Source organism: Rhea pennata, chromosome 18, assembly GCF_028389875.1.
Source record: "Rhea pennata isolate bPtePen1 chromosome 18, bPtePen1.pri, whole genome shotgun sequence".
Taxonomy (NCBI): domain Eukaryota; kingdom Metazoa; phylum Chordata; class Aves; order Rheiformes; family Rheidae; genus Rhea; species Rhea pennata.
In genome coordinates this window covers 11449702-11520451 of record NC_084680.1, presented here as the reverse complement: position 1 = coordinate 11520451, position 70750 = coordinate 11449702, and the positions used below count along the sequence as shown (strand labels likewise).

General features: G+C 50.3%; 1 protein-coding gene across 2 annotated transcripts; it reads right to left on the bottom strand.

Moving 5' to 3' along the window:
* Positions 1-28050: 28050 nt before the first annotated feature.
* OLFM1 (olfactomedin 1) lies at positions 28051-64276 on the bottom strand. Of its 2 annotated transcripts, none has more exons than XM_062590707.1 (6): positions 64107-64276; positions 51112-51261; positions 45488-45643; positions 42708-42927; positions 33884-33990; positions 28051-29792 (listed from the first exon to the last, which is right to left on the bottom strand). In XM_062590707.1, the coding sequence occupies exons 1-6, from the start codon at positions 64170-64172 to the stop codon at positions 29118-29120; spliced, it is 1374 nt and encodes a 457-aa protein (XP_062446691.1). In that variant the 5' UTR covers positions 64173-64276; the 3' UTR covers positions 28051-29117. The 2 variants fall into 2 exon arrangements, with proteins under 2 accessions (XP_062446691.1, XP_062446690.1); XM_062590706.1 differs by lacking the exon at positions 64107-64276 and adding an exon at positions 52980-53243.
* Positions 64277-70750: the final 6474 nt, after the last annotated feature.

Below are 70750 nucleotides of genomic sequence, written 5' to 3'. Positions count from 1 at the left end.
TTTCTGCCAAGCTGATTAAGCAGTACCAGTGCTAGGTGTGTGTAGGAGACCCACCTTTCATCACCAGACAGGACAGCTGGACTTCTCCAAAAGTGACTGCGAGCTCATTGCAGGTTCTCTCTGCCTTGAAAAAAGCAAGACAACAAATATTCCTGCTTCCAAACCCTTGCATATGCAGAAGCAAAGATAAGAATATGGATCAGATGCCTCTGGGAAGGGGAAGCTGGGGGGGTCATCCTGTTGTGAATAGAGGGGCTGGGTAGAGGAGCAGCTGTTACTGCAAACAAGCCACAAGAGCAGCCTTTGCCCTTGCAGGCCCTTTCCTTCTCATCCCACAGCAGGGCTAAAGGCAGTTTGGGCCTGGGTGATGGTGACAGTGTCCCTGACCAAGGTTCAGACAGGGAACCAGCCCACCTTGCTGCATAGGAAAGGCCAGTCCTTGATCACAGATCTCGACAACAAGAGCCACGCACGCCGGTTGTTCAACCAGCCAGTCTCTTCGGGAGAGAGCCCGTGACCTGAATCAGCCGGGCTTCCACCTTGGCTCAGAGAATCCCTGCACACTAGACTGTTAGAATAAATACAGCCACCATTGAAAATTTAGCCCTTTCTTGCTCCTGTATGTAGAAAGCCCCAATCTGTAGACGGTGCTCACAGACCTATCAAGAGAGGAATCAGGAGCAGGACATAAGCAACAGCGCGTGGCTTCTGTGGCTGCAATTTGCCAAAGAAAGGGTCTGATTTCAGGAGCAGAGCCGTGGAGAGCATCTGTCTAAAGCTTTGTTTCAGCTGCTGAAAATATGCAAGAGCTGGATCTGTCCTGCATGTTTTTCCCTTTACAAGGCAAAAATCCTCCTGTTAATGGCTTGTAATCTCTCTGGCATTCCTAGTGGCAAACAGCCAGGGCAAGTCTCAAAGGGTGAAGGAGCCGACTTCCGCTGCTTTTATTCTTGCAGATGGGAAACATTAGCACTGACAACCTGAGATGTACAGTACGTTTTACTCCAGAAGACAGAAGATGGTGCTGCAGAAACAGCACCGCTAAGTGGGGTTTACACCCAAAGGCTGAGTGCCGAGCAGGGAGGGAAGGTTGTCCTTGTGCTCCTGAGCATCCCCAGGCAGCAGCCTGACACAGCTCTGTGCCATCTCATTCAAACTATCCCCTTTGCCACCTCCCTCGTGCCACCCCTGGCCTCAGCAAGATGACATCTCTTACCTGCCCAGCAAAGCCTTGCTCTTGGGGGCTGCAGTAATCAGGCTGCGGGGCTGGGCCGTTTCTGCACAGAAGGATGAGTGAGGAGTAGTCTACTCTAGCAAGATACGGAGGCAGACTTTTGGATGGTATCCAGGTTTTTATTAATAGCCCAGGCTGGAGGAAGGGAAAGCTGTTCCTCCTTTCACACAGAAAGTACTGAGAAGGAGACGCTTCTGTTTAAGACTTCTGCAGCCTAGAGGCTCCTGCTGCCCTGAAGGGTTTCTTGTGGGTGTATTTGCAGGTCAGCGGGAAGGCGCAGGGTGGTGGGGGACTGAGCACGGTTGAGCACACACGTAAAATTCCTTTTTCATTTATGTATATATGTGGGTGTAACTGGGAAGAGGGGAAGAATTTGCTGTTTACTTACTAATTCATTTTTAATCCTGGCTTGTGGAGACACCCAATTTGTGGGATAGCAATAGGTGAAGCAGAAGAACCACAAAATTCAGAACAGGCTTGGCATTTTTAGGCCTGACAGCATGGTTATAATCCCTGCTCTGTCCACAGGGGCCCAGCACATGGTCCAGGAGGGAGGCTTCATCTCCAAAGACTGCTCTGCACACATTTCCCCACAGGAATCACAGCACCATGACTTCAGCATCTGAGCTTCAGCCAGGGTAAGCATCACCAGTCTGTCTATTTTAGGGAAACCCAAGACACCCAAAAGCCTCCAAAAGAAAATCTCTAACAAATTACTAGCAGTATGAAGCTGCTAATAAAAAGGAAAGGATTTGGGGATTATTAGAAACATTAGCAGCCGCAGAGAGGTAGAGGATGAAGACATGCAGCCCAGCCTCTGCAGGTGATATATTTTTAGGGCTCTTTACCTCTTCTTCACAGAAGCTGGCAGTAGGGCTCTAGACTACCGCAGCTGACACACTGAATTTGCATTTCAGGAAGCCTTCAGAGAGGACAGCTCATGACAGCTCTGCCTTTTCTTCAGCTACAACGCAAGCCAAGGAGATCTCGAGAAGCCTCGAGGGCACAGCAAGAGGGCAAACACACTCCCAGGGAAGGCATCAGCCACCAGCCCAGGACAGGCAAGCTCACTTTCACTCCACAGAAAGCTTGCACGGTTTGTCTTCAAGTAGCATAAATAAATCTGACACTAGTCAGGAGGCATCCTACCTTCGAGAAATGTCACACTCATTCCGGGAGTGACATATCAGCTTTCCTCCATCAGGCGCTTGTGTTTCTCATGGCAGGAACACCAGCAGTTCAGAGGCTCCTTTCACAAGCTGGAAGCCAGCAGAGATGAGGCCCTGGGAGGGTATGGGCACCGTCATGCCCCTCCTCGCTGCCTGGCTCCTGTGCCAGGAGGTGGCTGAGCACTTTTGTGGGCTGAGATTTAATTTGCCCTGCAAGGTGAGTGGCAGTGGGGAGGGGAAAATCAACTCTTTCTCCCCTCAGTAACCTTATATGATTAACCAGTTTGAATTTTCTTAATGTTATAACTCTTTCCACCAATACTTAATGAATTCTTGCTCCGAGGAGGCTTTCCCATCCAAAGAGCATTTAATCTAGGTTTTAATAAAGTCTTTCCAACAGCTACTGCCTCATCTTTATGTTGCAATACCAGCAGTGGCCGTGGGTAGCCTTCCCCTGCCAATGCACACCAAGGCCAAACACCAGAAACTCTGGATTTTATTGAGAGAATGACTGGCCTCAGCCAGACAGAGCCCCAGATCGCCCAGGTATCGGTGTGCGAGCAAGCAGCTCTGCTTGCAAGGTGCTTGTAAGGAGTACACAGAATGGCCGTTTTTCAGTTTTTGTTTTTCAGAAACAGGAGCACATTTTCCGCACTCGAGTGCCCACGCTATTTGTGACCCTCTGAACCAAGCCTCAGGTCCACGAGACAGAAATTACGATGGAGAGTGCTTGAAAGCATCTCTCACCGGGCTGGGAAGGGCACGCTGCCATTCCTTCTGCTGGCCCTCAAGATCGTAAAACGGGGCGGGGGGGGGGGGAGAGAGAGAGAGAAAAAAGCTTCTAGTATTCATTAAACAGCCTTTTGAGTTTATTCTCACCACCCAGCATCTGTGCTTAGAACAAATCCCTGTCCAAATACAAGGGAGATGTTTGGCTTATAGGGTTGTTACAATGATAGAGAGCCAGACAGTTCAAATGATACTGCTTTATGTGATTGTAATACTCAAGGAATCTTCTTCAGTCACTGTTACAGGCTTTTATACCTGTGATTCCTTGCCTATCCCCTGACCTTTGCATGACACATGCACAGAGTTTACCTCTGAGGCAAAGTCCTGGCATCCCCAGGAAGCATCTCCTGTTGCAAGAGACCCCAGGGCATATCTGGAGCATTGCTGTAGTCAGTGTGTTGTGATATTGATTCAGTTTTGCACCACACTTTCATTAAAAGTGAGACCCAGAAACAGTCGCATAGATGGAGTGTGCCCTAACCTGCAGCCTGGATGTGCCCAGCTCCCAGCTCCCAGCACAGACCTGAGGCGACACCTCTTCTACGAGTTCCCACCGAATGCAAACCTGCTTGGCTGAAGCCATTATTTCAAAGAACAAAACCTGGCCCCAAAACTGGCTCTCCGAAAGGCTCACGCGCGCCCTGCGGCAGCACAGCCTCTGCAGTCCTGCACCTTCGACGGTCCTGCCGGTACCAGTAAACGAGATCCACCATAAGCAGTGAGATGGCTCTTCACTGCTCTCGCCCACCCGGCTCCAAGGCCCCGACGGTCACCCACGCTCAAGATTTACTGTTTGGACCTTTCATCTAAACCCTCCCTGTCTGCACATGTTGTTCGATGCTCCAGCACTGCAGTGCACCAGGCACATTCGCACGTGCCTCTTTCTTCGACATTGCACCAAAATGATTCAGTCCCCTGGTTTTTACTTAAAAGGTAGTTACGACAGCGATGGTATTACATATTTTCCCCTGCTTCCAGAGGCCTACAGCTCTGCCGTCTTCTAACAGGCTTGTACACTTCCTTTTCACAAAATGAAGTAGTCTGCTTTTCTACCCTGATAAAATAACCCAGATTAAATAAGGAAAAGGCATCACTGGATCAGATCAATCCGTAATACATGTGACTGTTTTAAGATGTACGACTAGTTTTTAAGTTACAAAAAGCAAATCCAGCAGTTAGATTAAAATCAGCAAGTTATGCCTGCGAACGCGTGTTCAAACCCACTAATTCTGCAATTACATTTTGAAATCTGGCAAGAGTGGGAGGAAGTGGGTGCTTAGGACAAGCACATGTTGGGGCTATGGGATCCCAGGAAAATCTTGCAGAAAAAAAACCCCAGAAAAACAAGAAACCAAATGACTCAAACTGAAGTATTGCAGCACTCCAGTCCAAATCCATGCTGAATCACAAGTGCAACGAGCACAGGGCAACTGCAACGGCTATGAGGGCCAGCGCAGAGAAATTGCTCTGCAGTTCCCTTAAAGACGGAGCTGCTGCAGCTGCAGGAAAGGTCTCTTTGGTGAGACTGTAGCAGAAAGAATATAACCCAGGAGGTTACCTGAAGCATTATATTGGATAGTTTGGAAAAATCAATGACTTCTTCTCTGGAATTATCCCATTGCTAGAAGTGCAAAGGTCCTGAGGTTGTTACTATTAAATATGTGCTGGAAAGTAGCACAACTAGAACGAGTGAATCATGCAAGCCAGGAGAGAGAGGCAGAGAGGGAAAGGCGCAGGGAACTGTCTATTAATTCTTGCCTGTACTGTCATTGGCTTTAATCAGCACTAATAATGCCTCACTGTCAGGAGCATTTCCATTCACCCACTAATTTTAAATAATTATTATAATAAGAATTCTGTTATAAAATACTAGAAACAGCATCCCTGTCGCTAAAGCCATACCTAGTGATTGAAACACAAACCTGCAAAGGGTCTAGCAGACACACTCTCGAAAGAAAGAACATTAACTACCACGCAGCAAAGTCCTTAACTTGTCATAATATATTAGGCATTTCATTACACACACTGCCAAAGCTGCAAACACCCAGCAACAAAGTTATGGCACGGGAAGGGAAGAACAAAAAAGGTCCAACTTCTTCTGTAGCTAACAAGATCTGTCTCAACGCTGTCCTGCCATTGCTCAGATCAAATGTTCACGTAGGACTATTGCAGGCACCGTTTCCCCTTCAAGCCTTACGCACATCACCAGCAAAGACGGCTCCTGGCACCATACCTGCGCTAATTTTCTGCATCGATGTCTCTCTCATTATATAAATTCCATCTCATGGTGAAACTAGGATATTTTTTTTCCTTTAAAGCCACTGCCGCCGTAACACGGCGGTAAGATTCATGGCACTGCAGACCGCGTGCCAGGATCAGAGTAGAAGTGTAAATCTAATTAAGACAGAGAAAGAAAGTCTGTAATCTCCCTGGTCAATTAATCAATTTTTCAATTAGATAACGCGCTGACGGGTGGGCATGCAGCGGGGTAGCTGGACGGGCTGGGGAAATGAAGTATGAGCTCAAGGCTCGTGTTCATTAACCGAGTCGATCGCCCAGCTGCCGCACAAGCGAGACCCCGGAATCCGCCGTCCTGCTCCCCGGCGGCAGCTTCCTGCAGCCCTTTAACAGGCTTACGGATATTTCCCAGGCACTTGGCTGTAATGCAAAGAAAATGATGGTGCGGAAAAAGCACGGCATTGCCCGGGAGCGGCTCGTACTTGCTGGTCTCGCGGGCAACCGTCTTCCCACCCCTACGTAGAACCCGCAAAAATATGTCAAAGCAAAGACGACAGAATCCAGACTCGGTTTGTTTTTAGCCTTTCTACATCCTCATTTCTGCTCATTTCAAAAGAGCTGCCGTTTACGTCCTACAAGCTTTTCCTTTTCCTCTGTGTTTTACTGGCCTCAAAAGTGGAGACTTCTAGCTACAGTTTAAATTTATTATTGATAATAAAATAAATAAGCAGTCATTGCAAAAAGCCCTAAAACACTTTCATGTGTAATTTAAATGCACCAGAATAAAATTTGGAATAATCTCATGCATAGATGCAGGAACCAAGATCACGTAAAACAACATCAGCAAATTATCTAGTTGCCAACGCAACTTTCTGGTAATAAAAGGCAGCTCAGGACAATTTACCATTGTTTAATCTAATTTATTTATTTGCATGTAATAGCAGTATAGCCCTAGGAGAAATATAGAAGGGGAAATAATTGGAGTTGATTTATTTGTATTTGCTTGCTCTGAATTGGAACAGAGAGTTGAAAAAGGTGGAATATTTTACAGAAGATCATTCCAGAAAAAAAAAAAGTCTGAGGGAGACAGTTTTTGGCTTGCAAGTTGTCCACCTGGCTGGTTCTCCTGGAGGCAGAAAGCAAAACCAGCAGCAGCCATCCCCAAAAGCACTGGAAAACTGTTGTTACATTTTCCTAGTGCAAATAGTCATTCTTTTATTGAATAAATCCATTTTTTGCTGCTGAAAGTTATGATTTTTGCAGGAAGGCTATCTTCTCGTTAAAATGCCAAAGCAATCTGGAAATAATCGAGCAGGCCCTGCTAGTGAAGAGTTTGAAAAGGAAGAAAGTCCTAAGGCTATCTGGAAACATGTGGAGACTTCTAGGGGAAAGAAAATGCATAATTTCAGAGGTTAAAAGGAGAACATTGGCTTCCCAGCCCACCTGAAGTGTTTTGGGGGCATGCAGAGAGGACAGCTCCCTTCACCTGCTGTAGGCTCAACAGGAAAACTAAAGGTTTGGGGAGAAAAAAAAACAAAAAAGCTCATTTTGTGCCAGATTTGATGCATTAAAGATGTCTGCATGCACAAAAAGCGGAGAAAAGGTATGTGAGCTTCTGGCAGAGCATCTGCCCCTATGTATATGTATACATATATGTATATGTATACAAAATAGGACTTCAGAAGAGGAACTCTGCTTTTATCTAGAAAGAGGCCATCTTTAAAAATTTTGGGTTATAGCTTGGCAAAACGATTCCTACCAAGTTTCTCGCTGCAGCATCTTGCTGTAGAGGACTGTTTCCTAGCACCTGAGCTGAACTGGCTGCTGCCAGGCCCAGCAGCAGCCGAGCAGAGGGGCCCGCTGGAGCTGGAGCTCCTCCTCCTCCTCCTCCTCCTCCTCCTCCTCTTCCCCAGGGAGAGCTGCTGCCAGCTGCTGCTGCCTCAGCCCTGAGCACTCCTGGGCCCGATTCCTCTGCCACGGCCAGATCTGCATGCACCTGTGCATAGCAAAATAGGACTTTAGAAGAGGAATTTTACTTCTATCTAGATAGAAGCAATCCTAAAAAATATAACTACACCTGATAAATGCTAATTATTTTGTTAAAGTCTTGCCTTATTGCTCATACGAAGCAGATTTCAAACCAGAAGCAGTTTTCTCACCTAATTCCCATGCCCCTGCTTTATTCTGTCCCAGGTTGGGTCCCAGCAAAGGAAAGGACCAGAACAGGTTTGCTCTCCTTGGCTGGTGGCCCTCTCTGGGATAGCAGGCAGCTTCACTCCAGGTTCCCTTTAGCCACCCTGCAGTGCATTTAGGAGCTTTATGCTGTGAGCCCTTCCAGTAAGGAACGGGCTTCAGCAAGCCCTTGTTGCCTTCCTTTGCTATCCATTTATGTTTCTACACCAAAGCACTCTACTCACAGCCCCCTTCTCGAGGCGGGTCAGAACTGCCCCTTTGGCTGTATCCCAAACTCGCACGCACAGGCTGCGCCATGCAGGCTGAAGCCAACTCCAGGCTGCAAGTAGGGTTGATCTCCAGTCTGCCTACAGCTGAGCAGAGCAGAAACAAGGGACCCAGGTCTCACAGGGCTTCTCAGCCTCCTGTAAGGCAGTGGAAAGCACCTAGCATTTTGCTAGCACTAGATCCTGCCACCCCCCCCCTTTTTTTGGCAAGACTGGGAAGAAACTTCAGTGCCAGACTGCCAAGACTGAGATTGCAATTAATGATTTAATTTGTGTATGGCTTCACAGATTGCTTGGGTCTAATTATTCCACTAGATGGATCCAAACCATTCTCTGTGCCGTGTGCCCTATGCTACAGAGGGCAAACAGAGACTCCCTTGGGAAAGGCTGAGTAGTTGCGGCTCTGGGCTTCTCGAGCAGAGAGATCTCAGCTATACGTTTCAGCTCCGAGCAGTCCTAGTGTGTGGGATCAGGACATCTTAAAAAGCCAGAGTTGTGTTACAGTTTCTTCTTTGGTCCCATACCAGCATCTTATCTATAGGGAAATATTCCCTTGTGGTTCTTTGTTTTAATTAAATGGGCGTTACAGCAATCGATTTAAGTAAAACCCTAGCAGGAGACCACACTCCTGCTCCATGGTAGGCTGCGCCGTTGGGCGGCCACCACGGGGTACTCCTGGGGCTGCCTCTTGCCTGCACTTTATGGAGCAGAGCGGTCACGAGCAGCGGCCGAAGAGAAAGAGGAAGCCAAGCTCGGCCGTCTGCCCCGTTGCCCTGGCCTCATCTCTGCCTTTCCCACGAATGACTGCCGGTTCTGTAAGGCGCGTGCGCACCTGAAACAGGACAGCTCTCCGGGCTGCTGTCGAGCGCAGGTGAACTGCCCTGTTGGTGTTTCTGGCCCCCCACCCAGCCAGGAGCTGCAGATGGCATGCCACTTCAATATTTTACTAACCTCTGCCGCTGTCTGAAATCCCCAAGCAGTTTAATTTCTGCTTTCCTAAGTGTACTGAAATGGAAAGTTTAGCCAGAGTGATTTTCAACCAAGATGACTCAAGACAGAGTCCTCAACTGAACTCACTTTACTTTCCAATGGCAAAGCCATTTTAGGCTCTTTTTACTTCCAAGCACAGATGAAATCAGAAGGACTATGTCCTCAGATGGTTCAGCTAAGCCCTTGATCTCTGCTAGCTGGGCACCTGGCCCCAAAGTCGGGAGATGGCCAAACCCTTGCCAAACATGACCACATGCAAACATGCAGCACCTTGCAGGATGCAGGGCTTTACTTGCAAATTAATGCTCAGGTGCTTTCAAGTCTCTTAGAAAAGTCACTGAAAAAACAGAAGTGTTTTCCTCCAAATCCTTGGAGAAAAGCCATCCACTACAGCTGTTGTGTAATACTACGTCCTGAGCAGGAGCTACAATAATTATAAGGCAGTTAAGAGCAAGCGAGGGTTTAATCCCCGTGACCCTGGGTATTAAAAGCCAATTGAGTCCTGTTTGAAACAGGCCGTCGCTTGCAGCCTGACACAACACGGATGCATGGCCCTTCCTCCCTGCTCCCGTTCCCAGCCCTGATGGGCATCGAGTGACTTTGCCTTCCCACCACGCAGGTGGGCAGTGCTCAGCCCGCCTAGACAGACATCAGTCCGCTTTCCCACTGGGGAGGCAACATTCACCTCTTCCTTGAGCTCCTGCAGCCCTGGTGACTGACACCTGGTGGAAGGACAGATGATGGAGACAACTTTGGAGAGGCCTAGCTTATTCTCCACAACAGCCTCCACAAACAAAAAACAAAACCAGACTCTGCTAGCACAGATACCGATGAGCTGGTGCCCTTCAGACAAGGGCTTTGCACCCCTCTGCAGCACTGGCCTTCCACTTAGCAGGCACCAACAGCAGGGGCTGCTTCAGGGAAACTGAGGCAGAAAAGCAAAGCCATACAAGCAAGGTCACACAGGCAGCAAGGATGCCACATACTCACTCCGGTCCAGAGCAACTCGGTCAAGCCAACAAACAGCAACCATTGCCCTAAGCACAGGGCCAGGGCCAGGCACCAGTGCTCTGGTGGAGGCGTGCTCCCAGCCACCTGAGCTGGGCCCCCTCCACTCAGGGGAGGGCCCTGCCCCACTGCTCAGGGGTGCTTCATAGCTTACTGCCAGCGAAAGCTAATTAGCCTGCTTTCTCACCAATTTCATTTTCACCCCTTTCTGCTTGCTAATCCCTTGGCCACCCAGCTTGTTCAATTAGCATCCTCTCTGCAGCAGGTGAGAGTGGAAGAGCAAGCCCTGCAAGCAGAGAGTTAACTCTTTCCTGAAAGTGAGCAGGAAAAGAAAGTGTGAGACCACAGCTAGGAATGTCCCCCTTTGTCTCCATGTCCCATGGCACGCTGTTTCTGCTACTGGATGTACAGCCTTGCTGACGGCACAGCTCAGATATGCCGTAGCTGGTGTAGACGCACTTCCCAGCTGGCATGTGCTGCTCCAGGCAACACCTGTTTCCCTATAGAGTCACCCCTCTTTCACCAACAGGAACAGTTATATGCTTTGCTGGGTTTGTGCTGTAACACACCCAAAGTTTGATCCAGAAGGAGCTGGAGAATTACCTGATCACGCAGTACCTGGCTTCCCTGAGATGACCAGACAGAGAAAGGAATTGCTCTCCTAGGTTTGCTTTGACCTTAGCAGCGTAAGCGTCCATGCAGTGCCTGCTCTTCCGCATTAATTCTGGGCTACGTGTATGCACGATTCATTACCGTGGTTCTGCTGATGAATGGTAATTCATTAAGCCCCTGTAACTCAATCTCCTGCAACCGTCTACCCACACCTTGAGCACTGCTAACAAGAAGAAATGTTGTCTCTGCAATTATGTCTTTTTACATCCATAGGGATGCTGTGGGGCTACTGAAACACCTTTATACATGATGAATATACATGTTTATGCATATAGCTTTATAAACCAAGCCTTTATCTCTTAAATTGGATGCTAAATTGTATAACACAAGGCATCCAGAACCCAAAACAACTGAATTCACTGTTTTTTCTTGAAAACCTTTGCTTATTGGTGTTTGTTAGTATATCTGCAGCTGCTCCTATCCTGAAGTTTCTGGTGGCTCAGAAACAGAGATGACAAGGCCACTAGTTAGTATTCACCCCGTAGCAGAGCAATCTGGATGGGTGTGCTGGAACCTGTCCTGCCTGTGTGCTGAGCCCTTGTGCAAACACAACAGGTTGCATTAGCATTCCCGCGTGCCGTCGCTCCTCACAGCTTCCCTGCAGTAATTATCTCCAATCCAGAACTTACCAGCTAGTGGGTGACATGGCCCAAGACAAACACACAGCTGGAAATGCCCCAGTATGTCTGATTTCACCAACTTGCATTATAATCCTAAATCATACTGTATAACGGCTAACCCTCTGGCTGTGTTTGTGCACTTCTGAAATATATTAACATCCGCTTCCTTGCCCGGTTCCAAGTATTAAAGGCACTGCTGGATTTGAACAGTAATCCTTGATGCAAAAGTGTAATCCAGGCAGGACTAGTTCATGTGTGGATAACTGGCCAAAAGACCAGATTAAAGGAAAAGCATCTGCCTTGGAAATTCTGTGCTGTTTAGTGCAAGGAAATGAAACAACTCAGTTAGCAGTTTGACTTTCATTTCGAACCAGCCCAAATCCTGTTTCTCATCTTCTCCCTGATTTGGAGGGAGGATTATAGGGAGCCTTTTGGAAATGCCCTCCCTCCCCCCTGCGCGGGTGCTCACCCATGCCTCGACCTCTGCAGAGCCCCAGGTTTTGAGGAGAGTCCGTGAAACGTCCAAGTCACTTCTGAAACCGGAGCAGAAGCATCTAAACCCCTTGCTGGCACCTGGGGGGGCTGTGTGGAGCCCACGCAGGATGGGGACCCCGCACAGCTCCGGGAGGACGGTTCCCCTTTTCTCCTTTTTTTCCCAGCCCTGCTCTTACATAGGCAGTAAGGAAAGGCACGGAGGACTGGGGGCTGTTAGCTGGCACTTCAAACCTCCTCCCGCGCTTCACACCGGCAGGAGGAGCGATGCTCGAGGCGCCTGGAGCGTGGCGAGGCTGCGGGAGCGAGCGGGACAGCTTTCAATTATCACGAGCCGCAGACGCGGTAATGAAAACGGCATCCTGCCGAGCGGCGGCCACCGCCAGCGAGGAGAGCGCTCTCGCGCACGCAGCAGCCCGTGCTTTCCGCCCCGCGTTGCTGCGTGTCCTGCTGCGCCAAATCGGCGTTAGGCTGCGGCTAGACAGACACGAAAGGGAACAAACTCCTTGAGGCATAAGGAACATGACGAATTTTCACCAGCTGAGGATTTGGCTTCTGGGCATCTTGCTGCTGCCAGGACCGTGGTTGTGTATTGCGTGGCTCTTGCTGGGACTTCAAGAACAGATGTCACGATGCTCCGGAGGCATTCGGGCAGAGATTGAGAGCTCGTCTCTCCCTCCGTGTCTCCGGTACACGGGAGCGGGGATGGCGGGCTCTGCTCCAGATTTTGTTTCTCCCAGCTCCAATGTTGCAAGCTGGAACCCCAGAGCCACGTTACAGCCCTGAGTTTGGGGACAGCTACTCGGTTGTCCAAGCTCACCATACCCTTCCCTCCCCTCCCCCCCAACCAAGACTGTCCGCTTTCAGAGGGTGGCAGGAGAAGGACCCACTACAACATCCTTGTTACCTCCCCTTCTTGTTTTCTTGGCCAAGCTACTCCCAGCACCCTCATCTGCAATTCTCACATGTTTCTGCTCAGTTTCCCTGGACCATAAATCAAACACCCAAAAAAGGCAAGCTGGGCTGACAGAAGCCATCACCAATAAGCTAGACAAGATGAGAGATACCATGGCAGCAGCAAACAGAACAGTGCTTTAATAATAGCATCTATTTTATTTATCATTCCAGCTGAAAGTTCTTGCTGTCTGTGTCTTGCTGCTCTGTGCCATAGGATAGCAGTGACAGCTGGAATGTAATAAGAGCTGACCTGAACTTCTGTTGAGAGCTTGAACAAGAGAAGACTGGAAAAGAACTTGAACGTGAAAAAAAAAGCTTCAGTAATACAGTTCAACTATTGCTTTCTTTTTGCCAAATTCTTCATGCCTAACACACACTACTCAAAGACCACAGATGGATCTGTGTCCCCGTTTGGGATTAACACCTAGGACCGGGTTACTGAGTTCTCTGTTATGGTTTGTCTTATTATTTGCACCAGGGCCAAATGGGTGTGAAATGCTGCCGCTCTAATTTAACAGCACGTACCAGCCACTTTGCCTGGGAGAAGGTGACTGCCCAAAGTGCCACACAAGGACAACCAGGCTCCCCAGGCTTGCAAACCTTCCTGCAAGGGCACTCCTGGCCAGGCTGTATTGATCGAAAGTGTTGTCCTTCCTTCAGCTGTGCTGCTGCATGACACACCGTGAAGTGGAACAGGACCTTCTAAATATAGAGGGTTTTTTAATGGCTGCAAAAGGTGAAAATATCCTGGATGCATTTGTCTTTGCAAAGGAGCACGATGGGGATTTAATAATTAAGCTGAGCACATCCAGTTGCTATGGAGCTTTTACCAATCCCCATATCCATCATCCAGATGAAAATGGGTCAGTGCAGCTTTTTAGTCACCGGTTCCCTAATCTGGTTTCTCCCGCATAGACAAGGCTCCAGTGGGTTCAGCTAACCAGTGTTCCAGCCCGTTGTGCTGGCAGAGTTGGCCATGGCTTGCAGCAGAAACCGAACTTGGTGCTGAGAAGGCCCTGAGGACCTTTCATTTCACAGCTTCCAGTCTCAGGTCCATAATGTGGCCAAGCCCGTGAGAGGTCTCCACCATGACTTGCTGTGATGCAGTCACCCAGAACTCAAACCCTGCACGGAGCCACTAGAAAATCTGGATTTGTTTTTAATATGTGCAACACTTTCAATCACAACTTTCGAAAAACAGAAAAAAACTTGTTGACCACAACAGGTTGGTTGCTGTTTTATTCCTTCATTTTCTGGCCATAAAATTCCAAAGGAAATCTGTTTTAGGAAGGGAAGTTCTTCCTGGAAGTTAACCAGCTCTATTTCACTCATCTTTGTTTTCAGTGAAAAGTCAACAGCCCTGACCCATTCCAAGTGACTCTTCAGAAGAACTGGCATTTCAAATAAAAGACATCATGGCCCCTTCCTTCAAACTGCTTTGGGGAAAATATGTGTATTTCTTGACCACCTTTAACTAGGTTTACATGAAAGGTCACAGCCACTGTGTCTTCCCTGGATCCAAAAGAGGAAAAGCCAAAACAGACAGTTGAACTGCTGTCCTCAAGGTGTTTTTGACCTTATCAAATGTAGGCAATGCAGGAAAGCGCATCCAAAAAATCCTACTTGTACCATTAGGCAGGCGCCTCTGAGACGGGGACTGCAAAGACTCCCGTCCATCGGCACTGCTGGCAATGGCCCTGCAATGGGGACTGCAGCAACTTCATGGCATTTGAAAGTCGTCAAGCAACAGAAAGCAGTGGGATATGTGCCTATACTACAGGCTTAATTATAATCTCTCAGACCCTTGTTTGGAGGAGCCAGAGGGATACATTATTATTACTCATGTTCAGCGCAAGAACTTTAAGATCTTCTTTTTTTAATCAGCCAAACCACTGGAGATGATTAGTGCTTTACTGTCTCAAAAATATGCCAAGATGGTTCTTGGCAGGAAATGCTGCTCCGAATTAATAAACAGATATTACAGACCCGCTTCCTGAGATGCTGCCTCCAGCTCGTCTGACATGTCTGCCTGGGGAAATGAGCCCAGCAGCCAGCGCTGTTTGACAAGAGCCTCCTCACGTGCCTTCCCTTGGTGGAGAATGGAGCTGGATGGTAGACGATCTCACAAGCACAGCCTGATGGGAGGAAGCTCGGCTCTTTGGAGCCTGTTGCATCAGTTTGCTGCATCCCATGAGGACCAGGCCTTGGAGTTTCTCCCTTGCCCTCATGCCTCGGCACCGTTTCTCACTCCTCCACAGGGTTCGAAGACCAGTTTCTCCTGGGCAGCACAGTAGGACCAGCCTGGTCCTCCTGGTGGGAACGTGCAAGGCAGGCGAAGACTCTTTCCACCTCAGTTATTTGAGTGTTGCCTGGTGTTAATCTTAAGACAGAGATGGCACTACAGATGCCCTAATCAGCACAGTGCGCAGAGAGGAAAGGCCAAGGGATTTCTTTTCCGATAAATACCCAAAGCTCCTTGCCAAGGTGGTAATTTATAAGCCTTGTTATGCTATAAAAATAAATTGGATGGATGTTTCAGAGTGCAAAACAAAGGCCTGCTTTTGGATGCTAATACTGAGAGCTTGAACTGGAAAAGGACCTTAAAAAATTAATTTATAATTTTATGGTAGTGAGAAACTTCCATAGGGAAGAAGTGCTGGAAGCGTATGTGTGTCCAGCAGCTGCGGAGATTCAGTCTAGTATTGTTCCTCCACTGGCCAAGTTCCAGTTAGAAAAACCAGTCCCCTTCTTTTTCTGTAGCCCAGGGCTTGATACAGCGCTGCACGGGGCTGAGATGCCTTCACGGACCTCACCGTGGTGGTTTGCAAAGCATGGGAAGGCACCTGCGGGCCGGGCCGGGGCAAAAGCAGCACGTGCAGCATGGGAGGGAGCCTGCGGAGCCCTTGCACAGACTTGAAGAAGAAGGTGAGTAACTCGCAGCCCCAGGTCTGGACTCTGGAGAGTGTGCTCATCGCTCCCTCTGCACACTGAGCCGGGCACTGACTCCTTTCCAAGGGAAACGCAAAGTCCACTTAACAAGGCTTAACAGAAACGTGGAGCCTCTGGCGCTGCTGTTAGTGCCGTGGCCTGCTGGCAGTTCAAGCAGCACTGCCATTTATGGGTTTACCACTTTTGTTTTATTTGCTGCATTTTGTTGTATTGTATTTCTTCACCCTCTTCAATGGCTGAAGAAAAGGAGATGTTGACCCCATGCACCCCTTGGCCAAGGGGGACCACAGACTCAGCTCCGAGTGAGAGCTGGAGGGTTATCCAAGACCTCGTGCACCCGAGGCACAAGCAAACTGCAGGGAAAGAGAAAATTACCTTATTTTCATGTAACAGTTAGTACAGCAACAGAAAGAAACTCAGTCTACTCTTTGATATTTTCTAAGCAAGAGCAGGAGTCCCAGGGGTGAGACAAGGCCTCACCGGAGAGAGGCAAAAGCCTATCGTGCTAGCCTGAGTTTTTGCAGCGCCGTTCTTCGCTCCTGAGGTTACACCTTTTGCATTTATTTATATGCCAGCGACTTAATGAGATGTTGTTCTGTCTCAAGTGGCAGCGAGATGAATCAGCACTCCTGGTACACGCGCAAGGTCTCCGAGCGGGACCAGCTCCCCAGAGCCTCGCGGCCAAATCCTGCTGCGGCCATGGAGGCTGAGCCTCCTCCCGGTGTGTTTGGGGCCATGATCCCAGGGCCGCCCTGTCGCCTCCTCCACTCTCCTCCAAGGGATTCACCCCAGATCAGCTGGAGCTTATGTTGTTATGACCTGTCGGTCAGTAGAGCCAGGGAAAGCAGATGAAAAGGATTCTTGTGATTAACCTTTTTTTTTCTTCTGCCTTTACTGATTATTCTAAAAGAGAGCGATTTCCTCCCTGTTCTGCATGCAGCTATGGGAACATATGGTCCTAAACTCCAAATCCTCCTGACACAGAGAGGTTGCTTTAGCCTTTCAGTGCCAGCAACATGGCCCCAAAGAGTAAACGCCTCCAGGCCGGACCCTTGCATAGGGAGAACGGTTATGTCACGTCGCACCTGGCACCATGGCAGAGCAGATTTGGATGGTGCTGGTGTGAAAAGGCACTGATTTCTACCCTAATTTTTGTAGAACTGATTTTTTTTAGCAGCAGAACCCTGATAAAAGGTATGCCTGCACGGTCACGTTCTAAGCGATGTGATGCAAGCCTGCTCCGAATTGGAATTATAAAGTTTTATATGTTTTCCCCAATATGCGGCTTCATTTTTATTCTTTTTTTCAAAGTCTTGCTGCAACATTGCTAGTATCATGCTCTAAAGAAAAACCATGATTTCCAGAGGCGTTTGAACAGTTGCACATCCACCTGCAAGCAGCACAGCCTACCCCATCACAAGAGGTGCTGGCTGCTCCAAATCCCTGCCCAGACACTGCTACGGGCACTGAGTGCAAAGCAGGGGCTGGTGCCTAACGTACGGTGCAGGATGTGGCTGTTCTTCCTGGCTCTCCTGCGCTTTCATTTGGGCAGGATTTTCTGCCGGCAGATGGGAGTGGGCTGCAGCATTATTTGATTACTACCTATTTATGGCAGTCTCACAATACTGTATTCAAGCAGGGCAAGAAGCGGCTTGCAGAGGGTTGGCCATGTGAGTGGGAAGCTGGTACGAGTCGCTTTTCTCCAGCCTGGGGATTACGCAAGAGAAGATGGTGTGGCCAAGCTGAAGTATTTGGCTGCAGGTCTGACCTGGGTTATTATGAGGACAGAAGCTTGCTTCACCTGGTGGGACATGCTGTTCTCTCTCCGGGTGGAGAAGAGGACAGCCCACTCTGCTCTGGACCAGCCTGGTTCAGGACGATGCTTCCTAGGCTGCTTTGCACAGAGCTTCATGGGATTTGTAGTTCACTTGTCTCCTTGCACCAGTCTCGTCTTTGAGCTGGGCTTGCTGGCCAGACATCCTGCCTCCTCGTGCCACTGGGGCTGGGACTTGGCTAGAGTTGCTTGGCATGGGCATTTTCAGTGAGATATTGTGATTTAACCTGGGGAAGCAAAGAAGAACAAAAGTCTGGCACATGGCACACGCTGACTGCTGAATCTCACCTGCTAACCCACCTTGCTGAGACGAACAACCCCATTAAAAACAATCAGAATTCCTCTTCAAAAAGAGTAAGAGAGCAGTCCCCATTCCAGTCTCCCACCCAGGCTGGGAGATGCGGGGCCTCCTGCTAAAGCTGATAGGATCTGCGCGTCGAAGTCTTTCCCACGGCTCTGAATGTCTTCTACGCCCAGAGCTCCGAGCCCGGCCCCAGCTGCCCGGGCCTGGGTGAGCAGCTCCAGAAGTGCCCCGAGCGAGGCGGGGAGATTTAATGGGGACTGTTGCATCACTCGCAGCCGTGGTGGCTGGGGAGATCCTGTTGGAACAAACTTTTTACTGTACCGGAGGTTGCTGATGTTATTACTTCCATGGCAGAGACAATATGATTTATTGAAGCTGTTTTTATTTCCCAGTGGCTCACCCGGTGCTATATGTGTAGGGAAGATAAACTGTCTCATTATTGTCCTGATCTCTAATCTTGTCACATTTCCAGCTACTCTGCAATGACAGTGACATGAAGTGTTTCGGTCTACTCCTATGCAAAAAACCAAAACAAAATGGGGGAAGGGGAAAAGGAAAGCAAATGCAAGTGTGATTCTAAGTTTAAAATAAAATCACCCTCGCCTGCTGTCAAAGACCAAGCTCGTGCTGCAAAGGTGTCCCAAAATCCTCTTGACGAGCCTTTCAGCTCATCTGTTGTCTCCCAGTGCAGATCACAAAGTTACACCCGGGCACATGGTTAGTCCAGGGCTTTGGACCCACACACAGAAAGCAGGGAAAGGCTCTGCTTCCGACAGCAGCGTTTCCTCCCTGGCCTGGGGATGTGATCGTGGCAGGCAGGAGCCCTCGGGGCAGCGGGACGGGGCCGAGCAAGGCTGCGAGCTGCAAGCCTCTGGCCGCCGGCTCCTCTATTAGCGGCGTGCAAGATGGCTTGTGTGTATAGGGCACCCGCTCCACAGAAAACGCTTGATTTTGCATGCTGCCATTAAGCGGAGGAATAATATGACCAGATGCTCTGAAAGAGACAACTGGATTCATCAGTGAACAACATAGGTGCCGTAATGATTAAACATATTAGATAGTGAAAGACAACAGAGGATTAATTTCAACACTCTAATTAGAGTATCTCTAATCTTCCCCTTCATCAGTATTTTCCTTCTCTTCCCTTCTCTATTTTGTCCACATGTGCTTCCAGAGAGCATCCTTCAGGGAAGAGGGAGGTGTGAGAAATACCAATGTTTATTTTAACAGCTCCTTTTTTAGGGCTCTGCTGTGAACACGCTCCTCCTGTTGAACGGTCTTGTTGCTATGGGACGAAGTGATCCAAGTTCGCAGGGGCTGTTCTTCTTCGCCCCTCTGCTTACGTGCACCTCTTGCTCCTCGCCGGCTCCCCAGCAGTGCTGAAGGCCCCTCGGGTGTGGAACAGGCCCAGGTTGCTGGGTGCTCTCCAAGGCGTAGATGGCCCAGCCGGCTGCAACAACCCTGCAGCAACCACAAACATCTCCTGGCTATGGAAATCCCAGAGACAGGGAGAGATTTTGCATCACTCACCTTTGCCACTCTCCTCCCCGTGGCTGGACACCCCCAGATGGAGTTGGGGCAGGATGGACTTTTGCCTGACTTGATTTGGCTTTATCCTCTCATGGGGTTCAAGATACACTGATACATGTAAGCTCCACACCTGGGCTGAAACCAAAGCCAGCCAGCCAGCCAGGATCAGAAGCGAACAGAAGAGAATTATAATATTAATACTACATGTAATATCTAAAATGCAAAATGCGTTAGAACAACACTATGGGCCATCAAATCTAGTACCCTGAGCCAGCAGGAGCTACTGCTGCATGTTTTCAGCAGAAAGCATTAAAACTTCTAACACAGCCCATTAGCTAGTATCGCCCCCAGGACGAATTTCCTCCTGACCCCTAGCTGACAATCATCCTGCGCCCTGGTGCATGAGGATTGATTGCTCTTATGCAGGTTTTATCCCATCTGGTTTAACTGCAGAGGCTATTTTTATCCTGAAGGCTGGAACATTTCACAGTTCTTCCTCCCCGACTTGTGCGCTGGCCACGGAAGCCGAGCTGAGGCGAGTGCCCCGGTCCCGAGCCTGGGAACGGGAGGGCAGCGTCGTGATTGCCACGCTGGGGGACGGACTGGTGCGCTTTCCAGAGCAGGAGCATTTGGCAGGCCTCTTCGCTCACAGTGACGATGGGCGGTAATTAAAGGTCTGCTAGTTTTTCCTGTTTAAAACACTACTTCATTGAGCTTTTGAGAGCAAGTGTTATGGCCAAAGCGTGGGCACGGGGCCCTGCCCCATTTGCACCCGCGTGTCCCCCTCCTCCCAGCAGCTCCTTACCGCAGCGACGGACGTGCTGCAGGCGTCTGTACCCAAGCGGTGCTGTACGCCTGCTACGTGTTGCGTACTATGGAAATTTGGGCTGTTCTCATGCAGAACCCTGGGGGTTTCCGGAGGCTGGTGAAAAAGATATTTGCCTCCTGGGGGTTTTTGAACCTAAAAGCAGCAAAGGAGATCCAAGGCTCCGACTTCTCCGCAGAGGAGGTGTGAGTCAGGAGCCCTTGGACGTGGAACGGGAACTGGGCACAAATCCAGCCCAGACACCCCCAGGGTCCTGAGAGGGTCCCCGGCCCATGCCGGCTCGGGGTGGCGGTGTGCAAGAGCACAGCTTTCACAGCCAGCTCCTGCTTAAATGCATTACTGACCCGGGAAAGACATTCATCCACTTTGTGCAGGTTGCTGGGAACAGCGGCAGAGCCTGTCACTCGCGTAACTTGAATATTGACCTCGGCGAGACGGAAAGGTGGCTGCAACTTCATCAGCAACCACAAATCGATGCCAGCTGGGACGACGAGGGTTCGCAAGGAGACCCAGCTTTCGTCTAGCCTCATGGAGGAGACTCCGACTGAAGCGTTTTAAAGACAGAGTCACCTCCCTGCCTTACACAAAGTGCAAACGCCGAGACAAATCCTACGCCTATGCTGTGACAGAAGCCTCATCTGACCCTGGGACTTTGCCATCGTAAAAACTGAGTAAAGCATTCAGGATCTGACCTATGAGAATGACTAATCTAACAGAAGTTCACTGCCAAGAATAGAAACTCTCTGCAGTTGTATCGCCTAGGCTGGAATACATCCCTGTATTAGACTATGTTTTAGAAAAGGGAGGGGGGAGAAAAAGAGCAAACAACCTGTCAGATTTACCCCCCCCCCCCCATAATTATGTATATATATGCACACACTCCTGCACAGAGCCTGGCTACCTGTCCTAGCTTTTCTCCGAGCTCTTCCGCGTACCCTACAGTTCAAGGCTGCCAACTCTCCAGCAGTGTTTGCAAGAGGAAATCTTGATTGAAAGCACAAATATTTGTGCTCAAAGACACTGGACCTAACACCTTTTCTTCAGGCAAACTCAAGTCTGTGGTTCATGCTATGGTCTCAAAGTGCTTCCTAAACCCTCGCTACCAGAGCCACTCACCATCCCCTGGATGGTGCCTCTCCCCACAGCCCTTTTGCTGGCTCGGAGGTAAGGCAGTAAGTGAAAACGGAGCTCCTAAAGGCCAGACCAGGGCTTTAATGCTTCCACTCGTCTCTCTGCTCACCAGCAGCCCCGCACTTGTGGATCCCCATCATGCTGACCGTTAAAAGCAAACCCAAATGCTCTGTGCCACCACACATTTTCCTGAACCTGGCTCCCCAAGGCAAGCACAGCTGACTGCCCTGTGCTCGTGGTCAGGATCATTGGCAAATTAGCACTCAGCTTCTAATTTAAAATCCCAGCACAGCTTTTGAGACTCACCCTTGCGGCTTCACATTGCAGAATTGCAATAAAACTTTAATTGAATACCTTCCTCAAAAGGGGACCTCCCTGAGTTAATGTCAGCCCCTTTGAGTGACTCTTTGCAGCCACAGGATGTCTATTTTATTATGGCATGCCATGGCCAATTTGATGGGAAAAGGAGACTGCTTGGTCCATGGAGAGAAAATGCTTTAACATTCATTCAAAGTGACAGCACCCTAGTGCAATATGACTGGTAAATGCTAAATTGCCACAGATGGTAGATTTATGTTTTTTTTTCCCCAAGGTCCCTTGCCTGCATTGCTAGGGGCTCAAGATGCATACTTGAGGAAGGTCCCATATTGCTGCTGCTGGTGCTGATCTGTTGACAGCTTTCCTTCTTAGCTGGGTGCTCAGAAGGCTCAGAAATGAGAAAGTGTGCAGAGGGCAGCATGAACTATTCATCCTGGAAAGGGCACTCGGCTCTCGCCCGCTGAAAGGAAAAAGATTCACAGCAAAACAGCTCCAAAATTGCGAGGATGCTGATGGGCAAGGGGAGAAGCAGCTTGTGGATACACATGGTACCAAAGCAAATAGAGATAGTTCTACCCCCTTGCCAGGGCGTCAGCCCCGCAGTTTGGGATGCTGCTCTCGCTTCCAAACCCCAGCTATTTCTCAGGATCCTTTATTCCTCCTCTCGGAGGACAGCAAGGTCGTGAAGCTGCCAGTGCCTGAGCAGCCATCGATGCTGTGCGGTGAATTCCTTACGTGATCCCTCCTTTACCTTCCTCTTTTCATTTCTTTTTTAGGTTTTATTTGACAGATTTGCTTAAAAAACAGCATGGGAATACAAATGACATGTTCAATACAGATCAGCTCATGGCTTTACAACATCCCAAAGAGCGTTAAGTACTGCATTATCAAAAGTCCTCGGCACAGGCTGAGAACAAAAGCCCAGTGCACGTAGCTTCGCAGAGGTGATGTTTGTCACATATTCCACAGATCGTTCTGCACAGCGCTGCCGCACTCAAAGCCGCTTCCCGTGGCTGGCTCCCCTAGGCGGTATGTGGCTTCCTATGATGATTATACAACAGACAGTTAATGGCAGTGAACTTGCTCAGCCTGGCAGACCTGGGGACTGTTTGCAGGAGGAGGAAGTTGCCTGTGATTAGTTAGAGCTCTGTGGGCTCGGGCAAGCTACATGTCTTCTTAATGCTCATTGGACTTGATGTGGAGATACCCATTGCATCCACATGGCTTTGGACACGTTGCTAAGAAGCTTTAATGGAATCACTTAAGTCCTCTTCCTTCCTCAGTGCACTGCTTCACTCCAGGCTGAGGGCTCCACCTGCCACACGGAGCCTGCACCCCTTGCTCTGTGCCAGCTTTGGACCAGCACAGCCCGGGGTTCGTTTGGTGGCAACCCATGAGCCAAGTGCAGCTGCCCATGAGCGAGCCCTGGGGGAGCAGCCACCACGGACTGGCATGGCAGGAACTCTGTAACACACCACCATCCAACACATGCACCAAAAGCAGGCGTGCAAGACATAATTCCTTCTGTTGCCAGACCAGCCTGTTTTGCAGCCTCTGTGAAACTCTGCTCCTCTCCCAGAACTCACTGCTGAGTCCTCCTGAAGCACTTGGTGGCCCCACCTCTTCTCTGATGCTTCTGCGTTGCAAAGGCAGCAGCTCTGCACTTGCAAACGTTGCTCCAGCCAGGTGCAGCAGTGCACTCCGAGCTAGATTATGAGGCTGCAGCACGTTGCAAAGTGCAGCACGGCCATAGCTAATTGCACCTCATTAGAGTCCTGATGCGTCGTTTCCACTGTGGATGGGAATGGAAAGCAGTGTTTCCTTTGCTTCTAACTTTTGCCAGTTTCTCAGAGCAGCAATTCAGAAACAGAGACCCATGGAAACCCGTGGGTGAGTATCTCTGGGCATCTGGGCCTTAAACTCCTACATCTCATGGAGAGAGAACGGCAGCTTAGCTCTTATGTCACTTTTAGATATTTTGGGAAATGCTACTTAGAACATTGTGGTCCTGTGGCCCTGCCAAAATTCAGGAAAGAAAAATTACCCACTGATAAGTCCTCCCTTCCTCACTGGCCCACCTCCCTCTTTTATCAGCCACCACGGTGGATCAGGCACTAGACATTTCTGAGGAATCCAAGCAGTCTGTGCAATCCTGTGCTTCGTAGGAGAGACCCATTTTTCTTATGTGTTAGCATCTCGTGGCTGTACTCCTCCGGCTAACAGCTTGCGCAATACAGTGACTATAATCCATGCCCATCTGGCTCTTATTTATTCATGAAGGGCCTGATCCTGCAGTGTGCTGTTAGCCTTCAGGGAGGAGCTGAGCCTTCCCATCTCCTGCTGCCTCCTGAGAAAACTGAGGGTCTTGTCACCTACCATCATCTGGCAGAAATGTATCCAGGCTAAATTAGTATAAAGAGGGATGTGTACATTTGTTTTTACAGTGCTGTAAAATTGGAGTTATTAAGAAATCAGACTATAATTGCCTTCTTAATGATTCTTACTCTTCTACACTCATTCAAAGAGACTCGTCTCTATTGTGTCAGGTATAAAAAAAGCAGCTTCATTGACATAGTTTATGACTTTATTAAAACCAAGGATTTTGTATTAATAACTATAGTCTCCTCAGCTATATTTCCCCAGTGAAGGAAATGTGTGCATTGGTCTAGGTCCAAGGTAATTTGTAAACACAAAGTATTAAAAGGCTCAACAATTCTAAAAAGTTTTAATTGGAAACTCAACAAATTGCTTTGCAACATTTTAATGCTTCAATATGGAGCTCTCAGATAATGAGGAGCTAATTAAGGGGCCAGGATTCATTTTTTTATGATATCTAGCTCCATATGGGCTCTGCATTCGGTGCTTGCAGAACTAATGAAGGTCATAGAAATAATAGCAAGGAAAGAAAGGAAAATTTTGAGCTCTTGGTGTTGTGATGATGCTAAGCAACAGTCTCAGTATTCCTGCCTGAGTTTCAGGCCAGCTGCTGAAGTGAGCTTCATTTAATTCAGTGGGACAGTTTGTGTAATTGCTATCACAGCTCTAAGTTGCATTTCACAATCCGCTGCTACTCCCCCTGGGCTTTGCCACTGCTTGGGGAAGCAATATCTTCAGTTTCCATATGTCAGCCCCAAAAGCCAGGCTCTCCTGTGCACACAAAACCAACTGCATGCTGCTAGACACGGCCTGCAGACCCACACGTATGTCGTGGCGCAGCTTCTTCTGAGGTGCAGAGAGCTCTTTTCCCGTGGTATAAGCCGACCAGATACGACCCATGTCTGGTGCAGGAAGCATAGAGCTGCATTCATGCCATCTCATGTCCCAAAGCTGCAGCAGATATCCTCAGTGACAAGCATTACGACTTCAGCGAAGAGAGCTGACTGAGAGTGAAAGACAGAAAAGCTGGGTGAAGTTCAAGAATGAAAACAAACCTCTTCTGTCCACTGCAGATACCTCATTCATCCCAAGGCAGTTATGAACCAGCTGGAGAGCATCGATTCATCTGACTCAAAGGACAAGGGAAGCAATGTCACGACAGGCAACTTGAAAGCTGTTTAGTTATTTGCTCAGCTGCAAAGCCTGCGCTTGGCGTAGCTGATGTGGCTGAGAGCCGAACCTAGACGTCATGGAGCCCTCTGAGCACAATGATGTGTCCTCTTTGCAGCAAACTGAAACCTTCACAAATATCTAGTGAAGTGCTTTTAAATTAATCCCTTGTAAAATCTTAACAACACATAAACACACATACAAATGTACAGTCAGATGTTTCACTGATGTAACTCGCTGACTACCATGACTGAATTTGGACCAACAAGCCTCATGCCCCAAATAATTAAGTCACAGACTATAGGAAGCAACCCTCTGGGACTTGCTTGTCTTTGAATGGCTCATCCACTTGAAAAGTAATACGTACCATTAACTATATGACCATATGGCATCCATTTATAGAATATTGCACAACAGGCAAATAGGACAAAGGTACAGCCCCTTAAAGCACTTTTCTCATCTCATTAACTTTGGGTACATGTTATGGGAAAGCTGTTCCATCTTTGTCGTGTTCAAGGACATTTTGCGCTGTTGAGTTTTGTATTAAATGAATTGCACTAGGAAAATTAGAATCTAAATGTGGCTGTGCCTTGCCCTAAAGCAAACAGCATTATTTTGCCTTTTTGTAATTCAATTTATTTCTGCAGATCAATGTTTTGAAGCAAATGTGTTCTTTTGTCCTCAGATCTTGCTAAATGACGAAGCAGACTCTGGCTCTTGGGCGCCAACGGAGGCATTCCAGCGCCAGGGATGTGGCAGTCTGTCTAGCCAGGCCGCAGGTGGGCGCTGGTGGTGCCTGGCCATGTATGCCGGTGTACCTGAAGAAGCCACGTGCACCTTCCCAGAACTGCACAGACCAGCTTACACAATCTATGAACACCTACAGAAGTATTGAAGAAGGACCTTCTGGTGATTATGTAGCTCCTTGACTTGCAAGCAGACAGTGAGCAGAATATGTAAAGGCAATGCGGATCCCACAAATGCTGGGACCTACACAGAAAGGCAGAACAGCTGGCAACAGCTGTGATCCAAAACTGCACAATGACAAGTGACGGAGCACTGGAACAGGTTGCCCAGAGAGGTTGTGCAGTCTCCTCCTCTGCAGATATTCAAAACCTGCCTGGACGCAGTCCTGTCCAACGTGCTCTAGGTGACCTTGCTTCAGCAGGGGTTAGACTAGATGATCTCCAGAGCTCCCGTCCAACCTCAACCATTCTGTGAGTCTGTGATTCTTTGTGAAGGAGAAAAGCATCTCTGTCCCAATACACACGAAGTGCAGGCCCAGCCCCCCTGTCCAGCAACTGCATCCTTCCCGCTGATTTCAGTGGCTGCTGGATCCAGCTCTAAATCTTTTAAGAACACTGTGCTTCCCTGAAGTAGGCTTGTACTGAAGAAATGCATTAGATAGAAATGACTGCAGGTGCCTTAAAGGTTTTTGGCTTCCCAGATTTCTCTTGTGCATTGAAAATCTATACTGCTGCCAATTACACCATGGCTCTCTGTTCCCGTTTTAGCTTCTTGGAGGGAAAACCACTGCTATATATCGAAGATCTCCACAAAGTTGGCAGCCCAGTGCGCTAGAAATACGGTATGTAGCGCAGAGAGGAGTCCTCAGAGAGCTGTCCTCGTTCTGGTTGCAGCCAACACTTCAGTGAGAAGAGTAGTGCTGACACAAGGTAACATCTCAAACCTTTGTAACTGGCTCAAACATCTGCATGTGGAGGAATATTCTTTGCTTGTGGTTTGATCCAACTCTGGGAAACCACCTTAGGTAAAATCCAACCCCCCCCCATCTCTCCTCCTGCTGGAGAGGCAAGCAGAGATCTTTTGCTAAGGCCAAGAAATTGAAATCTCTATGTGCATTTTGCAGAAACCTCCAACTGCATAGACTGTCTTTCCGCTAATTGGTGTGCATCCCTCCTTACAAGGGCCCTAGTACATCAGTCTGCTGAGCTGAAAGGCTAAATCTTACCAAAGACCACAGCTGATCACACAGCACTTAGCTGAAATAGCTTCACACACAGTGGTGCTAGGCACATTCACTTCCTTCGCTCTTTGGAAAAGATGCAATGGTCTATTGATGCCAGAGGTAGATGTTGCAAAGCCACCAGGCTCCGCAGCTGTGCATGAGAGCCAGCTAAGCAGCTCTCCTGGAGTGCAGGACTGATCCTTCCCCTGGGGCCAGCTGCAGCTGGGAACTCATTTAACACTGCTCAACATTACAGCAGTTGGGGTAAACAAGAGCGCTGACAGGAGCTGAGACCCCACACGTGCCATGAAATACAGCGGCAGTCAGCAGAATGAGCCTGGCCGTGGTGCTGGGTGCCTGCTAGGAAGAGCCCTGCAGCAGGGGGGAGACCATACGACAGAAGCGCGTAAATGGATAGGGGAAGAAGTGTGGGATTTACCAAAGGCTGTTCAGAAGAGCATGTGAGCTTCCAGCACCTTAAGCACCAAACGTCAAGAGCTTTAGGAGCATTCGGCTGGAAAAATTCCTCAGATCATTTCAAGGCAAGGGCTGCTGTACTGCAGCATTCTGCAGTGCTATAAGGTTTTTGCTTTGGCAAAAACAAAATGATCTTGACTGTATTGAGTGCTCAGGCCCAAACAGTAACAATTGCTCATTGTAATAAGCTTTGAAGTGCTAGATGCAATAAATGGAAGATTTTTACCACTCTAACTCCAGCAAAATCATGATGAAAAGCAGCCTAAGCTTCTCAGAAGGAAAATGATCCAGTTCCAATCAGGCAGTCCAAGGCACAATAACTTCAACTCTAACAAACACGATAGACAACATCCTTTTCCTGTGTTACAGCACTGATATCTAATGCTGTCAGCTCCCTGTACCCCATGCACCATAGCCTGGGGATGCAGAGGAGGCTGAATGCTCAATGATTACCAAAAAAACCTAAGAATTCCTGTTATTCTGTCCCTCCGCTACACACATTTCCTCAAACACAGAGCAGACAATAAGCAAAACCGGGTAGTCTCCTAATATTTTTATTGTTTGTTAGATAACTGTGGATAGTACAAAGTTTTCCTCTTAAAAAAAAATTAGTTACCTTCACAATTCCATAAACAGGGCTTCCCATGGGAATCTGATGCCACAGACTTTCCACAGAAGCTACTTCCAACCACCATAACGCTATGTAGATATTATAACAAGTAAGAGAATATTCTTGTAATTATCAACATGAAATTGGTAAGCTGTGTATAAGGGTGAACACTGATCTTTTTTCTTTTTGGAAAGAAAACCATCATTTATTAATCCAAACTACATCATTGCATTTACAACATTCATTGCATAAACTGGACATACAAAGTTTTGCCACCTCTGGTAAATAACAGACATACATTATACAATATATTTGCGGAATACATAAGTTCAAACAATATGGGTACAACAACTTGTTCATAATACATACTTAAACCATCGTGTTTAATAGTTACTAAGACACAGATCCATGAGCTACTTCGAGTCTCAGCACAGTTAATCTAAGTGACAAAAACACAGTTGAGAGACAGTAGCTGCTATGGAATGCAAGAAAAACTAACCTGTGATAGGGCTTATTCAGACAGCGAGAGCTCCTCACGGGTCAGCTTTTTCAGCTTAGAAATACAAATCACACATCCATCACAGCTGACCGTGGGGTCGGAAAATGTCCATGCAACCCACACGCAGAAGAGCGCGAGTCTCCCAAGGATAAACTTTCAACAGTCATTGCCTTACTTCTTTAGTATGTACTATAGATTTGCTATTGGAACAAAAACCAAAACAAAACCCAAACATAAGTGGTTCTTTAAGTGCAGTTCCAGCTGCAAGTACATGATTATTCTTAAGTCTATAACACAGGGCCAGACGTCTAGAAGTGTAGAGGTAATGCTGATCTGTCAGGTTTATGCTGAATAATCCTCCATGAAATCGGTCTTAATTTTGGCAGCTGTTTATCTATTTAAAGTGTGTTTCCTTGATATTAGTATTTTTGCCTAATTCCTGTCTCCCTTTTTTCTTTTTTTCCCCCCTCTAAATCAGTTTCTAAACAAGGGTGGACTACAACTCATCTGACCTGATGACGTGGAAGAGGGTGACGTTGTAAAGTATTTGGTGCCCGTTGTTCCAGGCATAGAGGGCACGATCCTTGGGGTTGTAGTCCAACATGGAAATGTGCGAGTACTTGTTTTGGAAAGGGATGTCGATGTACTCGTAGGTGGAGGCGTTGGTCTGGTAGGCGTAGTGCACCTTGGTGCCTCCCGAGTAGCCATTGGTGACGTAGAGCGTGCCGCAGATGATGAAGGCCTCCCCGGCGCTGCGTTTCGGGTAGCTGGTGTTCCAGGTCTGGAGGCTCTGCAGCGTGTTGGGGTCCAGCTTGCTGATGACGATGTTGCCTGCATTCTGGTTGGTGGCATAGACAGCCCAGAGGCCGTTCTCGTCTACCATGAGGTCAATGTCCGAGTGGCCACCCCAGGCATAGTGGTACATGTTGTTGTAGCCAGCATAATCCAGGCTCCGAGTCTTGAGAATGGTCTCTGTTTTCAAGTCAAACCTGATAATTATGTGGCTTTGGTATTTATTGAAATAGATAGAGCCATTGTAGACCACTTGACCAGTGCCAGACCAAGGGTGAGGGAGACGGTGAGAGGTAAAATTGTCAGTATTCATGAAATCTGCCATGGATTTATACTCGCGGACAAAGCGGTTGTTGTGGTAGCTGTCCATGTACCAGACCTAAGCAAGCAACAGAAATATGCGGTGTTAGAAAGCAGCAGAGAACCACCTTAACTCTCACACGGGTTAGGAAGGGTTTCGCCTTTGCAAAGTCACCCCAGAAAGTGAGCCAGATGCTTAAATATAATGAGCCGTCAAACCTGAAACGCCTGCTTTTTCAAAAAGCTTGCCTTTTTTCCCCACTGCCCCTCGTGGCATTTGTGAGAACGAGGGGCCATGTGAGAAGATCCTCTGGTTTGCCCTCCTGCCCCGGTACGGCTGGTTTGGAAGCAGCTGAAGGGCTCCGAGCACCGAGGCATCCCATGGAGGGTATAGAGCTCCGCAGGAACAGCTGCCTGCAAGCTCCAGGGTCAGAAGAAATCCTGAGCAAACTGCCAGGAGGACAGATTCATTTGGCAACCTGCTGGAAAATGATGCAGCCAAGGCATATCACCTGTGCTCAGAAATCAACCTGGGCTGCAATCCAAAACACAACCAAGAAATCATCTGGAATCAGAAAGATGTCCTGGGTGGGTAAACCATTATCTCCCCAGAAGCTTGAGAACTTCAGCTGTTCTCTGGAAGTATAATGTGATTGACACTGTCCTCCTAAAGGGCAATTAACATCTTTCTCCAACTGGATAAAGCCAGAATATTACGTTGCTGCTGCTTTTTCTTCCTGCAAAGCCCTATCGTAGTAGCACTTACTAAATTATATTATCTGCTGTGCAGAACTCCATTAATTTGGCATGCAGAAGCATATAAATGCAATTGCTCATTGTCAAGGAAATCTGGGTAAAGTCCATATTGGTTTAAAAATCATGCATTTCTGCATCAAAAGCTCAAACTTAGGCTGCTGCAATGTAAGAGAGAAAGACATCAAAATCTCACTATTGGTAGATGGGAGAGATTTTAGATTATCATTTAAAAGCCAGTTCACCAGGGACACTGCCTAAACTTATTAAACGAAAAAAAAAGGCTTTAACCATTTGCAACCAATTCTGAGGCAAATGATCAGCCTAGGAGTGATCAGCAAGACAAAACAGCCATCTAGTTAGTGACACTGTCTGCATTTGTTGCCTAAAAATAAGACAGCTGCTTTCTACAGCATGAGCTATGTAAACAGGAGAAGAGGTAAGAGATTAAATAGCAGCCAGAATGCTTTTAAAGACACAATTTGGCTAACGTCTTAGTGCAAATTTCTTTTGCAATCCCCTTCCAAAATCTGATCAAATAATCTCTGAAATAGTGCTATTCCCAGGGTCCACCAGAAAAGCAGACAAATATTGGCACGTGGTATGTACACGCATACTGTAGTTTGCTTGTCATATTTGAAGGGCCAAGTCTGCAAAAGCTTGGTAGGGAACGCTAGACCCCCATCAGCATTGCCCTCCCTGCAGCCACTGCAGATGAACGTGGGCCAGATTGCTCCAGTCTTCACACCTCCACTGTGGGCTTGAGGATGGCAGCAAATGTAGCAGGAAAAAAACACCACATTGTTGAGCCCATGGCAGAAAGCTGCCTGCAGCCTCAGAGGGTTTCCCCAGTCAGATGCAGTGCTGGAAAAGGTTCTGCAGCTAATGCAAAACCTGTGTTCAACTAAACTAGCTTGGGAAATGACAAAAAGGAGCCCTGAAAAGCAATTGTCTCTCTGCTGCTCCCATGTCATTGTTTGGTATTAAAAAATTACACAACTCAGTGCACGTGTCTCACTTTTAGAGACACAAAGAGAAGCCCAGAAAGAAACCCTTGTTATCCCGCCAGCGCTGCAAGGTGGCGGGATGCAATGAGATTTTATGCTCTGGAGAAGCAGAGATTGATGGAGAGCAGTGCCTCGCCGCGCCAGCTGCCTCCGAGCAACCCTCTCGCACATGGTCCTGCCAATTCGCATCGATCCCGGCACTCAGCCTCCGCCCGCCGTCTCGCCACCAGCCTTTTCCCGGCAGACTTGCTGTTTTACCCCGTTGTGTTCAATGATTTCACAGCACAAACAAGACCTCACAAACCACCAACACCTCTGGCTTGGTGACATAACCGGAACGTGACAAACTGTCCAGCTTCTCCCCATCACCAGCTTCCACACACTGCCAGGGAGTCCATGAAATCACTTAATTGCATGCTTCAAATAAAATGCATAGTAGATTTATCTATTAGATACACACACACTCCCATGAAGCTTAAGCTACATTCCAGAGAAAACTGCCCTGTTTACTCTCAGTAACAAAAACTCACTGCAGAAAAAGACATAGGTAACAATTTTAAAAATAACTTGTTTCAGACAAAGCTCTCCGAAGACCCAGGAAGATCTTCAGCATGAGATTAACCAACTTAAGCTGTGACTGGCCTGACTCCCCCCTTCACAAGCTTACAAGATCAGGCTCAAATCCATCAGTGCCCAAGGATGCGGCAAAATGGGTTGTGATGTGGGTAAAGCCTTCCTGTTCCACTTCACGATTAGGATCCTGTCGGGGTTGTGCGTGAAGTTTTGCTTGTAAAGCAGAGAGGTGGTATATTGGGGAAACAGCACTAACCACTTGACTGCCAGAGGGGCATCTCTAAATCCCTCGAGGGAAAGGGCCGAACATCTCATACCGCTGCTGTTCAGGCTCACAGCACGCCCACAGCTTGGCTAGTGAGACACAGCAGGTGAGGGCCAGCAAGAGAGATCCACCTCCACCTGCCTCCATCAGACCAAGCGATTAAGCCTGCATCAATTACAAGGTATGATAGCAGCAAATGGGTTGTCATGGGAGCCTGTTTCCAGCTCTCAGTCTCCAACTTTGAAAATAAGTACTTCAGTTCACCTCGTTATTTGTGTCACTGCAGGAAATCCTTATCTGCTGACAGGACTCCCATCCCTTCTGACACTATCTCCAGGCGTTTCCTAAGGCTCCTGGCAGCGACACTGGAAGCTGTCTCTGGCACTGTAAGGAGCTCTGTCTCTGGAGATCTTGCGCCTCTCCCGGATCCTCCCGGGAACACGCGTGGGAAGCCAGCAAGGAACCAGAGTTGGAGAGACACCGATATCAACCATCTGCCCAGCTCCTGAACGCCCACATTTGGGGCAAGGAAACCTCCCCAAGCAGGATCTGCACCAGCAGGCACAAAGGTGGTTTCTCCAGAGCATCCCTAGTCCTCGCTTAGCTATGGAAAGCTAATCACAGGGCAAGCTCTCAAAATAGCCTTCCTTAACACAGCCCTTCACTGCACCTTCATCCTTTGAAGGAGGCTGCTTCACATAGGAGGGAATTTCTGTGTAGCTGAGGTCTGTGATTTTCGTTTTGTTTTTCTGCCTACAAATCCTCAGCAAACACTCAAGATATTTTCCATTCTATCAGTCACGGGAAGCCTGGATTGATTTTCAGCCAGTTATTGGCCTCCTACCTCCTTGGGATCAAAACTGAATGGTCTGAATAGAAAAAAAGACCCAAACAAAGCAAAACAAATCTCTCTCTGGCTGCAGTCAGTTAATTCTTCACATCATCAGTGGTGGAGGAGGGAGGACAAATGGAGTCAAATGACACTATCAGAGGTGCTAGCAGCAGAACAGCAGCAGCAATTGGGATTGTGGGGCCCTTCTGCTTAGCCCTCAACTCCTCCATGCCTGCTGCAGGCACAGCCTCTCCTAAACACACGTGATCGCTCCCCACAGCCGGGGGGAGAGGGGGGAAGGACAAGAAACACTGGCCCGAGATTTGCTTCTCCCTCCCACTGAGGGCACAGATCTCATGTTGGTATTTCTGAGATCAAGCACCTCTTCGAAGGGGAGAAGCTGGCAGGGAACAGGATGGAGGGAAAGGAATGAAGAAGTTCTCCACCCACAGCAGAGCCCAGCTCAGCATCGACAGGCAGGAGAGACACACAAGTTTCCTGAGTCCTGGCAGGAGGTCCTGATGCTGGGCTGCTCAGCTCGTCCTCCTCATCCTCCCTCCCTGCATGAGCCTCCCTAGCTTCCCGTTGCAGACAAGGTCAGAGCCCTAGGAGATGAATTCAGGCCTGTGTAAGGGCTTCAAGAGGCACAGCATAGGCTTCAGCACTTGGACTTAATGAGCTTGCAATGACCTTGGCCGCGACTTCGGGGGAGCACGGAGATGAAGCCGTTGCGCTCTTACCTTGTTTTCTCCCTCCGGGGCGAGAGGATCCGTCATCCATGATCCAAACCTGGACCCTGAGGTTTTAATTGTGATCGGGTCACTTATTCCGGTCAGCTTGCCGCAAGCTGTAAAAAAAAAAAAAAAAAAAGGCTGGTGAGTACCACTTCGAAGGCCCGACCACCGTGGCTTTGGCCCCCGCACAACCTCTCCTGCCCGACCCCAGGGCTCCGGCGAGTGGCACAAGCATTGAAATCACCCGGGCTGCTCTGCCCACTGCTCTCCCCAGCTGATGGCAAGCTATGTTTTTATCTAATTAGAGGTAATTAGGCCAAGAACAACTGTCACATGCTTTTGTTTGTTTCATTCCTCTTCATAACAATTCTCCTTCTCGCACTGCCCCCAAGAAAACGAGCTTTCCTGCAAACAGCCGTGCAGGAATAGGAAATGAGTTAGCCAGGGTCAAGCAGCCAGGTGGAGAAATTAGCTCAACAGCTACACTCATTTCTGCGATAATAGAGTGGGTGCAGCCAAGATAGAGAGACAGACGTGTCTATTCCAGCCCTGCTGGCAACGGGCATTAGTTAGAGGTTATGCAAAGGAGGGAAGAAAATGGGGAATTACGTACACTATAGATCTCTTTCTTTCAAAAAAGATCTCCTGCCTTCTAACAGCCACTTTCTCTGTTGTCTATCATGTCTGCACGCTTAAGAGACATATTTGCCACCCCTCCTCCCATCTCTCTGTGAGCCTGGGAAGCCCAGTGACCCCCAGGAGAGGAACACGAATGCAGAAGGAGCATCCCGAGGCCCCCCAAGCTCAGCTGTGGTGCTCAGCCCCTCGCAAGGCCAGGGAGAGCAGGGCCCAGCTGCAGCGGGTGCTCTGCGTGCCTGGGGGCTGCTGCTGGGAACCCTGCCCACACTCCCAGCATCACCCAGCCAGGAACGTGAACCTAGTGCCTGGCTGCATTTTCCAGCCCTAAGCGCCCGGTGAGGCCAGTCGCACCTCTGCCCTGCACGGGCGGCCTCGGGCCCCCTGTTCCCTCTCCGTGGTTCTGTCTGTTGACATTGAATCCAGCTACTCTGGGGACGCCGTGAGTCGCTGCCTGCAATGCTGCAGTCTCAGCAGCCAAGGTGCAGCCACATGCCGACTGCCCATTTGCAATAGCCACAAGCCTCAGCAAAGCTGCCGCTCTGAGCCGTTGAAACACCAGCATTTTAGCATATGTGCACAGAGCAACGACAGGTAAAGAGACAACGTACGAGGCAGCAGGAGGAACTGCAGGCTCATATTGAACGTACTGTTGCTCCGAGAGCAGTCATTTAAAACCCAGACACACTCTGTACAGACCAGGTCTTGCAGCAGCATCTCCTCAGCAAGCCACACTAAGGTCAATGGCTCAAGGGGGACGATTGTAAGCTCAAGTTCAGAAGGCGTTTCTTGACTTTTCTCCTTTGATGTGGAAGCCTCTGGCAGGCTCATCAAGGGGAAGGTCACAGAGCTAAAAGGGAGCATCTGCTCCCAGAGCTGGGTTTTGAGGCTAGCACTGCACTGCAGTATCAACAACTCCTTCACTCAGCAGAGGAAGTCTGGGGCGAGAGCCTCAGGTGGGAGTTAGCTGAGGTGCTGCTGAAATGTGTGTGGAGCTGTGCCAGCTTCTGCCAGCTCAGGACAAGGTCCTTCTGCTCTAAATTATCAAGTACCTACATGTAGGATTCCTGTAATACCTGTTAGTTGACTTTCTCCTTAGTCCTGATTATGGCTACCAGACATTTCTATGTACCTCAACTCTGAGCTGCAGGGCAAAGGGGTCACCATTCCCCAGGGGTATTCAAGGGAAGGAGATATTCCTGATATGCATCAGCATCATTCAGCCAAGGGAGCCATCAGCCTTGCTACAGCAAGTGTCTGCTTCTCTCCCTTTGCACCGAGCAGAAGCACTGGACAGCCGGGTGCTGAAGGCCCTCAATTTGGCAGAAGGGAAGGAGTTATTGGGCTGCCTTTTGAAGACCTCCCAAGATGCAGTCAAGAGACGGGAGAAGCAGAGGTCAGAGTAGAAATCCAGACAGTGTTGTCACTCGCAGGGAGGCTGCAGCTCGTGCAGGCTGACTGCAGCAGAGCCCATGAACAACCCCAGCTCAGGAGAGCAGGAAGGCAGCTCAAGGCTGCTCTCCCTAAGGGTCTTTCAGAGGTGACATGAATAAATTTGACAAGAAAGTAGTAAGCAACTCTATTACTTCACCCTCTGCCCTGAAGAGCAGCCTTCAGAAGCTAAGCAAATGATGCCTCCTGGTCTCATCTCCCCACCTTGCTCTTGCTCTCTTCAGCACTCAACAAGAAGGTGCCTTCTTCACCACAGGACATCATATGCCCTTCAGCTACCCTCCTGTGCAAACACTGCAAACAAACCCCTTTCACGTTACTGCGAGGGAAGGGAAGGTGAGGTCTGTGCTAGACCAAGGGACACGTGCAGGTCTTGCCTAAGGTACCACCGAAAAAACGCTGTGCCTTTCAGCTTTGCAGCAGCAGAACAGCCTGTACTGCTCAGCACATCACAAAAGTGAAAAAGCAGCAAAACCGACCCACAGTGCTTTTAGGTCAATGACACAAAGCCTGGGACAAAAAACATCTCCAACCCAGTCTATGTTCCTTCACTCTGGTACAGAAAGCACAGTCCCACCATCACCACTGCTTCCTAATGTTATCTGACAAACACCTCTGTTTCTGCCTTCAGCTTTGGAGCTTAGGGGATATCACAGAGGTTTCTTCTGCCTCCTAAAGAGAGAGGGCAGAAGGAAGCAGAAACCACACCAAAAAAGCACAGACTTTCCCCAGCCTCACTGAGCCGCAGACATGTTCCGAAGCATATGGGAATTTATCCTCCTGCCTGCCCACTTCCCAACCTCTCCATTTTGGAGGTATTGACAAGGGGATGCAAGGGGTTAAACTAATAAATGCCTAATCCCTCACAAATTCCCCTTGCAGAGGCCCAGCCTTCCTCTAATCGCAGATCTGCCTGCCGTTATTGGAGCCCTACGTTGCTGTCACGTTATCTCTTCCCTTCTATTTCCCTGGAGAGAAAGGTTGTATACAAACTCATTGATTAAAAAAGAAAAAAAGGAAGAAAAAGAAGAAAAAGGTGCTGCAGCTGATGAGGGTAAACTGGTGGCGTTTGCAAGTAGTGAGGCTACATCTCATGCACGTAGAGCTGGCGGCACCTTCACAACAGCTCTTCAGCAGTGCACGAGGGCTGCTCTTATGCAGACCAAGATATTTTTTGTCTCAACGTATATCTATCCCAGTGCCCAAGATGCCCCACGTCAAAGTCTTTTCCTTCTCGCGCTCCACCGGTTTGCAGAAGGGAGTTTTCAAGCCCCAGCTGTGATAGCCTAAACGCTGATGCCCCGCTGCCCAGCAGTGCCCTGCCCTACCCTGGGCAGGCCGGTCCCCGCGGGCGCGGGGCCCTTCGCAGCCCGCCGGAGCAGCGGGCTGCTGGGGCGGCCCCAGCCCCGGGACGAGGTCCTGCTTTCAGAGCGCGGGGCGACGCAGCGGGACTCACGCCCTGGGGCGAGTTGCGTTGCAAACACCTCCAGTATTTCCCTGCTCACAGGAACGGCAGAGATGCTGCATTCGGGACCGATTTTCCTTCCAGGGCCATTTCTGATGCTGAAGTGCCCTGAATGTTTCAAGTCACTCAGGGATGAAGATGAAATGGGAAAGCACGATCTAGTGCCCACACGAGCGTGGGACACGGTGGGAGGCCTGTGAACAGCAGTTATCTGGGCAAGCACAGACAAGCTGTTTACACTCCAGTTTTCCCAGTTCTATTCAGATTTCTGAAACTGTGACCCTTTGGGGCCTGTGCATCCCTATTTCCTGGATAAACAGCACAAAATCAGCCTCTTTGGCACTGACCCTCCAGGCTGACCCAGCAGCAGAGGTGAGCAGCAGCAAAGCACCACCCTCACGCGCACAATCCCTCCCTCGTCCTCTGGCCACACAAGGAATTTTCCACCAGGAGAAGACATGCTCTGCTTCAGCCGGTTAAAACGAGAGCTACCATCCTCTCAGGATACTCACACCCCCGCTCCATATTTCTCCTAAGATCCAGCCCACAAGTGATGTTTAGCAGCTCAGCAGCAATTTCCCTGCCAACGCAGCCAACAGCACCGTCTGACTCCGCGGTGCCAGCTGGGCTGGCGCTGCTGCAGCCGGAGAGCTTTCCTTGCTCGTGCTTTCCTTGAGCCCAAAGTCTGATCCCTCGCTCCCAGCTCCCAGGCTCTTTACAGCAGCGACAGAGCCGCGGTTTTTGAGCAGAGACCTTGCTCGTTACACCAATTTCACAGCATGGCATGCTCTCGCCAGCACTGCTAGCAGACAAGAAGGTCTTGGAAAAGACACCAGAGGGAGGTGAGGTCCTTCGGGCAGATTTTGCAAGCTCGTGCCACGTGCGAGGCTGCAGGGCTCCCCTCGGCTCCTGTTCCCACCTGGCAGCACTCCCTTTGCAAGGCTGGGAAGGCTCCTCAGGGCATCGTGCAACCTCGCGTCCTGCCTCGCGCCAGCACCAGCTTTAACTCGAGCAGCGTCGAGATCCTGCCCTCCGCCGTGGCGACAGCGGTGCCGAGAACGGGAACACACCTGGCCAAGAGCCCTCCTGCCCAACATTAACGGGAACGCACCCAGGACAGGCTCTCTCGTAGCAAGAGAGGAGGAGGACGTGTTTCCTCTTTCCCCTTCTCTACGCTAGGATCGGGGGCTTTTGCTTAGCTCCCGTTTCCCGGAGAAGTAGCATGCACCGGCACTGCACGAGCGAAGGAAAGCTTGTGCGGCGAGGCAAGGGCGAGCCTGCGGAGCAGAGCGGTGCTAAGCCCGCCCTCGGGTCCAAGGAGGAGCGGCATCCTCTCCCGTCTTCCAAGGCGTCCCTCAGGAACGCTAATGGAAACTTTAAAATCCCTACACAAATAGTGATCTTTAGGAACACAGCTAGGATAACAAATTGGACGTGCCACTATCGATCCCCCCCACCACCTCCCAACGCACGCAGCTCAGCATCAGGAAGCGTTTTCACTATCGATCCATCCAGATGCTTAGGAAACACAAAATACCGAAAAGGGCCTTGTCTAAAGAAAACGCTGCTGCTCTGTGGATGTCAGTGCTGCCCGGAGGACGGGGAGAGGAGAGCCGGACAGGAGCGCAACGCAAACACGCTCTTCTCGCGGCCCGTCCCGCGCTTCCGCAGCAGCTCCCCGATCCTCCTCCGGTGCTCCTTAGCTCTACTCCGAGCTCCCGGGCTGCACACGCTAACGAGCGCTGGGTGAGCGGCGCTTGTCAGCCTGAGCATGAGCTAATCTAAGGTAAAACAGGTTATCTGAAACTCCAGTGTATCCCTCTGAGCAGCTAATTTGTAGTAAATAACAACAGTCAGCAAACAGGGCCTCATCTTGCGCCAGCAAAGTGTCTGGAAGGTTGTTATCTGAATTTAACACAATTAACTACCCTTTTCACTGGTTTACACTCTGGAGCGATAAACAACATTGGAAATTCAATGTGCTGCTTGCTCTAAGTGACTAAACAAATCGCCTGCACGGCGAGCGGGCAGACCCTCCCAGGGCCGACCCGGGAGGGACTCGGTGTGCAGCTCCGCTGCGCCTGCGGGCTGCCGCAAAGCCCTGAGGCTCAAAAGCGCCCTGCATGCCGGGTCACAGCGAGTGGCCACCAAGAGGGTGGACAGGTAGGAGGAGGAAGAAGGGGCACAGTCAGAAAGCCAGAACAAGTTATCAAGATAAATTCCCAGTAAACCAAATGCTTTTAGAAAGAACTGGCTGGAAGAGCTGCAAATGCTTCTAGGAAGAGTCGCTTGCAGAGCTTGTTGTCCCAGCTGCATTACAAAGAGTTTTTCATCAAAAGGGGCTATATAAGAATGTAACATACCTGCCTAGGATTGAGCTTAGGTCCATTTTAGAAGAAAATAAGAAAGTGAACTTCTGTACTAACCTCTCCCCAGGATAATTCCCTGCCCTGCTGCAATGCTCTCCTCCTCAGCTATCAAGCTCCAGCCTGCTGCTGCCACCCAGCATTTAAAGCCCCCCAGAGTCACCTGATAACCAGCCAGCCCCTTAACCCTTCCCCACACATCTCAGCCTGTTAAAGATGCTCCTGCCCACTGATGCCTATACAAGGACAATTTCAGAAGAGGAATAACACTCTTCCTACTGCAGCACGCCCACCTTACAGAAGAAACCTGTATCATGTAGCACAAATAGGTGAAAATCACATCAGAACAGGGAGGAAAAATCCAGGTACAGACCAAAGCCTTACCGAGGGCATTGACCAGGGCTGGTTATCGCAGCTAGAGGACCTGAGCACCAGGGGAGGTATAACTAGCCAGCACTGGCCCAGAGGTCAGCCTGGTTCCCGGGTTCCTGTTTCCCACATTTTCTACATCAGCACCTACTTGCCAGCGTCAGCTCCCAGCTGCAGCCAATGCTACAGGTGTCGTATTGCTTTTACTGCTGACACCAGCATGAGCCACAGCTGCACAACAGGGCAGAAACCAGGTCTGTGAGCTCCTAATCAACATCAAAACACTGCTTTAATCTGAGGGAATACACAATATCCAAAAAAGCTCAGGGATGGTTCAGAAGTCCATCCGGCTTAGAGCTTGGAGGCAGAAGGCCTCTTGCAGCCGGAGCATGCTTGTGAGGCTGGTCCTGGGACTGCGGGCAGCAGCAGAGGCTAACAGTGCATGAGCAGACCTTACTTTTGCAGGTCAAATGGGTTGGGGAGCCACTTCCCGAAGTCTGCCACCACTCCGCAGGGAGGGACGTGGTGGACAGGAGGACCGAGATGGTTTTGTTTAAAGGACTATTCTTGGCAAAATATCTCCGTGATTGCAATTCGCGCCCCTGGTCCTGCTGCCATTCTCCCTCCCTGTCACCCACAGCTTCTCTTCATCTTCAGGAGCCGGGCTGAAGGCTGCGGATGCAGCAAACAGATGCTGCTTGGGCACCACCTCCTTGTATCAACTCAGCTCCACGTTGGCAGGGTTGGAATTAGAGGAGCTGGCTCCTGAGGCAGAGCCGCCCTTGCGCACGGGACCAGGCTGAGGGTGCTGAGCTGCCAGGGGTTGCTTTAAAACAGAAATTACCAAGTGATCGTAACTTTGGTCATTTCTGTCCCTGCTAAACTTGCACTTCAAGTGGGCTAAGCCAAGGTCTGGACTTCAGTGACACCCCGCAGCAGCCCTGCTCGGACATCGTGCTGGCTTCCCTGAGCGGGAGCAAATGTCACCGTTGCAGGAAGAGCGGAGAAGACCCGCGGCCGAGACCGCGGCGGGCTTCAGGCAACGCAACGGCCCGACCGGCCGCAACCTGTCCCACCCCCGAGCCGAACCTGGGGCCATCGGCGCTGCATCGTAACTTAGAAACGAGATCCCCCCCGTCTCGCTCAGCCGGCCGGGTTCGCGCCGGCCCCCCTGCCTTCCCGCCCGCCGCCGATGCGACGCCGCCCGCCCGCGCCGGGCTGCTCCGGTGCGGCATCCCCGCGCCCACCTCGCTGCGCATCTCGCTCCAACGCCTCCGCGAGTCCGGGCTCAAGCAAAAATTCGCTCTCCTCTCTGGGATTTCAAGCAACAGGCAGGTGACGAGGAAAGCACAAGGTAACTAAGGACAGGATTAAAATGCCAGGGGAAAATACCGGGCAGGAGGCCGCTTACAGAAACGTAGAAGTGTCTAGAAACAAGCAAAAGCAATTCCAACGGCACCGACGGGAGGGAAACGAAGCGTTACCTTACCAAAGACACGTAATGCTGAGAAGAGATCTGATCTTTCTTGAAGTTTCCTGAGAGTGTAATTTCATATGTGCTACCAAAATAGACTGCAGAGCAGTTAATGTGTTTAGATTATCTAAATTGCTTAACAAGAAAGTCAATAATGTAAGTAGAAATTAAATCAAGTCAGAGCTTTCGCGCCAAACGGCGGGGAGGTTTCTTGCAGCTGCGGAAGGCAGCGCCCTTCGCTCCCCCATCCCCATCCCCACCCTCCGCCTCGGGCCAGGCGATGCTTCGAGCTGCGGCGGGGGCTCCCCACCGAGAAGCCACAGGCTTCAGCGGGGCTTGGGTCAATTAACGCTCCCCCGAGGAGACCACGGAGGAACGAACCCCTGGGGTTTCAGCATTGCTGTTTACTTGGCCTGCCTGAAGGTCTGTCCCTGCGCTCTGGGGGAAAGGACGCGACGGGGTGGGATTTGCACCCTGCCTGGTGTCACAGCCCACACCACACACGCACCCCAGCAGCTGCGCCATGCTCCCCTGAACAGGGCTTTGCAAGCAGCGGAGGGGAAGGGAAAAGGCAACCGAGTCACAGCCCGCACACGTACCGCTTAGAGGGGTATGCAGAGGAATCGCAAGGGTGCAATTTCAGTGCATACAGTCCAGTCCGGTGGGCAAGGTCCACTTAGCAAAAAGATTGGACATTGACGTATAAGCAAAATGGGTGCACGTGTTTGCTTTGCATAAGCACTATTTGAAACAAGCTGAGGATTTACCACATTTCACTGTCCACTTATGCAAACACTGCAAAAAGCCACATGCCTAGTTAAGGGCCGATCCTGAAGCACTTATGCCGTCAGTAACGTTGGTCATGCAAGTAATCCTCAACGGGACTACTCTCAAGATTACTGTTACTTATAGCATAAATATTTACAGGATCAAACCTGGCTGCGCGAGCTCATCCCTTACAGCCAGGCAAGGCCCAAGGAGATGTCCAGTCTAGCATCTCTTTCTCCAGATGTGATGTGTTAACATTGATGGTGTTTGGCCAGTGCCACCATGTTGTTCTGAGCCTACCTAATTTTTGCATGCATGCACGAAGCCTTTCTTCAAGATTTGACACTCTGTTCTGAAGCTCTTCGTAGTCATAGGCGCCAATCTCTTCCTGGAGTTCGTTTAGAACTGACGTCAGATTCTGGACCTCCTCTTTAAACTGCAATACCAATTTTGCATCGGCTTTGTACTCTTCCAACACTGGTATCAAAGGCCTAAGTTCCTCCATTTTCGCTTTTATTGCCTGCAAGGTTAAAATAAGCTTGGTTCAGTGCTATGCGTGCAAAAATCTGCAACACTCTGCCTTGACCTGGTTGCTTCCTACGTGAGTGCAATGTTCATAGCCCACAATTATTAGCATAAAAAATATTTTAATTATTACTTTGGTCCAAATGATGTATTTGAAAGAACATATTAAACAGGCTGCAGAACACCAAAATATTTGGGAAAGGCCTTTATTTGTCATTTTTAGAATGCAACATCTTAGGGTTACATGCTTCAGATCACATACACAGAGTTCTTTTTTTCTTTCAAAAAAAAAATAAAATAATATATATATGCATTGACAAGGGTTTCAAACTATTCATGAAATGCATCTACAATTGCATGCAAAGGAAGATCTTGGTTGTGTGGTTCAAGGTTCCTTAGTGAGATATGGTGCTAATTTGGAAAATAATAAAAAAAAATAAATGCATGGTGCAAAATGCTCTGTGGCCCTCTTTTCATGGTTACATGGGAGTGAACTGCTTCTTCAGTCACTGCAGCATTGAAAAAACTTGCTTTTAAGTTAGCCCTGTAAGCAAGAAAATGAAATACTGTTGAGGATCTAGCTCACTAACCTGCCTTATATAGATAGCCATTCATAGACAAATACTCTTACGGAACTAAAGAGAGAAAAAAACACAAGATCCCCAAACCACTCACATTTTAATGCTGGCATTAGCAGAAACAAAATGCTGTGGCTCTTATTTAAAATGACACCTTGGCAGCAAATTATATAAAAATTCCTTACTGTTTTTAGGCATGCTATAAAGAACATAAAAATCAAAGTCATTATGCAATTTATTTTGCAGAAATGCAGACTTTTTTCCCCCCTAATTAAATAAAAGCCTTTTTTTTTTAAAGGCGCAGCATACAGCATTTTGTTGAAGATGCTTTGCTCCAGCAGCTAATGAGCAGACATAAATATGCATGCACCTACCCGTTAATGAAGCATGGTTAGTAAACACAGGCTACCTGGCGCTGGTGTCCGTTAAACTAAGGATAACCAGAGCAGCACACAGACCAGATTTACAGATTCACAGGGCTGTGATATCTGACTGCCTGACTCTGGGGTGAATGGAACCAGAAACTGGCCCCCATATCCTCACGTCTTTGCTTTCCATCCCCTCCTATTTAAATCCTTCCCGCACATTACCTGTGGGGAACGTATTTATTTACTTATTTGCACTTCCTGGGGGAGGTTTCCTATCAGGAAATGGGGCACTCTAAAACTCACCAGAACGAAGAAAAAAAGAAACTTGTGCTTTAATCAGAAAGACAGGTCTTAAATCCAGGCTGCTGATCTAAACTTACGGTCCTGCGGTGATTGGAAATGGGGGAACGGAGGAGGTGGAACTGGTGAGCGTTTTTTAAGAACTTTCTTCTCAGTTTTTTTATGATGTAATCTTGGTATTTCAGTAATTTCAGCATATCAATTAAAATTTATATGGTTTAAACCTTCTCCCCAAATTTCACTAGAAATTTTCTCAATCTGTTTTTTTTAATTAATCCAAAATTTTACTACATATTAGCATTTCACACATTGCTGACAATCTCTTTTCAGTAATTTCTCTTGCTCTCATTCAAGTTCTTGCAAGTTCGACCACTGCTTGCATTGACAGCTTCATTTAAAAGGCTGCTGCTATCTTTACTTCCAATTTGCATGACAGCAGGACGAAACATATATAATTCATCAAAAGGCGCTGACTCTGCTCCCAAGATCATTACTTCAGAACTGGACGTTTACACGTCCTTAAGACGCAGAGTTTGCCGGGCTGAGGACAGCTGCAATAGTCACACGTTCGTTTTTCGCCCGGTTTCGCTCGTTTGCCTGATTGATACGAGGAACCGAAGGGAGCGGAAGGGAAAGGCCGTGGGGACAGCCCGTTGCTCTGCTCCGCCTGCCGCGGAAAGGACAACGCGGCTCCAGCCCTCGGCTTTTCCCAGGAATAAAAGGTCCAAGGTGTGACTTGAGGTGGGGTTTCCTGCCTGTCGAGCGAGGCTCAGGAGCGAAACCCCAGGTGAGCCGAAGGCAGCGCGACCGACTTCAGCCAGCCCGAGATTTCGCTCCGGATCCCCCCGCTCTCCGTGGCGCCCGGCGTGGCAAGGACTCGGGACTAACTCGGGAAACGCACGTGCTCCACCAGCGCCGTCCGCGCACCGCAGAGAGACGCCAGGACCCGGCGGGGCCGATCCTGCCGCCCGCCGCGGCGAGGCCGGGCTGCCCCGTTTGGGACACGCGGGGGGTTTGTGGGTGCAAATCTCGGAGAATTTTATTTTTACCCCGTGGAAACTGCCTGCAGGATTTCGTGGCAGGGAAGCGGCGCCGCAGCCTGGCTCTGGCTGTGCTTTGGGCGGGCGGACGCGAGCACGGCGTATCACACAGCCCAAAGCCCCAAGCGGGGCAACGCCGATCGGTGGAGGGCGGGGGGCCGCGCTCCCTCGCTCTCCCTGCCGAACCTCTGCCCGCAGCTTTATTAGCACTTTGCAAAAAAAGAAAAAAAAATAAAAATAAAGAAAATAAAGAAAAAGAAAAGACATACCTTAAACTGCCTTGCCAGGTGCTGCTTGTGGCTTTCTTCCACTTGCTTAAATTTTGATTCCAGTCCCCTCATCTGATTTTCCATCTTCTCGACGTACTGTAGGTCTCTCTGAGTCCGCCTGTCCAACACCTCTATCGACTGGGACATGTTTTGCACCTGTCAAACGAGAAGCGACTTGTTTAAAAGACGTTGCCGCAGCCCAGTACCAAACGCTGCCCTTCGCCCCCGCAGCCAACACGGCCACCAGCGCGTGCATTATTTACTAGTTAATCAACAGCATCGCGTAGTGCTGTGTCCCCACGCTCTGAAACAGAGCGAATCAGCTTCTTCAAAATTTATTCTGCCTTGCTCCAGAAAATAATTTAAGAATCATACTTGCAAATCAGGATTGCGGCCAAGTATACAAGGCGTTAGTCGTTACGGCCTCCCCGATGGGCAGAAAGGGCACGCGGTGCCGGCCTCCGCGGAAGGCAGGGCTGGTGGTACGAGAGGAGCACGCCCGACCGCGAGAACGGCTTCTGTCCTCCGCCAGCACGTCCTCGCGCGCGTAAGCGGCGCTTACGGATTGCCCAAGCGCAAGCTTTACGCTCAGCTAGTAAAGCTCCGTTACCCCGACGGCCTCGCCGTCTGCGCGGCACCTGCCGCAACGCACGCGGCCAGCGAACGCCGCAGCCGGGGCGCGCGAGCCTCGGCGCCGCCGGAGCCTGCCGGCGATCCCCGCGCGGGATCCTCGCTCGTCCCAGCGCGGCCCCGTCAACCCCCCCCCACGCGGGGCCCATCTGCGCCCGCCGAAGGATCACGTAAGAGCGTTGGCTGGGCCGATCGTGAGAAAACGCGCGCTCAGGAAGGCGTAAAGAGGGGAGGGGAACGATAACCAGCGTGACCTGATTTTGCAGACTGGCTGTCATCTGATTTATTAAGATATTTCCCTCTCTCACTCTTTTTGGCTGCAAAATGTTAAACGAAGCTCTGACTTAGCTAAGAGCGTAAGCACACATCTAACATCAAGCAGGGGGTGTTATTTAAGGTCTTTGCATCCGGGACGGCTGTGTTTGCATCACACTTTGCACATTACGGGGCTCAGCCCACGCCTGGTGCTCCTACCGCTTCCACCTGACCAACGAAATAAGCCTGAGCCTATCGATACTAGGGGGGATGACGCCTGCGTTTAAAACGAACCAGCCAGCCGAGCGCGATGCTGAGTCAGCGCCCTAACATTAAGGGCATCCTGGTTCACGTCTCTTCATCTGTGGGAGTCTGAGCGCAACCCAAATGTGAGCCAAAACTGTCGCTGTGGATACCCTCCAAGACACTTCGCCGAGTTCACGCTGCCACGTCAGCGCCTCTCTGCAGCCTCGACAGCTCAGCGTAGAAAGGCTTAGCTGGGGAGAGCGTGACCTAAGGGCAACGTTTCCTCCAGCAAATCACGCCGCGCTGCTGTGACTTACCTTGAAAGATGAAGCAAGGAGATGGCGTGACACCTGTACACGTCTAGGGCTCTCAAAACTACTTGCTGGAACCAGCACAGGTCAAAAGCTAACTTTTGCGTCTGTATCTGGAGTGATGGAAACACCCATTGCTAATGCACGATGACAAGAAAACTATTACAGAGACCTATTAAAAATTCATGGACAACCTATATTTCAAAGGCCAACAGTGAGGAAGTGTTTTGTACAACCAGTATGATTGCTCCAGAGTCTAATAGCCTTTCCCAGCAAAGGGAAAGGTATTTTCAGTCTCTGAGTCCCCACAGATCAGCAGCAATGCCCAGAGACCGACAACCATCCTGACTATTGCCCAAGACCTGTTCAGAGGGGCATGTGGAACAAAGAGGAGAACATGATCACGTTGGTTTGGAGAGGAAAAGAGCCAGCCTGTGTCCAAGCTAGTCCAACGTTGCTCCTGTAGCTCACTCCAGAGGCAGGTCCTGGTGGACACAGCCATACACCTCTTGTCCAGACTGCTCTGGCACTGATTTACCTGGACTGGATATGGAAGAGTTTGAAGACCTCTCTTTGCCCTGAGGCAGGAGAGGGGAAGTCTTAGACAAGGATGACTGCTCTGTGGTCTCTCCTGCTAGATATTTTCATCCTGTTAATCCAGTCTATCCTCCTTTGAGTCAAACTGCATCTACCCAGCAGATTTATTCGAATGGGTTGGAATAGGAATTACTTGCAGGAATCCCATAAAATGGATCTCATTTATTCCACTAATGCTTAACCCCAATTAAAGGCCAAGCTGCAAATAATCAGAAGTAATCAGAAAAGACATTTTCTGTAAGGATACACTGGAGTATGCCAGCACCTCTGCCCCACAGGTCCTGGCTGATGCTAAGGCAGGCTCCTTACGCTGTTCTTTGGACAGTGGAGAAGGAGAGACAGACTCGCTAGGAAGTGAATCAGAGCATCGCACTCAGGCTTCTGCTCTGAATCACCTCTGGAGGAGTCTGGCTCTCTCCTGACTACAAAGGAAATTGGCCTCCTAACATGTGCATCTCAACTGAGATGTCTAAAATTAGCTGCTGTGCTATTTCAGGGATGCGTTTTACAAGTTCAGATTCTTGCTATTTGTTGCCCATATTGTTTTCAACCAGACAACATTCTGGTGAGACATCTAAAACTCAGTCTCTTTGTGAAACTTAATCCCCATCATGCTTGATCTCTGACAGTAACGCATGCTTCATCATCTGAAGATCTACTTGTTTTGCTGCATTAGCATATTAAGCCCTTGATCCAGCAAAGTACTTTGGCACAAGATTAGATTTCAATGAGACCGTTCACATGCTTAAAGTTAAGGATGCACATAAGCGCTCTAATGAACTGAGACCTAAGCATATTGTCTCTCAGATCTCCAGAGCTTCATCCATTAACTGCTGCCCTTAAGCATCAGTTAAAATGCTTTCTGCCCCCCATTGCTTGGAGCATGGGCTCTCAACAGGAAACCTCATTTTCCATCAAGCTAATGGGATAGATAAACCTGCAATTGTCTTGGGGAAAAGAGCTATTTTATCACTCAAAATAGAAAATTGATACAAATGAAGCTTCCAATTCCTGTCATCATCTTCGATGCCGAGTTGTTTCGGAATTGAACCAGAGTAACAGAGCAAATATTGGCCTGATGACTCGAGTTAGATTTATATGGCCAGTGTCATGTTTTTAAACCTGCTCATCGATCAGCTTTTTTTGCCAGCTCAGAAAGAGCTGTTCTAAGCCTATCTTTGGGGTTTGAATCTGGATGAATCTTTATTATAGAAATGGCATAGTAGCTTTATGTAGCTGAACAAACTGGCTGAAGCAACAGCATGAGACATCTCAAAGGAGGATTTTGTGGTCTACAGGAACAATCAGAGAGATGTGCTCAACCTGTTGACCTGGATATGTGAAGTCCATCTCATAAGGACAGCAGAAGGCAAAGTGAAGGCTGAGAAAAGATGTCATTGTCTTCTCCATATGCACCTCAGGGTGAACATCAAGAGTGAGAACTACTTAAGCTAGAAGACAGGGGTAGTGAAGAATAAATGCAGGCAAGAAAAAAAAAAACAGTTTAAGCATCAGAGGGAGAAGCCTTCCCAGCGTAACAGTGACAAAAAAAATCATTCTGAAGAGAAAACATAATCTGCTTATGAGCAGAATTTAGGTGATGTCTTGGTTTGGACTTAGTCCAAGATCTGTGCTCAACACCTGACACACAAGGCTGGAAGGGCTCCACGTACGCCAGCCAAAGATGAGCTCAGACACCTCAGCGCTGAAGCACTGGCTGAACAGTACGTGTGGTGGGGAGCAGACCACGCTCGCCTTTGCCGACTTACGCTCGTTCGTTAAACCGACGGGGTACCCAGGACTGCCTTGCAAACAGCATGAACTGAAATTTCTGTTCATATGGTCATGCCCACGTGTTTTAGGTAGACACGGTCTTGGCAGCTTTGAACCTCAAGCTCCCTTCAGCTGCCTCAGCACGGAGATTTTCTGTGAGGATGCTCGAATTGGTTTGTGTACACACACACACGCACACAAACGCAGCTTTGTTCTGGCTCTCAAAAGCAATGCCTTAACATCTCCATAGGTGAGGACTAAGTCTCCTCCTTTGAAAAGCCAAGCACAATGACCTCTTTGACACAAAATGTTCCTTCATCTGCTGGCAGAGAGAAATAAGGAGACGTGAGTTTTCCCATCACAAAACTGGAGTTAAAATGCCAGACAGGGGAAGGGGTAGCAGGGTTTGGAATACTTATCGGGAAGCTGGAAGTTTGCCTTTGCAGCTGTTGGTGTTTTCCTATAGGGATCAGCATTTCAGCCTTGACTGGATGTCTGGCACTAGGAGCCTATTCTTTATTTTGGGGTTTTCATATAGGTTAGTGTAGGAGTGAGATGCAGACAGATCAGCACGCAGGTAACATATCCCCAGAACACATGCCTTTAAATACCATTCCTCCCTCACTGCATTCTTTGGCAGCCGGAAAGCTGCAAGGGGAGGGGGGGAATTAAAAAAAAAAAAAAAAAAAAAAAATCACCAAGTGCTTACACTCTCCGCGTTGGAGCTGATGTCATTCCAGGTCTTGCATACCCAACTCCCCTACCCATTAGCAGAGGGCACTGGGTCAAAATCCTACTTATTTTACACACGTGACCAGTTCTGGGAATACAACAGGTCCCTCGACTCCCGTGGCATCCAGGAGGATAATTCTTGCTCCCTCTTAGGCAAATGTTGTTCTATTGGACCTACTGCTGTCATCGCTCAGAGAAATAAAAGCTTTAGTGTGATTATTTTTAGAAGCCTATGACATACCGAAGAACAGTTTTAGGGCCAAGTGTTTCCTGTCTCAGTTTATAGTATTTATCACATAGGAAGATCAGTAAAGTGTAGGTTTAATATTGTTATGAGTGACTAATGCATCAGCTTCCTGAAAACAGCAGGATAAAAATTGTTTTGTCATGCACAACACACGCCAACATAGCATTAGGGCATGAGGGCTAATTACATATCCAGTACAAGAGTCCACTTTCTTTTTTAAAAAAGAAGAACACTATTTCACATGAAAAGGCATTTCTTCAATGAAATCCATTATCTGGAAAATTTCTTGTTATCGGAAACGCTTCCCTAATGAGATTCTTTGATCTCTTCGGACAGCAGACTATTAAAAACTAATCAAGTGGATGTCAACATTAGAAAGAAAACCACTAACTGTCACTTCTGTACTATTTGATGTCAATGGCTTGCGCTGTTTTATCCAGCCTTTTTAACACAAGCTTCGCTAAGAGCGCATGGGCTTTACTTTTTCATTTCTATCCTTGCTTGTCTGTTGGGCTCATCCTTTGAAACTGCTTGCGCTAACATAACGAAAAAATGGGTAAATTCCATCTTTCTTTTTACTGATGTGCTTCAACATCAATTCTCTGATCTCAGCGTTTTTAACCTGACCCCTTCAGCTGTGGCCCCCTTTTCCTCCGTGCCTCCAAAACGCCTCGGGATTTTTCCTCCCGGCCGTGGATGATCATCCCCCCCTCCACATGCAGGGACAGCAGTGGCACAGGAGGGCTGGCCCGCGGGGTCGGGCTCTCCTGGGAACGGAGGCTCAGCCCGGCTCTCCCAAACGTGAACCCCCCCGACCCAAATCCAGCCGTTACCTTTTCTAATAGTTGTCTCAGCTGCTTTGTCCTGGCATCACGCGAGCACATCGTCTGCTGAGGTGCCACCACTGTGCATATACAACGTCCCTCGCTATCCTGGGCAGAGCTGTAGACCTGCCAGCTTTCCTCTGGGTTGGTAGGCAACACCTAATTAACACAGGGAAAGACGGGTTAAGTAAAAAGGGGGAGGCCTGGTGGGAGCACGGGGAGACGAGCGAGGGAGGGAGAGAGGCTGGGTAGAAACAGAGGGAGAAAGCAGCGTAAAAGCGGCAAATACTGGAATGGTGGAATAAACAGGCTCCTCTCGGGGGCCCAGCAAGCAGGATTCACTTGCAACGCAGAAATATGGATTGGGGACAAAAAACCAGAAGGGCGAGCAAGAGTTGAAGCAGACAAGGCAACGCATGTGGTGAAGTAGGGACATGATAAAAATCACGAAGCAGCAAGGTTTGGTAGCATGCTGTAAACCGCTGAGTGCGTCATGATGCCCACCGAGTTGGTGGGAAACCTGCTGCCGTGCCGTCATTCAAACACGCTCAACTTCCCCTTGACGTTGGGAGGAGGATGTGCAGCCTGAGCCGACAGCAAGGATACGGCGTCCTGGCTGCGAGCTGAGCAGGCATCAGCATGCATCTGCAGAGCTCTCCCAGGCTCGGCAGTGGGGAAATCAGCTCTTCCAAGGAAATCGATACCAGGAGTTACATCCCCCCCCCCCACAGTCTTGTAGCAGACTCTCCCGGGGTGGAGAGCTTCGCCAGAACAACCCGTTTCTCTCCAAATATTCCGAGGGTCCCAGGTAGGAAACCCCGGCGCTGTACCCTGCAAAGCATGCCAGCAAACGGGGGATGCAGCCTGGAGGACGCGACCAGCGCCTCTGCCAGAGCATCCAGGACGCACCAGTGACACGGAGCCCGGCAGCAAACACGGCGTGCTCTCCAGCCTCCCTCCTGCCCCCTGTGCTCCCAAACGCCTCATCTTAATTCCCCTTCTGTCTCACAGCACTTTGCAAAAATACATTATTTAATCACAGTTCCGACTCCGATCACTTTGAAGGCATCACTGTTTTACCAACCAGAAAGAAAATGTTCTTTCTACTGTTTCAATTTATTCAGACAACCTTGCAAATACCTATGTTGATAGACATGCACTAAGAGAGAGAGGGCTAGGCAGACCAACAGCCAGTTTGATTCTCTAGCTAAAATAATCCCCCAAATTTGTGTCCCACCATCCCTGGTAACACTGCAAAATATTCCCAGCTTCATTCACAACAAGCAGAGACACTACACGAAGTATTTGTCTTTAAACAGCAGAGCTGCAAAACATCGGCTTTCTCTCTCTCTCTCTCTCTCTCTCTCTTTTTTTTCCCTAGCAAACATGCAGCCTGGAGGCGAGAGGTACCCATTTCTTTCCTGCTAAGGGAAGAAAAAAAGGCTTGTTTTCCTCAGCCGTTGCCGAAGTGGTAAGAGCAGGCTCCCTGCTATCCCTCCGGCAGCACAAGGACAGCAAACATACGGCGTGACCAAAATACACTGCAACTTCTCCACCGCATTTTCCATCCCATTAACGGCTGCTGATGAAAGGCGAGGGAGCGGGGAGATCCTGCGGGATCTCCTCAGTAAGGCAGCGACAGGGGCAACTTCGTAATTTCCCCGGCCGGAGGCAAGTCCGGGAGGCGGCCGGGGCCCTTCTCCCCCCTCCGCTCCCCCGAGACCCGGGCGGCCCCAGCCGCAGGCGGGCGGTGGATCAGCATCGCTCGGGGGGACCGGAGCAAGGAGGGATCCAGGCGGCCGGGGGGAGCCGGGGCAGGTGCGGGAGCCCTTCCCCCCCCCCCCCCCGCCCCGCAGCATCCCGCCCCCCGCACTCACTCCCGTGCTGCGGTCCAACGTGCCGCCCGTGGCCGCGGTGAGTTTGGTGGTGTTGAGCCCCACGAGGGAGGGCAGCGTCTGCGACATCCAGTTGGTGATCATGGCCATGGTGCTGAGGACGACTCCAATCTTGAGTAAAGGCACGGACATGTCTGCGGGGGAGGGCGCCAGGCACCCTTCATTCTGCACCGGCGCCGGGCTCCATGCCGCTGGGGACGGGCTGCGCCAGCCCGGCCGCCGGCGCCGCTCGCCGCCGGCCCATCCTCCGCCGCCGCCGCCGCGCCGCGGCTCGCCCGGGCCGGGCGGCGCTGCCCGGCGCCGGCGCTGCGGGTGGCGGCGGTGCCCGCGGCGGCGCTGCCTCCGCTCGCCGCCGGGCGACCGCGGAGCCGGAGCGCGGAGCGAGGAGCCGGAGCGCGGAGCGCGGTGCGAGGAGCCGGCGGCGGCGGGAGAAAGGCGGGGCGGGAGGGGCGGGGCGGGGCGCGGAGCCGGCCCGGGCCGCCGAGGGGGGGGGGGGGGCGAGGTCTGGGGAGGGGGAGCGGGGGAAGGAGGGGAAAGATGCGCGCGGGGGGGGGGGGGGGGGGGGGGGAGGGCTGGAATTCAGGGAGGAGGGAAAAGATTTGGGAAAGGGTAAAAAAAATAGGGGAAAGAGCAAAAGATTTGGGGAAAGGGGGAAAATTGGAAGGGAGCAGATATGGGTGTGGGGGGAGAGATTTGGGAAAGGGAGAGAACTTGGGGAGAGGGGAGGATATTTGTGGAGGGGAGGAAGATTTGATGAAGAGGAAAATATTTGGGGAGGGGGAAAAGGTGTGGGAAGGGAGGAAGAAATTTGGGAAGGACAGAAAAGATTTGGGGAAGAGAGGGAAAGATTTGGAAAGGGGAGAAGGATTTGGGGAGGGGGGAAGAGGTCTGAGGGAGGGGAAAAAGATTTGGGGAGAAGGAGAAAGATTTGGGGAAGGGGGAAAAAAGATGTGGGAAGGGGAGAAGGGTTTGGGGGGAAGAGATGTGTGGAGAGAACAGATTTCGAGGGGGCAAAGATTTTGGGGGGGTGATTTGAGGAGGGGAGGAGGGAGGTGTGGGGAGGGGACAAGTTTGGGGGGGGGAGGAGGGAGGACCGGGGGGGCCGGGCCGGGGGCGGCTCCCCCCGCGGCGGCGCTGCGGCGCCCCCTGCTGGCTCGCGGCGGCGCCGCCGGGCGCAGCGCAGCGCGGCGCGGCGCGGCGCGGCGCTCCCCGCCTCGCCTCCCCGCCGCCCACCCGCAGGGGCGCGGGGCCGGTGCTCTGCGAGGCCCTGCCTAACCCACAAGTGCCTCCTGCCAACTCCGGCCGCCCTGGAGTTGGCAGCTCCGGCTGTAAGGCCAGTCTCACGCTGTCCCTGGCGGTCAGGGATGCAGAGGGCAGTCCTTGCCGGAGCACCTGGAGCATCCCCCTCCACCTCCTCTGTTCTCTCTAGGAGACAGAAATGACATTTCCATCGGGTTTTCATCAGACCAGCCCCCAAATTGCCTCCTTCATGCCATTTCTCCGTATGGTGTGCTCTGCAGGGAGGTGGGCTCCAAGCCCCATCCCGGCTCCTGCAGTGCTGGAGAGCGATACAGGATGGGCACGAGGTGTGCCTGGTGGCCTTGGCCCACCAGTTCTTCCCTGCCACCCAGCACCCAGGCCTCTGGCTGGGCACTGGCCAAGAGGGGGAGTCTGGATGCAGGGATCTGTTTCCCAGACAATATGGGAAAATCAGGGCTCTGGGGAGACCAGCCTTGGCTCTTGGGGACCGGGGAGCTGTGTCATGAAATGCATTTGCTCCATAGATTAGCCTGTCTCACCTAGCTGGGACAGGCCCTGAGCTTAGGATCTCCCCAGCACAGCCTCAATGCCGCTGCTCTGGGCAAAGAGGACTGGGGAGAGCAAAGCTACAGAGAGCACAGGGAAGCTTCAGCAGAGCGCTGAAATGAAAGCACATTTAGCAAGTCCACCAGGTGGAGAAAAAGAGACGAGCTGGCGTGCAAATGCTGATGCCAGATTTGATCCCATCCCTCCGAGAACGCGGCAGCAGAGAGTCAGCGGCTGGTGCATCTAGCAGGCTGCAGTATTCGAAATGCCAATGCTTTCCCTTGGCTCCCGGTGTCCTGAGCTGTGCCACCTCTGCCTTTTCCCCCTCTGTTCACTAAACAGTGGCTCTATTCCAGCTAAGTAAGCCAGATGACAGGTCAATCTTCTGGACTGAAATCAGTGAGAAGATACTCCTGGACTCAGAAACAGATACTGTCCTACTTTGAACTCCAAAACTAGCTGTGCAAAGCCCAGATCCCAGTGCTCCTCTGTTTCTAGGCATCCTTTCCATGGAGAAACCTGTGCATCAACTCGTGCTGTGCTGCCTGAGGAGGTGCTCAACACTTGGGAGGTATTTCATGCTGTGAGTGTAGGAACCGACTTACTAAGCAAAAGCCTTCACTCCTGTAAGAAGGAGTGAAGAGGGCGAGTGTAGCCAGTCCCATGAGAGCTGGCTGGACTAAGTCTCACACAGGACAGTGAAAAAAGATTTATGACCTTGGAAAAGGCTATAAATGCTGGTGAGAGATGAAGGATTTTTCCTTGCTTGCATGAATATGAAACAAGATAATTCCATGCTGGCCCATCTGGCCAGTAGCTTCACCGAAATAGCACCAGGTTTGCTCCAGTGGCAGTGAGATCAGAGTTGGCCCTTGCACACTTCCTTGAAGCGTGGCTCTGGATGCTAATGTTTCCAGTAATGCTGGTGATCTTTATAAGAAATCACAAAATCCCATTCTGTTCTGTTTTAGTCTATGCTTTTCTAAGCAGGTTCTTACACTGTGCTCAGCATCGTAATATCTGAGAACCTGATTTCATATCTGATTTCATATCAAATAAAACACTGGAGTGCTACACATATCATTTTAATGTACATTTCAAAATTGGGTTTGAGGTAAAGTTTGTCTCTCGTGTTTGTCTGCTCCAAACACACATAAAGGGAATTCGATCTACAGATACTTCATTATTTAAAATTATGTTCAGAGTAGGTGGAAAAACCCCATTCCTTCGCTTTATTCTGGATTCCACTAGGACTAACGAGAGATTCATTGCCTGCCAGTGTGTGCAGGTGATTTCGCTTGCATGCCCTTCAGATGCTTTATAATGCTTAAAGTTTCTGCAGATGGGCAGCAAGGCACAGAGAGAGGAGCAGCAGCCACAGACCCTGCCTGATCAGGAGGGGACCCTGGTGCCTTTTGCAGCCACTCGGTGCAGACCAGTCCATGTGGGAGGATGGTGGGCCAGGCTCCAGAAGCGTTAATCAGCACCATTGCATTGATTCCTGTTGTGTTATACCTTTTTATGTCAGCTGAGGGAGTGGCTGTGTGTTTAATAATCTGGAAGAGAGAAACCTAGGTGAATTCTTTTGTTCCTTTTGCTTCTAATGTTTATGAAATAAGCAAGAGTAGCAGTTCTTATGATAATCTTTTCTTTGCTATTATTATATGGGAGTTACAGCAGGGACATTAGAGACCAGTTGTTCTTCTGCATCCTTCCAATTCAGTGACTTTGTGCATTTACTGCCTGTGCCTGTGTGTGGGATGGGGCTCTCCTCTTGCAGCCCGCAGCCCTTAGGAAACAACCTGAGCTGGCAAAGAACTTGCTACGGCCCTTCCTCAAAACCATCAGGTTTGTCTATGGCAAATCAATAGCACATGAACCCAAAGCAGAGACCTGGCCAAAACTAGGCTCCTAGAAATGGCTGTTTTTCCTCTTTAAGGGTGATGAATTAGTCAGAGGGAATGGGTGGTTGTTGCTGCTTTGCAATGAGATGCTGCCAGTCAACCTCCGGACACCACTGTGTCTGCTTCATCGTGGGCGGGAAAAGGGGAAATGACCACCGTCATTTCAGTGTCTGAGCTAACAAAGTGCCAGCAGGGAAACCTCCTTCCTACCTAATGACTCAGGTCCTTAAGACTTTCTCGGGTTTTAAAGGCCTAACACTGCAATAAGACAAAACAAAGATGACAAAAGCCCATTAAGGACATGAACTTAATTCAGGAAACCTGACGTTACGTTTATTAACACTAGACAAATCAGGAGAAACACTAGAGAAACCAAGGAGGAGGAGACTCAGATTACTCCTTTCAACTTGACAGCATTCACTTACAGGCCTTTTCCAGAGCAAAACAAGGTCTGACCCTTAAAGAGCAACTTTCCCTTGTAATATCTGCAGCACTCGTTCGGTTCTGATTTTGCCCGACTGGCTGAGTTCACCTGCCTCCTGATCGCTTCGTTTCCTATTGCACTGGGCATTAGCTTAGAAAAATGCTCCTTCTGTCCCCTGAGTTTTTCTCTTCCCGCCACCCACGCTGTGTCTGCCCTCCCGCCCAGGCCAGAGCTGCCTTTTTGGGTGTCACCAGGAGGAGATTACTGCTGTAAGCAGGGAAGGAACAGCAGGAAAAGATGACCTGTCAAGAAACAAAAGATCCCATTTGCAAGCATCTCTTCTGAGCAGTGAAGGAGGAGGAAAGAGAGATAAAAGAAAAGAGCGGAGTCTTTTGAAATAGCTCCTTAGTGGAAAATTCCAGTACTGGGGAAGGTTTGCTTTCCCCTTGGTAATGCAAAACACAACTGTCTGCCTCAGTGAGCCGCGCGAGGGTCAGTGTTTGCAAATATGGCCAACCCAAGCCTGCCTCCATGCGAGCTACACGCTGGTCGTTGTCTCCCTCTCCTGGCTGGTTCGCAGAAGAAGGGATGAAGTTTCTGTAGCTACCAAAAATAAGAGGCCAATGGTTTAGGCACCGGGCAAAGGACTCCTATCGACTGCATGGTGAAAGGGAGGGGGCTGGCTGGCTGGCTTAAAATACACGTATTGCCTATATATTTTAACAGCTTTGAATGTTGCTGTTGCCCCAAGCTGGCTCAGTGCGTCCAGGTTGCAACTCGGCCAATATCCAACACCTACAGCGCAGGTGAACCGGCTGTCCCAGACCAACGGAGGCAAGCGTGGCAGGCCCCTTGCCAGCGCTCGAAGTGCCTGTCCTGGGAGCGCGGGACTCAGTAACTTGGCAGGGCACTCGCGACGGCCTTCGATGGCTCTGCAGTGTATGGGAGAGCCCAGACCCCAGGTGTCACCTGCTGCTGCTCCCTGTGCCGGAGATCTGAGAGATGTCTTCCACGCGTCGTGCCCTCTGCCAGGGGGCTGCCATTTCTGCATAGATGTGCTGCTTAACTTCATGGATCCTGCTTAAATACTCGAACCAAGTTACTTTTCTCCAAGGGTCTCTTCTGTAGTTGACGGAGGGGCTCTGAACTGGCCTCTAAGGGATTCTCTCCCTCCACTGACTCTTTACTACCTCTGGAGTTCTGAGCAACACCAAGGTGTAAGTGTCCCTATTGCTGCTGCACTTGCAGGTGCTGTTGCGCTTAATGCATTGGGGATTTCACGGAGGCAGATGAGCTGCAGGACCAGAAGGGCCTGCCCTTCATCCACCATCACCTTTGCATGCATAGATGGGGAAAGGACCCCAAGAATTGGGAGCAAGATGAAGCAGCTCCTTCGAACACCACAGCAGCTGATGTGGCAGCAAAAGCCCGGGGGGTGCAGAGCAGCTCTGCACGGGTGTCTCAGCACTGGGCTGGAGGGAGAAGTGCAGGACTCCAAGGCATGGGCAAAGGAGCCGACAGTAAAAACGCAGCCCTGCCCGGTGCAGCAAGCTCGGAATGGGACTCCAAGGCCATCCCAGCACAGCCCCAAGGAAACGTGCTGCTGGGAGGCAGTCACTGCCCGTCTCTCCTGTCCCTTGGCATTACGGTGCTTTAGGAGGGCAGAGCTCTGGCTCTGCTCCTGCGAGGAGGAGGAAGTTTCTCATCCTTTTCTCAACTTGACAAAAGTGTATCCCCCCTTTTTACATCCCCATTGCCTGCCTTGTGGCAGGAGATAGCTGAAATCTCTCCGCACGAGCCCGTGGGCACCCGGAAGGCTGGGAGCAGCTCCCGGCAGAAGAGGCACCCTTCACCCTGAGAGGTGGCGTGGGCAACATTATCCTCATTAAGGGCCACAGACTTTGAACCTCACATCATTTTGGGGGCACGGGGAATCTTCTGCTGTATTTGCCAGACATCTCCCAGCAGGCCAGGACTGTGATAGCAATACACAGGACCAGGTTTCGCTGATCTCTAGCACAAGGTCTGACTTCCAAGTGACCTCATCCCTTCTGCTGTTGTCACTATTTATACAACCATCAGTCCTACAAGCCCCGGGCCTCGAGCTGGGCCTCTGATCACTGTACCAACGAAGAACAAGTTATTCCCCTACTGCCACAAGGAAGTTATGGATGAATAGATGGGGAAGTGAAGGAAGGAAAGAGAACCGAAGACAATTCAAGACCCCAAAGTGCTTTGGAAACAGCAAGCAAGGTGCTGCAGAGCACCACCAACTCACTGTGGGACTTTGTGTAAAACCACCTGCCTGTGGGCAGCTGCGCTTTGCTCCCGGAGCGGCTGTTTCTGCATCAGGCAGCACGATGTGCTCTGGACAGTTAACTTCTAGGTGTGGACGTTGGGGCAACTCCTCCTGCACACACGAGGAGCTGCAGTCTTTTCCTTTGGTTTTCCACACGGCGAGTAGAAAAATTCTGCAGCAGAAAGAACACTCTCTCCATGTCACATCACAAGAGAATAATCCCCTTTCGCGGTCTGCACTTTGTACTAAATTGGTGTTTAGCTAAAGCTGCTCTTGACATTAAACCCACGCTCTAGCCGTAGGTGCCAATACATGGCAGAGCCTCTGGGCCAAGTCAGAGCCCGTTAAAGTCAGCGTAGGCTTTGTGGGAGCTCCCGTGGATTCCTGTTACTTAGTGTTTTGGTTGGGAAGGATGATCTTTTCTGGCATGTTTCCCTGGATCAGTCCCATGCCCCCAGGCAGAAAGTGCCTTCACATTAAAAGTTGTTCTGAGTGTTGCTTGCTACAAAAAAGTTCTGGGTGTCACTTTTTATACCTTACTGGAGTGCGAGCTGACACGTGCTATTGCCCTGCTGCTTATCTTTCCAGAAGATCCTTCCTGTTTTGGCTGATTTTCAATGTTTTCTCCCAGCTGAGATAGGGAGGTAAGAGCCAGGACTCCTGGGCTCTGTTCCCACTTCTGAAAGGGCAGAAAATTTTGTAGGGGCAAAAACCAGGAAAAAAAAGCAAGCCCCACGGCTAGGGGCTTGGGTCTGAGCGAGAAGTCACAAGCATTGGCTACAGCCCACAAAAGAGCGAGAATCAGGATTTTCAGGTGCTCTTCCCCGCCCTGCTGTTGGGATTTCCTCATGCTAAGACGTGGCTCGGGCCCCGTGCCTCAGTTTCCCCAAGGCCGCCTTCCCCTTTCCGGGGAATGGCTCGGCTGACCGACCCCGGCCTCTCGGCCGTCCCGAACGCGCCGCTCCCTGCCCCGCTCTGCCCGGGAGCCCCGCGCGCTCCCTCTCCAGGAACGCACCCCGCGGGGATGCTCCTCCGGCTGCCGTGCCCAGCCCAGCCCAGCCTGCGGCTGCTGCGAGCGCTGCTGTTCGCTTTCGCTCGCCGTTCCATCGCGGCAAGGGAAAGCCAACGCTTATCACTCGCAACCGGGAATTAGCTCCTTCCACCGTCTACGCAGCCTACAGCCTTCATCTATCTAATTCACTCAGATAGTAATTAGTTTTGTATTACTTTACGCAGTGATGCTAATACTGATTACAAGGACTGATAACTTGAGTAATAAATATGACCCAAGGCTGAAAATTACCTTTCTTTTTTTATTGGTTAAAGCTGAAGTTAGTGAAATGAGACACAAATTGGTTTATGAGATGAGGCAGCTGCCTCCTGTTACAGGCTGCAGATTTGCAGCTTAATCCTACTAGTTTCAGCGTGTCTTGGCGACAGGGGAGGAAAGAGCCCAGCCACTGAACCAGGCACTCCAAAGCCTCCCACCGATGGCTCCAGCTCAGCCAGCAAGGGCCGATCGGGAGCCCGAGCCAGGGCATGGGTGGCTTTGGGGAAGAGGAGCCCAAAGAAGTTTGCTGCAGGGCGCCAAGGGAGCCCACCGAGGCCGGGGTGCAGCCAGGGACAGCGCCTGCTCGTCTGGCAGCTCCCCCTACCCTTGGAAAGGGCCCCAAAAGAGACCCAACATGCTTTTAAGGCACCAAAAAAAAAAAAAAAAAAAAATAGAAAGGCAAAAAAGAAAAAGCCCTTTCTTTTTTTGGACTTGCAGAAGCAAGTCCTGCTCCAGGACTGTTTTGCTTCCTGTGTGGTTTCAATGATTTTTGGATGAGTGAAGGTCAAAGTGCTGCTGGCCCTGCTCTGCACCCTCAAAACTTCGCAGAATGCAAGTACCTGCTAATACCACAGCACAGCTAGCAGCCTGCCGGCAAGTGCCGGGCATGGCATGAGGACAGGACAGATGGACAGACAAGCAGATGGCATCCCAGGCCCCCTCTGTCGATAGCCTGGGCTTTGCTACAGCAGCCGAAAGCTACTGTCCTTTTAGCAGCACCATCTACTTCTGCATGTGGAAAACAAGGCAGGGGGGCAGATTCCTGGAGAGTGAAAGCTGGCTCTGCTCCTTTGCAGTCCCTGGAGAGCAGCCCCAGAGGCAGCTGTAGGAGCCCAGGAGACCGAGCCGCGTGTTTGGCCCCCAAACACTCTGCACAACCCCATGTGCACATCAAGAGAGAGGGGTACGGGACCCCCTGCTCCGGGGCGGCCTGTAGCAGCAAGCATCCGCCCTGCCCGCACCCAGCTGCCACATGCAAAAATCAGCTCATCTGACTCAGCTGGAGTGTTCACCACCCCAGGGCTTGGTCACCAACCCACAAAGAGCCAAAGTGAGGTGCAAAATGGAGTAGCAGAGCTTTGGCCACTAGATGAAGTCCCTGGCTGCCCCGCGAGGCTCGCTGTGGGGCTGGGGGCAGCCCCGGGGAGGGACGGTGCAATGGGGGGTGCCAGGGCAGCTCCCCCACGTCTCGCATGGGTAAAGCAACCGTGCGGTGCCAGCAGGCCCCAAAGCCTCTGCTGATGCTGGCGCGCTGAGCCAAAACCTCTCTGCCCCCAACAACGACGCCTTAGCCGCCCCCACGACGTGATCCCGGCCGGGAACGGCAGCGACCGCGCGCCCATGACGGAGATGTGAACCTGGCACCGGGTTAAACGTGGAAGACGCCGGCCTGGGCGGTGCCTGGGACGAAAGGCAAATTTGAGGGTTGCATCTGGCGGCCGTGCTACAGAAACGAGATGATAAAACTCTGAAAGGGATCTGCAGTGCCAAACGAGTCAGCCAGCCTGCCTGCGGGCGAGCTCTCTGCCCCCGGAGAGCGGCGGCCTGCGGGAACCCGCTGACTCCAGGTGGCAAATTCCAGCTAGACCCGGCAAGCCAAGAAACATCCTGGCCAAAGCTCAGCTCTGCAAAGCCAGGGTTTTAGCCCAGGCTTTAAACCTTGGGCCAGTGGGCAGGGAGGCGCCTCCACCAAAGGCAGCTAGCAACGCTCGGTCCCACAGTTCAGGAGCAGATCTAATTCCCTGCTCCCACCCCAACTTCAAGTTGGGCAAAAAGTTTGAATGCCACATTCACAAAAAAGAGAAAGCAAGAAAAAAAAAAAAAAAAAGAAAGAAAGAAAGAAATTGGCCAGTCGCATCCTTAGCACGAGATGCGATAACTCGGTGTCCTTGGGGGGAAAAAGAAAAAAAATGCAGAGAGCCGAGAAGGCCAAAAAGAGAGGGCGACAGCACTGGGGGAGGCGCCCGTGATCTGGCCGGAGGGGCGCAGGTCCCCATGCCGGGGACACGCTGGCCGGCGGCGGCCCCAGGGGATCAGCGGGGTGCCCGGCGCTCAGCGAGGAGCCGCTTTCGGCCGAGTGGCGGACGCCTGGCGGCTTTGTGCAGCCCGGCGCATGCGCGCGCCGCTCCGAAGATGCTCTCTCGCACAATGGGTTTCTCCCAGGCGCTCGCTTGCAGCCCTGACACCTTCCTGCCCCCTGCTCGTGCACAGACCTTGGATTTCTTTGCCTTGTCCTTCCCCCCCCCACCCCGATTTTTTTCCTTCCCATCCACTCTTTGCAGAGCTCCGTGCAATGTAGACAGCTCTTACTTTAGGCACTTCTTTCTGCAGGCAGCAGAAATACTCTGAGGGTGCAAAGACAAAAGGCTTTAGCTGCTGAAACTTCAGCACCCAGGGCAGTGACAGTGTTAGCAGGAGAAAGGGGAAAAATAATCTACGTAAACCATCCAGGATAAGAGCCCAGCTGCTAATTACCTCTACACTAAGAAGCCTCCATTCCCTTCCTATTTATAGCTTCTTTCTCTTTCTTTTTCGCTGCCAGGCAGCATTACAATTAACCCCACAATCTAGAGCATCCTCTTGCAATTACTTTTTTCCTTTCCTTTCCAAATGTGAAGGAAAAAAAAAATCCCAAAGCCAAGAGACCACCCTTTCCCCCCCTTCCCCAAACACCTCAGAGAAGTCAAATGGACTTTTATCTCCACTTTCAAGACACCTCTTTGTGCACTTTCTCTCCTGCACCCCCTTCCTGCCCCCCAGCCCCACGGGGGCGAGGAGAGTAAAGGCAGGCATTAAAACCTGGGATGGGGGGGGGGGGGATAAGGTGCTGCTTTCTCCCACGAGCGAGCCGCGGATAGCAGCGTTAAAGACGTTTAAATGCCACCCCCCAAGCGGCGGAGCTACCCGGGGGGCGAGCAGCGGGGCCGGCCGGGGCGCGGGGGCCGCCGCGGAGGGGGCGCGGAGCCGGACGCAGCCCGCGGGGCTCCCCCCCCCCCCCCGCCGCCTCGCCTCTCCCCACCGCTCAACTTTTAATACTCGGTGTGTGTGTGTGTGTTGGGGGGGGGGGGGTAGAGTTATATCCCCCCCCGCCCCGGCGCGGCTGCAGCGCCTCGGCCGTGCCGGGCTCGGGGCTCCCGCTCCGCGCCCCATGCCGCGGCCGCGCTCCCCGCCGGGGCCGGGCTGCGGCCCGACCTCCCTCGCGGGCTCCAGCCGAGCCGGGCCAGGCGCGGCACCGAGGTGCGATTTGCTCCCCCAGTTTTCTTTCGTGCTCCCTGGGTTTAACAGAAAATGGCGTTGGGGAGACAGCGGGAGGGGGTGTGCTAGGAAAGAAAAGCGAGCCACCTACTTGAGTTAGTTCTGTGCCCATCAGGATGAGAAAGAAGAGGGTCAGGAGCTTGCTTGCCGGTTGCATGTCTTGCACCCCGTTCTAGGCACCTTGCATACAGATCACCTCCTCTCCTCCCGGGCGAGCCTCCCTGTGCCGATCACCGAGTGCCTCGCTGCCTTCTCGGTCCTTTATTGTTATTATTGTTTTAATTTAAAAAAGACAACAATAGGCAAATTAAAAAAAAAAAAAAAAATCAGGATGGGCAGCTCTCAGCACCCCCAGGAAGCAATGCAAGAAATCTGCTTAGCAGAGCCTTCACTTTGCATATTTATTGGGATCCCAGTTTCTCTCCTCTGCTCTCTGTGCTGGCTCTCCGGCAATTTTTTTTTTCTCTCCTAATGGCTCCCCTGATTGAAAGACATTTGCGAGGAGAAATTCAACGGAGCACGAAACGATTATCTCTCTCTGCTATTGCCAAAAGTTTGCCTTGAAAAGGGGGGGGTGATGGGGAGAGGACAGGGATTAAGAAAAAAAAAAGAAAGAAAGAAAGAAAGGAATTGGTAGGGCTGGCTACTAGCAGGGGATGGCTGTGGAACAGGATGTGACATCAACTAAGGCGGGGGAAATTTAACTAAAAAACACGGGGATGGGAGAGGGGGAACGGCACCCGGGGAGCAGTGGTGCAGGGGAGCGGGGCGGGCGCAGGCCTGGGGTGAGGAGGGTCGCAGCAGGGGCTGGCGGCGAGACCACCGGGGTGGCAGCACCCTGCGGTGCTGGGTCGGGGTGGCCTGGCCTTTGGGGGTGAGCAGAGGCCAGTTAACCCCCTCCCTGCCCACCGGCCCTGGGCTGCAGCCAGGATGGGAGGGGGGGGGGATGAGAAGCCCCAAAACGCTGAGCTCAGATGCCTGCTTCAGAGCCTCTGGTCTTGTCCAGTTACAAATTGGGAAGGGGGTGCCGAGACTGGGAAAGGGTGGGTGGGGAAGGAAATTGCATCCCCCCCCCCCCCCCAGGTACCAACACCAAAGACACCTTCCCAGACCAAACCTTCTCACAAGACCCAATGCAAAACTCAAATCCAGATCAATTCAGACCAGCATGCACGTGGTGGAAGTCCCTGTGCAGCACCTCACCTAGTGTCCTCCTGCTCCCCAGCTCCCGTGACAGATTTGCCAGCACAGCCAGGTTCACCAGGAGTGGCTGCAGGCAGCAACGGCTTATCGCACAGCTCTGGCTCCTGCCCTTCCTCTGCTCAGAGCAGCACTGCTGGCCCCTGATTTCCTCCCTCTCTCTCTTAATCACACACTGGAAATGGTTTCTAACCCAGAGCTTACCTAGGGCCTCTCAAATTGTTCTAAGCCTCTTTGTATCTGGCAGCACAGGTGAAGAGCATCATCCCTCTCTTTCAGAGACCAAAAATGTAACACAGAAGTTCTCCTTCTCTTAATTATTGCTGAATGTTTTAATTGAAATCACTTGCCAGACACCCACAATCAGCAGAGACCCCACAAGAGGATTTTGATTGCTCCTTGCAAAGGGTTTCTTCTCCAGCCCTTTCCTCCCTGTTATTGCTGGGAGCAGACTATTGGGTTGCCAGAGCCAGACTCTCCGTGGGGATGAGCTGACATACGGCCCTTCCCTGAGAACGGGTGTGTTCAAGGGGACCCCGGGCTGAGGTTTAGCAGTGACAGACAGCTGAGAATGAATTGGATGAAGCTTTCGGTGTGTTCCCACCAGAAAATATCCAAGGAAATGTTTGGACTGTGCGTGCAGCTCTTGTGTTTGGATTTCTCATGAGCATCCTGTAGTTTCAGGCAACTCTTTTCTAGGAGGATAATCAACGAACTAGTTTAGAGTGAGTTTAGAAAAAGGGCACCCAGAGGTCAGCTGGAGGGAAGGTGGCATGCCTGGCTATCCTCCACAGGAGCATCTTCAATGTACTTCTCTCAGCACCTCCATTTAAGATCAATGTTTCATAGCCCATAAAAGCTGAGGACCTTTAAAAAGTGTTAAGCTCCCCTTGACTTTTCCAGGTGCAATGCATTGAGGCCAAGGGCATGGGTGTACAGCAGGATTTGGATGCGTGCTCTGTGTTTCTTCAAAGATGCTTAACCATAAGCATCACCTTCCTTACATCTGGGAATCCTGGTGGGTCACCTGGGCTGTGAATCAGCTCTCAATTTGGGCATTTTAAAAGAGCCTCTAAGAACAGAAATAAAAATGCCATGTTTTGTGCAGCGGTATCTGAAATGGCTCCTTTTCCAGGTTAGCTGCAGGATGCCCCCAAGGGAGGATGGATCCTTTTCCCTCACCTCCTTTGCTTTTACATGCATCTGACTTCATTGGCCTTCATGGCAACAGTCGTAGTTTGCACTTGGGTAAATGGTGAAATCACCAGCTTTCTTTTGTTTTAATTTATAATTTGCTTTAATTTATTACTCTTTTAAAGGATTTTATAATTAATACCAAGAACCTTGTTATTGAACTGGAGCTCCAAGCTCCAGAGTGGGAGGCCCTGTATGGTTGTCCTCTAGGAAAGTGCCTGTCCCAGGGGACTCCACACTGCAGAGGTGCATCACAGAAGGCAAAAGACACAGACAAATCTGTCCTGTGTGACACCGTACATGAGCCTGTGAATCCTCACCGTCTTATGCAGACTTTGAAGAATAACACTGAAGAGTTGGAAAGGATTCAGGAATGAGAACAGTTCAAGGTCTGGAAAATCTGCCCCACAGAGCAAAGCCAAAGAGACTCCACAGGTTTCACGAACAAAAGGGAGGGTTGAGAGGGGACTGTCTAGGGGAAGGTTTCTTAAACGTGAAGGCTCTTTTATCTGTCACATAAGAGTTGATAGTTTGGAGCTGATTAGGGAAAAATTCAGATTAGAAACAGAGCTTTTTTTTTTTTTTTTTTTTTTTTTTTTTTTTTTTTTTTCCTTCTTCTTCCCTAAGAGGAGAGTAATCAGACTGTGAAGTAACTCAGTGAAAGGCACAGTGCCCTCTCCATAGCTTGACATAGTTAAATCAGAGCCAAGAGCTTTTCTGAAAGATGTATCCTAGCTCTGCCACAGATTACAGGCAAGACGCTTTCAATGAAGCCTGCTACAGGAGAGCAGATCAGAAAGCTTTGAGGGTCTCTCTGTGCTCCACAACGTGTGCTTTTGGCCAATACCCTCTTCCTAAGACCACACTGCTCCTCTGGAGCATCTTGCTGCTGGATTGTGAACTTGACCTCAGTGCACAGGAGTCATGCAGGTCGGGGCTGGCAGGCTACTCTTGGCCCTGCCTCTCCTGCTCCAAAACTCTTCCGCACAGAGGCAACATGCAGCCATGGTGGAGCAAGATCAAGCAAGGTCCATCCTAGCAGTGTGTGGAGAGGTCAGCCATGGGTGCCTGGAAAGGAAGTAAACCTTAAGCTGGTGTACAATCTTATGTGCATTTTCATGTGAGTTTTACAAAATTTAGCTTGTGAAATTTTAAAGAGCATTGGCCACACTTGTTTGCATGTAGCCATCGTTGGGGAGCACAGTATCCTCGGCTCTGGCTTTGCTCCTCAGAAGTTTGGTATGCCAGCCCCCTGACACCTGCCTGGCCAGCCCCTTCTTGGCTTCAGCTGAAACCAGATTTCCCATTTGAGAAAAGTAGTGGATCATCCCCATAAATGAGCAGTGCTACTGTCCTTCTGCTGGGAGCCCAAGGTGCCACTTTACGAAGCTCTTTGGAGAGCCGGGCTTGAAGGGCTTTGCAGGCTGGCTTGGCCTTCCCGCTCTGGGACTAGATTTGGGATGCTGAAACGCCCTTGGCAGCACGCTGAGCTCCAGCGTGACCTTCATCCCTGTGCGTTGGGTTTTGACTACTTTGATCCTTCCACAGGCATGATGGAGCCCCATTCATTGCCTTCCTTGAGCAGGGCCAGATGGTGGCCCTTTATTCACGTGGCCTAGTTCTCTCTGCCCTTTACCTTTACTAGGGCTCAGATTTAAAAAAAAAACTTTCTATTTTCTCCTCAATGAGAAGCCCACTAGTCTCCCTTGCTGGGATTTTTCCTGGTTCTGCAATCTCCTCTCTCCTGTTGTTGTGATTTTCTGACCACCTCTTGCTCATGAGGATCCTGCTCTCTTCCTCCCCGCTGAGATGAAGCTATTAAAGGCCCAGTGAAAAGAGCTTCTACCAGCTAGGACAGCTGGTACCCAGGATATTTCCAAAACAAAATTTTCAAAATACCTATTTTCACACTCATTTGCACTGCCTTTTATAAAAATTCACTCAAGATGCCTTCCCATCTCTTTTGGACCCTTTCCCCTGACATTTTGGTGTCAGGCTTACCAGGGTGAACGTGTAGTGAAGACACGGACGTGTAAATGCCTATAGAGAAGAGCTCTGCTCTTTTCTGCTCCCTGCATGAGTCTCTCCTGATGAAAACCATGGGAGAAGATCCCTGTGGGAAGTTTTCTTCCCAGGAAGCGGTTCCCTGGCTTGTGCCCGTGAGCTGTGCGTGATCAGGCAGCCTCCATTCTCCTTGCTTCAGGGCTCTGCTACCGCCTGAGAAATGATCAAATAGAGCAGTGTAATCGAACTACACCGGACGATGGCTCCACAAGAGACAATGCAAGATCTGAGGAAACTATTTAACGGACTCGTGTGAAAATACACATTTGTAAAGCGTTCCCTCCTCCTCCCCTGCTCACCATTTGTGTGTAATAGGTGAATCAGGGTGGAGCTTGTCCCCTTCAGGGTTCCCAGCTCACCTGACATTTTGCTGGTGGCCACTCAAGGGCTGTCCAGCATAAAATTAACTTTCCAGACCGATCCAAAGTATTGATCCCTTTGCCAGAAAAATATCAAGCATTGCTGTTGTGGCGCTACCCGGTTTTGTGATGGGAGAGCTTGCTGCCAGGACTCCTCCAGGAGCGCTCCTTCACTGTGCAGCGATAGCATCCAACGCTGGAATAACAGGTGCTCTGTCCTCAGAGGAAGTCATACGTGCTGTCCTCCTGAGCAGCCTGCTGCATGCAGACCAACAAGGAACACTGCATGCTTTCTTCTGGTAGCATGGGTGCCACTGCAGCAGCCTGTGCAATAGGTTCTCCTTTCACCTCCTCCGAGGGATGCCTCAGGATCCCAGCTGCAGACCTGGGGGTGAATTTCTCCCGTGGATGATTTTTACTGGCATCAGCACAAAAGAAGGCAAAAAATGGTGCTACTTGGAAAACTGATCAGATTTAGTAGAGGATGCTAGTAAGGACAGTACGGATAGAGACACCTGCATGTTACAGAATTGTTCCTCCCCATACCTTCAGCCTGCCTGTGGTCACTTACTGTCCTTGTCCTTTCTCTACAGGTGTTAGTGTTTTTGGAAAATAATCATCTTTTGCTGCATGTTTATATAGCATGTAGTCCAAAGTGGCTCTAGGCCATGATCAGGCAGTGTTGTTGTCCAAACAACAAATGTAAATTAATGCATTTCCTCATGTTTCACTGCCAGCTTCTTACCTTCCCTGGCAAGGGTGCAGACTCAGCTCTTCTCCCTTGCCACGAGTAAAGGCACCACTAAATAAGGATGTACTCCTTTAAGACAGGGCTCCATGCACCTCGGGCAGAGCATCACCATAACGTGATGCGGCAGTTGCTAAGGAAACAGCACTAACATATTTTTTCATGAATAGCAAAGCAAATTGTCATGGAAGAGTAAAACCCACATACGTTGCCAGGATATATGTTACGTTGCCTGAGGGTTACATGTATTACAGGATGTTTATTTTTTTTCCTGAAAAAAATCCTACACGTGCCCATCTACTATTTATGTCCAGAAACCTCTTGTTTGCAGCTGCCTTCATCCCCTCCAAGTCGATGCTGTGTATTTGGCCAATGCACACAAGGGGATTTCACGTGGCTCTTCTAAACTCCTCTACACCTGAGCCTGGTCTTTGCCCTTTGATCTGTGATCTTTGGCTGCCCAAGCTGAACCCAAGATTGGTAACTAGCCCATTAATGCATCCCAGCTCTTACTAGTGGTGTTTGCATTTAGATGCAAGGTCCAAGAAGTTCAGGAACATTGCCAAGCAACACCTATTTTCCACCTGTGCTGGGCAGCCAGGGCACCATGCTCCAGCCGACAGAGAGAGCAGGACGGTGGTTGGAAATCTTTGTGCTCTTTCCTTGCCAGAGCTAATTCTCCGGGCAAAGAACTTGGTTGCACCATCATCAAGCTGGCATCAGAGAGCAAAGCTGCAGCAGTGCCTTCTCTTCTGGGAGGACATGATGGTTTGGCAGATGCCTTCACGTATGCACCACAGCTGTGTTCTGCTCACCCCTTGGCTGCAAAATTAACATCTACAGGGGCACTGGAAAAGGTGCCCCTGTGGCTATCTGACCGTAGCCTGAAGTGCTGTAAACAGCCTAGAGACAGTATCAGCTGATTTCAGACATATGTCACATACGTTACCTCCTCCTCTGAGGTTCTGATGTCTTGGGATGTTGATTTGGGGTCAGGCGAGGCCTCTTCCCAAGCATTTTCACCTTTATCTCAGCACAGGGACCCAAGGGACGGAGGAGGTAGGAAAGGAAAGCAAGATGCCTGCACGCATCCAGAAAGGTGGCTTGCTTGTGTTTTTAGAAAACACCTCTCATTCTTTGCAGCTCTTCACCTTCCTGTTTAGAAATGGG

What these genes read in the sequence shown, in the direction of transcription:
- OLFM1 (XM_062590706.1), bottom strand. Translation starts at nt 53,129, where the DNA reads ATGTCCGTGCCTTTACTCAAGATTGGAGTCGTCCTCAGCACCATGGCC. An exon ending in CGTTGGACCGCAGCACGGGA is followed by an intron (nt 51,262 to 52,979) that starts GTGAGTGCGGGG and finishes TGTGTTAATTAG; the next exon opens with GTGTTGCCTACCAACCCAGA. An exon ending in CCCCGGAGGGAGAAAACAAG is followed by an intron (nt 29,793 to 33,883) that starts GTAAGAGCGCAA and finishes TTGCTTGCTTAG; the next exon opens with GTCTGGTACATGGACAGCTA.